This window comes from Pteronotus mesoamericanus, unplaced genomic scaffold, assembly GCF_021234165.1.
Source record: "Pteronotus mesoamericanus isolate MK-2021 breed Mesoamerican mustached bat unplaced genomic scaffold, CSHL_Meso_final contig_75, whole genome shotgun sequence".
NCBI lineage: Eukaryota > Metazoa > Chordata > Mammalia > Chiroptera > Mormoopidae > Pteronotus > Pteronotus mesoamericanus.
This window is the reverse complement of record NW_026555249.1, coordinates 1,375,036-1,447,124: the sequence shown is the minus strand read 5'-3', so window position 1 is coordinate 1,447,124 and position 72,089 is coordinate 1,375,036.

The window sequence follows — 72,089 nt, the reverse complement described above, 5'->3', positions numbered from 1 at the left end:
GACAATATGACTATATTAAAAATTTAAGACTGTACAGTAATATACATATAAAAAAAGTTAAAGGACAAGTAACAGAATAAGAAAGTATTGCAACACATCTATAAAAGGGTTAATGGGTTTTTTTTAGGGAAAAAAATTCTACAAATGTTTAATCACAAATATATAAAGAATACCAAAAAGTCATTTAAAGCTTTTTAAAAATAATAGAAATAGGTCAAACAGGTTCTCTATCTCTTCCTCATCTTCTCTTTCTGGTATCCCTATTATATGGATATTATTACATTTCAGTTTTTCCTGCATTTCCCTAAATGCCTCTTCCTTCTTTTTGAGTCTTTTTTCATTTTCTTGCTCTTTCTCGGAGCTTATTTTTACTTTGTCCTCCAGCTCACTGATTTGGTCCTCAGCTTCATCTAGCCTGATTTTGATTCTCTCTACTGTGTTCTTCAACTCAGAAATTGCATTCTTCATTTTCTCTTGTCTCTTATTGATAGTTTCTATGTCCTTTTTCATGCTGATATAGTTTGCAGTAAGTCCCTCGCAGTTTCCTTGTAGTTTTTGATAATTCTCTCTGAGCTCACGGAGCTCATTTAGCTTCCTTAGAATTACTGTTTGGAATTCAATATCTGATAGTTTACTTGCCTCTATTTTATTTAGTTCTCTTTCTGGGGATTCCTCCTTTCTCTTCGAGTGGGGTGTATTTCTTTGTCTTCCCATTATTTGTGAGACTCTTCTTTTTTGCTTCTGCTTCTTAAGTTTATCTGTCTTGATTTCCTGACTTTGTGGTGTGAGTCTCCTACTTCTATGGTGGTTGACCATGTTTTTACTTTCCGGATCTGCCTCTGATGATGTCAGATGTCATCCCTCTCTGACTTTAGGCAGTCTGTTCGAGACTTCCGTTGATCTACTGTTTGTGGCTCTCTCCTTTAGCTGTTAATCTAGTCACTCTGCACTCAGCAGGCTGCCTTAGACAGCACAGGGTGGGGTGGTAATCCCACCTGGGGGTGGGGCTATTGGGTCCTTTCACGCTGGTGCTGTTCAGGGGGAGTGGTCTCTGCCTGACCAAGATAGCTGCTGCCACATGGGGGATGAGTCAGCACCGAGTTCTTTCCAGCTACTCTCTCAGGTCTCTCCCCAAAGCCTCCTTTCCCAGTCTCTCCTCAGGAGTCTCTAGCCTACTCTGCTTCTGCCTTTGCCAGAGACCAGGGTAAGTGGCTGCAAATAAAAATTTCACGTTGGCCCTTTAAAAGGTGCTTTGCGTCTCCACCCACCTGTCTCTAGCAGAGAGCAACCCTGCTGCTTTTCGCAGTTGGCTGTGTTCTCTGAACTTTTTGGGCTCTGGTGCTGTAGGCTAGAGATCCCCGCTTTTGGTTTAGACCCCACTCTTCTCAGGGGGATCTACCTGGTCGTTTCAATATCCTTCTGGTGCTGCCGCCCGTGGGCGCCTCGCCCGCCTTCTCAAGTCTGTACCGCACTCCTTACCAGTTAGATTGCACTAAGGTCGATTCTTCTGTCTCTGAGGTTACAAGGCTCCTCTATCACTATTGTTCAGTTATTTGCTCCAGGTGATTCCTCCACAATTTAGTTGTTATTTCAGGTTGTTCCTGGGAGGAGGTCATTGTGACTTCCACTCACTCCTCCACCATCTTGATCTCCATTATCTTCTCATTAAAATTGTGTTTTCTGTAAACTTTTTTTACCAGTTAAGAGTACCAGTAGGACCTAGAGAACAATAATTACGGTGAAAGTTCCCACTTCTTTCCTGAAATTATATATTATTATACCATTCACCCCACTGAAAGCATTGCCTTTTGGGTGTATGTATCCCAAATGGAACTCAGGGAGAAATGATACTTTCAATGCTACCATAACACTTAACAAGTTATCAATATCTTGTTCAAACTTTTGCAAATGATGAAACTCAGTCTTAATGAAATTATATGGCATGAATACTCTGGCAGACCAGAGGACGTACTATTACCAAAGTTTTCTAAATCTTCATGCTATGGACATTGTACGGCCAGATAATTGTTGTGAAGAGCTGTCTTGTGTTTTTAGGATCCCTGGCCTCTAATCATTAGATGTTATAGAAACTACCCCTTTTGCTTGGTTATGAAAACAAAAAGTATCTCCAGATGGTGCCAAAAGTCTCCCAGGGGAGGGGAGATTTGCCCCATTTTAGAATTATTGATTTAATTTATTCAACCTTATGCTATCAACCATTATTACATACTGCTTTCTGGAGTTTAGTGTGTATCTTTGACTTTTTACATTAATAGATTATTAATATTATAATAGCTGTAGCTCAAAATGGAAGCAATAGTGTAAAATAGCTTATAATTATTGTCATAAATTTAGGAAAATAAATACAATTTTTGGTCTGATGGTAATTTTAATAACTATAGCATATGCCTAATTAGTGATACTAAAGAATTTCACATAATCCATTTTGTTTCATGTTAGATTTTTATTAGCACAATTAAACTGCTCTTTAAAAGTCCATCTCTCTATAGTCTAGAGGCAGCACATCTTTCCAAGGTCATTTTATAAATTGAAAATTAACCTTCTATATATAAGTACTTGTGCCATATTTAATTTAAGTAAAATTGGTACTTTTGTATTGCCCACAAAATAGGTAGCTTACATTTATATGGTGAAGCAAAAGTAGGTTTACAGTTGTGAGTACACAAAACAGATAATTTATTCTTCTATTATTTATTAATTATTGTAATATATTCCATACAAACTACTGTGAACCTAATTTTGTCTGACCCTGTATTTTAACATTATCATTAAAATGATGTTCTCTGGTTTTCCACAATATAAAATGGTAGATAGAACATCTATTAAGATGCCAACAATAGTACTTGTGTTTATATTTTTATATATAAATGAAAGTCCTAAAGGATCCATAGAGATCACATAGAAAAGTATTAGATTTTCTATCTAATAAAATTTGTTTGGGGGAGCCAAACAAATGTTAAAAATTCAAACATGAGTAGACATCACTAGCCTCTCGCTCAGTTTTCTAGGAGACAGTTTATCTTATGACTTCAATTCTCTGTTACATGTAAGATTTGCTGATTTTCAGTTTTTCAGATTTTTTTTTTAAAGATTATGGGAGGGATGACTTCCAGTCATTTTAGATATCAGGGCAGAAACCACGGTTATGTCACATTAAATTATACTTAAAATGTAACATATAACAGTGGACTGGAGCACAGTGTTGTCCCTTCCTGGATTTTCTATGCGATTTCATATACATGTGACAATACCAAATTATTTAAATATCGAGGAGTAATACTATATTGTACATCTTAAAGAAGTCATTCTCCCTCATTGTTCTTTGAGCATTTTTGTTGTTTTAAATTGATTTTAATAATACTGGGAAAAGGGAAATTATGTTGCTTTATTTGAAATTACATTACATGTATAAATTTATTTATAAAAATTTAATACTTATCACATTAATTACTCCTATACAACCATAGTATGTATTTTTCTTATTCTGTCAAGTCTACTTTTGTGTAATTCTGGGAAGCTTCAGAGATGTGGCATTTACTTTAAATTGATGTGTTTGTAGATTTATACATGCCCATTTCAAAATATATATATTTTTTAAATTGGCATTGAGGTTTTCTCTAATATTATCTTTTAACAGACTTTTTTTGGCATATACTTAAACTATCAATTCTGTGGGTTGTATATCCATTACTATTACCTTATTAAGTTTCCTTGTCTTTCAATGTAGTTTTTTTGTTGATTTATTGAAGCTGTCATACCGTCAATAATATTTAGTCTTTTTCTATTAAATTCTCTGGGTCACTTTTTTCCTTGCATAATTTCATGAACAAATGCTTCCCACATATTTTTTAGAAAACAAGGGATATTATATATTTTATTTTTAGCATAAAAAGGTTATTATATTTCTTCATTAAATACATGGAGTTCTTTACATGAAAACATATTCCATCAATTATTATTTTATTTAGTACTTTCACATAAATGGACATTTAAAAATAATTTATAAAGATTATCATGTGATTTTTCTTATATTATTATATTACGATTGATTATATTAAAAGTCATTACTATTGAAACCCTTATTTCTGGGGTGGTGGAAACTCCATTTAGTCATGATTCTTAAAAAATCTTTTAATTCTTTCAATATGCTATTGAATTTTCTTTGCTATTTTTATTCAATATTTCTGAATTTATAATAATAAATAAGCATATATTATTTCATTGGCATAGATTTCTAAAATTCTGAGAAACAAATATCATTAAAGTAATTTGGGAGTTTTTCTTCTTTTTTCTGCTATATAAAATAGATTATGTTGCACTTGAATTATCTGCTTTTTATATGTTTTTTGCACTACTTTAAAAAGTAAATTTGGGCACAATTAATAAGTATGCCAATTCTGAAACAATAACTTAGAAATATGATGGAATTAATGTTATGAAAGTAAAATATCCTATGATTCAATTTGTAATAACTAACCATATTTGTAAACATTCTTAAGTATAATTTTCTTCAAAGTGACCACTTTGAAAAGATGCAAATGCTATTTCATAACTTTGTCAAAATGTCATTTAAGTCATTTCGGAATTGCAGGACAATATGTTAGAATGTTATTGTAAAATTTTTCTCACCCGTTTATATGCATAATATTTCTATGTTAACATTTCTCTAAGTTGCTTACGTATAATTAATTCCATTATTTTATTCTTTCATTCATGGATGAGTCATTAATTCTATACAGTCTTTACTAGTACTCTGTTATGGTCACGTGATACACACTGTTAGGATATTAGAAAAAAAACTTAAAAAAATTCCACACTTTGGAGAAACTGATAGCAGTATGATACAAACCCACAGGCAAATCTGTAGCTCCTAACAGTAGGTGGAAAACACAGTAGGACTATATTTCAAGTATATTAATGAAATGATCCTCAAAAATATTAATAATTTAAGCAACTTAGTCTTGTGGGATGTTCTGCTGACAAGAAGTCCAAAACCTTGAGAAATCGTAGTGCTATATCTTTTAGATTTTTAGCATGGAATTGCATATGTATGAAACCTTATCTTATTTTTAATAATGTACTTTCAAGATATTTATGTGTGATTGCAATCTCAGAAACGGTATTTCATGATAATAAAAAATGTGATTCTTAAATTCAATTGGCTTAGGTTATGATAAAAACAACATCAGTCTTAATTACCCTAAAGACTTTGGACAAAGCATTTAACCTCTCCAAACTTTTGATTTCCAATCAAGAAAAAGGTGAATCTAGTAAAAACTAGCTTATAAAGCTGGTGTGAGGATTAAATATTCCCATCCCCTATTAAATCTTGTAAGCAGTCAAGAGCTTGTTGTATTTTTTAGTAAATAAAAAAAAGAAATGACACACTTTAAGCTCCCTGTTCTAATATCCTATCAAAACCCTTGGATTTTCTTTTCTTCAGGTTACTCTGCAAAATCAAATGGTGTTTACCAAACTGTCAACAACAAGTGTGGTTACCTAGGGCACAATTTTTTTTTAAGATTTTATTTATTTGTATAGAGAGAGGAAAGGAGGAAGAAAGAAAGGGAGAGAAACATCAATGTGTGGTTGCCTCTCATGCACCCCTCACTGGGGACCTGGCCCAAAACCCAGGCATGTGCCCTGACTGGGAATTGAACCAGCAACCCTTCAGTTCACAAGTTGGTTCTCAATCTACTGAGCCACACCATCCAAGCCTAGGGCACATTTCTTAGTTCAAGCTACTCTGATGGTCCATTTGAAACAGTCCTACTGTGAGGCAGATATTTAAGGAGAAGATCTGGTACCACTCACTTGGAGAGTGTACAGACCTGGTTATGTATGCTAAGTTTGTGGATTATATGTGGGGTGGATATAAAACATGCCTTTTCCATTTCTTTTCTAATACTTAAGGTCCCTGAGGCAAGAGTTCTTCACTACCTGCTTCCTTACACCCACCAGGAGGCCCCTCACTTATCCATCCACAAAGGGGGCTTATTCTCAGCTGTATATCAGTACAGAAGATGGCAGAGAGAATAGGGCTATTTTAATTCATCATGTAGTTTTTAAAACAATGTTCACCCTTACATTGGAAACAAGTTCTCCTATCCAGCGATGTCAGAGATAAGATGATACCTTAATTCCCAGTTGAATAATATGTCTGTTAAATGAAATTCCAATTAATTAGAATTCATTAGGGAGGAGTCATAATTAATTAGTTTCCCCTGGACCTCCTACAGGGTAGAAATTAATTAAATAACAAACTGAAGTATATTTTTTTCACATTTTCAAAGCAATATTACAGCTTTGTAATTTTTCGGTCAATTATTTGCTATACAGTTGCTTCTTTACCATTATAGCTGTATTAGAATGGAACACATCAATACCTGATTTCTAAATATATCTTAATTTAATCACACACACACACACACACACACACACATACACACTTAAGCTTTTAATAGTCCCACCCCTGTCCACAGTTGTGAGATTCATTCCCAAAGTTTCCACAGACTGTCTCCAGGATTTAACATTAATTGTCAAATGAGACACCAATTTCATAAACCACCCTCCACAACAAATTCTTGAATTTATCTTTGAATTTTTGTTTTTTCCTTGATCCACTTTGGTATTCCTTATTCCTGCTCCCAAATACTAAGTTGTAAAGAAGCTAACTACATGTAAAACTAATCCAGGAGGGGCGATCATAGGCCAATATTAAGGTCTTACTTTAGAGAAGCCCCTTTGATCCAAAATACCAACATTTTCCACTCAGAAATATGTTGATCACTATAGTTCATGATTCTTTTCAATTCTTTTGGAGATTTCTTTACTAACACATTGTATAATTTGCTCTCTCTTGATAAATTTTACTCATTCTTACTTAAGGGGCATCTATTTAGACCAATGATTAACTACAAACAATGAGTTACATTTTAGTTCACTGAATTGCTATTGAATGGTGTTTCAAATATAAAAGGGAATGCAGTTAGGGTAAGCACTCTCTCCTTTTCCTTCTCTGGCAGCTCTTTGTGGTTGTGCCTTATTTAAGGTAATCTTACTTTCTAGTCTCTTTGCTTTTCATTGATATTCTGAAAATTATGGTTCAAGAGAAACTACAGTTTAACTGATGGTTTTAACCATCACTTTGTTTATTTACTTGTTTTTTAAATGTTTTATTTATTTATTTTTAGAGAAAGGGAGGGGAAGAAAGGGAGAGAAACATCAATGGGAAGTTGCCTCTCATGCGCCCCCAGCTGGAGACTTGGCCTGTAACTCAAACATGTGCCCTGACTGGGAATTGAACCTATGACCTTTTGGTTTGCAAGCTGGTGCTCACTCTACTGAGCCGCACCAGCCGGGGATGTTTGTTTACCTCTAAGAGGCTTAGAACTGCAAGATTTGTTTGTGTTCTTGTTCTTGGAAACCTATACTTCCCATATTCTACTGTGCGTTTACTATCTCTCTTTCTTTTTCACACCCAGCACTCTTTTGACATCTAAACATTGTCTGAGGTTGTGGAAGACAGCTGTACTCCCTTGAATCAAAGTATTATTACATAAAAAAGGTTGGAGAGTTACCACTGCCCATCTTGCAGATCAGGATAGACTCAGGACTTTTGATCTCTTTGTATTTAGAAAACACTGTTTCTGAGTCATTTGCATGCATTAACACATTAAGTTTTACCACCAACTAATATAAACCCCACTTAACAAATGAGGAAAATGAGATGCAAAAAAAGTAAATACTGTGCCTCTATGTCACACAGCTTATGAAAGTTGGATCCTTAGATGAAATAATACAGTGTAAGATTTGAATTTAAAAACAGTATGATTCCAGAGCTCATGTTCATTACCACTACAATACCTTTCCTCACTAGCCTATTGGAGACTTTTATTAAGGGCTTATTATGTGTTACATATTGTTTATAACAAATAAGACAATTTGTAATGAAATAAGGTACAACACAATTTCTGACGTCTCTTGTGTATCAGGACATGTATTAGGCACTAAAGAAGAGGGCTTTGAGTAAGATGGGGTAAATGTCTCTCCATTTATGCTATTTAATAACCATGTAACTCTATTTTACTCCTCACCACCACCACTATCCTCTCACTTGTTTACTGATATGCTAAGTTAACCAGTCTACATGTTTCATAATCTATTCATTCTTCAGCATGCACTGAAAAAGTGTTATCAGCTGTAAGACACACAAATATGTATGTTTGTGCCCTGAAATTGTACAATACTGTCTTATTAACATTTGTCTTTAACATTTGATAAATCAGGTTTTCTAAACATGGCACATAAGACCTTCAATAAAGATTCTGTCTCTCTCTTCAAAATAACGTATCAACATTCTCACTCGCAGGCTCTACCATTGAACATAGTTAACTTACTCAGATTCTGTGTTCCATGCTCTGATAAATCCTGGGTCTTCTTGAATACTTTTCCCTCAGTCTACTGTGAGTTCCAGTAGATCAGGGATTAGGCACATTCTAAACCAATGTATCATGATGCTTACCACATATTAGCTACTTGTGAATATTTATTATCTTAGAAAATAAATGCCTGTCAGCTCAATTCTCCCTTCTTATATATTTGTTCATCCTTCAGGTTTCAGCTTATATGCCACTACCTCTAAGAAGCTTTAAATGACTTGCCCTAGAAGAATCACATATACTTAGAAGGGCCTTGTATTCAAGGAAATAAAATTTTATTTTTGTTTTTTTTTCTTTCTGTAGTTTTTACTTTTATATCTACAAATGAAAATGTCAGTATTCAATCTCAGTGCCCATGTGTAAACATGGGACAGTGGGCTGTACAGATCCCAGCTGATGCATGCCTTTTCCAGGAGGGGTGGTCCCTCCCTCTCTGACCCAAGGGACCAGCGTCACATGGGTGTTTGCCCAGTTTTGTTACACATTCCAGCTTTTCAAAACAGACCAAGCATACAGAACTTTGTCTCTAATAACAGTTTTAAAATGTTGAAAATTTGATCAAATTTTAAATTATAATACCAGTTACCCAGTTTATAAATGTCATTTAATTTTTTCTAGATGCCTAAATATTCCCTCACATTTTTTTTATTTTTAATTTTTTAAATATGTTTATTGACTTTAGGGAGAGGGAAAGGGTAGAAAGAGAGACCCAGGTGAGAGAGAAACCTTGATAGGTTGCCTCCCATATGCCCTGACCTGGGATTCAACCCACAGCCTATGAATGTACTCTGACCAGGAATTAAACACTCAACCTGTTGGTGCATGGGACAACTCTCCCTCTCCAACCAACTGATCCACACCAGCCAGGAAAATAACTCCTTCGGATTTAATCTTAGTTTTTCCCTTATGTAGCTGTAGTATGTATAATATTTGCTAGTATTAAGATTTTTTTTTTCTTCTTATTAGACTGAAAGCTCCGTGAGGTCAAGAAATCTATAGATAGTTATAGATATAGAAATAGATAGAGATAGAGGTAGAGATTGAGATAGAGATAGAAGTAGGCATAGAGAGAAACATAGGCATAGAGATACATAAGCACATTCACAACTTTAGAATCAGTGCATAGTCAACAGCCTAAACACAGCAGATCTTTGATATATGAATCTTATACAATAGGTAACTTTTTTTAAGAATGTGTTTTAGCACATCTATCCTAAATACATTATGAACTGATTATATAAAAAATATGGATAGAAGAGCCTGAAATCTAATAAACTGAATGTCTTTTATGTGATAATTCTATAATGTATTTTTGTCTACACAAAATGCTACTAACATGCACAAGTGCCCATGTTTAATTACTATCTTTCTTAGGCTAAGCAGTCATAAGAGAAGATAAAAGCTATATACCTCTCTCCCTCCCTTAGCTGAATGAATCATTTGGGATCCTTAGCTTATTTATTTTTTCCTAATTTTTGCAAGTGTTAACTTTGTAAGCTTAATTATAAACCTTGTTCTATATTATTGAAATATTATAAATATTGGGGGAAAATGAAAAGAATCAGTAAAACAATTTTGTGATTTTTTTTTAAAAAGAGTCTTATGACTTAAGTCATCTCTTCAACACACATGTAAAATTTCCTCCTAACCAGTATTACAGCTTCTTGGTTCTTTTTTTGGTGAAACAGAAGGTGTTCCATTAGCTGCTACTGTGAAGAGCAAAATTCACTGTTTTGCACCATAAGGAGTCATTGTATCCCCACTTCTATCTAAGGAATCCTTTTTATCTTCAGCTCTAATCAGTAAAAGATCCTTTCCTGGCCAAAGATGTTGAGAATCTCTTCCTCTGTCCTCACATTGTTATAGAGCACATAATGGGAAAGAGAGAGGAAAAAAAAGACTTAAAGAAATATACTCAGCTTAGAAACAAGAAAAGGTGTGAAACAAGTAAGCAAACAAGAGCAGGCCTATGGGCCTCATATGGCCCAGGATGGCTATGAATGAGACCCAACAAAAAACTGTAAATTTACTTAAAACTTTTTTTTAATTGTTCATCAGTTTTCATTAGTGTTTGTGTATTTAATGTGTGGCCCAAGACAACTCATCTTCCAGTGGGCCCAGAGATGCCAAAAGTTTGGATATGCCTGGAGGACAACGAAATACTCAAGTTCAATTGAAAGAGTCTAGTTTATCATGGACTAAAAGAGAAACTGCCTACTTAGCAACATTGCTTAATGATCCTATTGTTTATCTTTATAGAAAAATACAAATATAAGTGAATTTTTACCATATTATTATATATACTTGTTTGTATATAGAAATCTTAACTATTTTTATATCATCAAATAATTTCAACATCTTCCACATTTTCCTCTCTAAACTCCAGAGGCACAGATTAGATGGGGAGGGATTAAGATGGTGAAGGAGTGAATGGGAGTCATGCTGACCTCCTCCCAAGACCAAACTGGAATTGTGACTAAATAGTGGAGTAATCACCTGGAAAACAATGGAACGATAGTGGAAGAGGAGCCTTGGAGCCGCGGACAGTGGATTTGACTCTCACACATCCCAACGGGTGAGAAGTGTGATGGAGGCTCGAGAGCGTGGGCTGGGTGCCCACAGGCACTAGCACCCGAGGGACATTGAAATGGCCAGTCACCTTCCCCCCGAGAAGAACGGGGTCTGTATCATAAACAGGGACCCCTAAACTACAGCAGCTAAAGCCAAGAAAATACAGACAAAACGCAACCCCGAAAAGCTTAGGGGCGCTCTCTGCCAGAGACAGGTGGCTGGGGATGCAAAGAGATATTTAAAGGGCCAACGCAAAAATTGCAGGGGCAGCCACCCTCCTTGATCTCTGGGCAAAGGCGGCAGCAGGGTGGGCTGGTGCCTGGGAAAAGACTGGTGAGGAAAACTTTGTGAAGAGAACTGACACGGCGGCCCGTGGAGCCCGGGTGATGTCGCGCCTCCCACTCTGCAGCTACCATCTCGCTCAGGCATAAGGGAATCAGTTAACCTGCCTTTTGTGCGCTCCGCACACTGCTTGTGAGTGTGAGCTGCGGGGCTGAGTGCAGACTGGCTGGGAGAGCCTTGGGGAGAGACTGGAGACGGAGGCGTTGGGGGAAAGAACAGGAGGAGGAACCGGGGAGTCCCGACTCCCTCCCCGTTCTGTAGTCTCCATTGTGGGCTGGAAAGGCGAGCCCCCAAAGAGGCAGAAGCGGGGCGCGCACGAACCAGACTGCCTGCGATTGAAGTGCAGTCCGCACAGGGGGTGGATCCTTGGCCGAAGGGGTCACAGAACTCCCCAGAGACCCCTGAGGGGAGACTGGAAATGGAGGTGTTGGGGAAAGAATGGGAGGACGAACCGGGGAGTCCCGACTCCTCCTTTCCCTAATCTCCATTGCGCAGGAAGAGGCCACACCCCCAAAGAGCCAAAAGCCGAAAAATCACACATAACCACCCAGTGCAGGCGTGCACACTTGAGCCTAGTGGCCAGGGAGGGCTGGAGAGAGTGTGTTTGACCCCCGCGGGTTGGCAAACGCTTGCACCGGCAGGTAAGGCCTCTCACAGATTGGCACCGATAGGGCCTGCGAGAGAGTGCACGGAGCTGCAAGGGCAGGCGTAAATTGACCCGCCCGGCCCGCGATTGCCAAGCGGCTCACAGAATTAGTAGAGCTGCCCAGAGTCCCTGGAGGAGAGACCGGGGACAGGATTAACTGGAGAGTCCTGGAGCTGACTTCCTCCCATTTCTGTAGTCCCCATGTGGCGAGGGCAAGCAACACACCCAAAGAGCCAAAAGCGGGGAAAACACACAATAGAAGACCCTAAACTGACCAGTGCAGGGGAGCTCGCAGACCAGGGGGGCCAGACGAGTCTGCGAGGTTGCAAATAAGCCCCCGGTCTGGGGCAAGCACTGTGAGCCCAGGCAGGCAGGGGATGCTGCTGCGCCGGGAAGCGTGCTCAAGGAGCCGGCATGAAAGTGTACAGCGATCCCAAAAAAGAGTCCATCCCTGACCGAAGGGGTCACAGAGCTGCCCCAAGCAGGAGTCAGACACAGACAGTAGACTCCTGGAAGGTTCAAACAAGCAACTCAAGGTCCTATAGGGTCAACAACTGACATCATCAGAGGCAGGACCAGAAAGAAAAGTAAAGGGGAAAATAAATAAATAAATAAATAAAAAGACCCACCTACTACCACAGAAGTTTAATACACAAAGTCAGGAAATCTAGACAGCCCAATTGAAGCAGAAGCAAAAATAAATAAGTAAATTACTTAACAGACTCTCACAAAAATGGGAAGAAAAAGAAGTTCCCCCCATAATGAGTGGAAAAGGGGACTCCCCACAGAGAGAGCTCAATGAAATAGAGGCAAGGGAACTATCAGATACTGAGTTCAAAACAATGGTTTTAAGGAAGCTCAATGAGCTCCGCCAGCTCAAAGAGAACTATGAGAAACTGCAGAGAAACTATCAGGATCTTACAGCAAACTATATCAGCCTGGAAAAGGACATAGAAACTATCAAGAAGACACAAGAGGATATGAAGAATACCATTTCTGATTTGAAGAACACAATAGAAGGAATCCAAAGCAGGCTGGACGAAGCCAAGGATCGAATCAGTGAGATGGAGGATAAGGTAGAAAAAAGCTCCCAGAAAGAACAAGAAATGGAAAAAAGACTCAAAAAGAATGAAGAGGCATTTAGGGAAATGCAGGACAACCTGAAATGCAATATCTGTATAATAGGGATACCAGAAGGAGAAGAAGAGGAGCAAGGGATAGAGAACGTGCTTGAAAAAGTAATGATGGAAAATTTCCCTAATTTCCCTAATTGAAAGGCTCTCATGGATCCAGAAGGCACAGAGGACCCCACTCAAGAGGAACTCAAGGAGGTCCACTCCAAGAAACATCATCATTAAAATGGCAACTATCAAAGACAAAGAGAGAATCCTCAAGGCACCAAGGGAGAAGGAGAAAGTAACATACAAGGGGGCCCCGATACGCCTAGGAGCTGACTTCTCAACAGAAACACTACAAGCCAGAAGGGAATGGCAACAAATATTCCAAGTCATGAAAAACAAGGGCCTACAACCAAGGCTGCTCTACCCAGCAAGGCTCTCCATTAAAATAGAAGGGGAAATACAGAGTTTCCCAGACAAGAGAAGACTAAAAGAATACATCTCTACCAAACCAGCACTCCAAGATATGCTGAGGGGACTGGCTTAAGAGGATGAAGGAAAAGAATGAGAGAGAGAGGAACACAGGTACAAAGAGAAAAGATGAGTAAGTTTCTATCAGTAATATCTCTCAATGTGAATGGACTAAATGCCCCAATAAAAAGACACAGGGTAGCTGAATGGATAAGAAAACATGACCCACACATATGCTGCCTACAAGAGACCCACCTCAGAGCAAGAGACCTACACAGATTGAAAGGAAAGGGATGGAAAAAAATATTCCAAGCAAATGGGCAAGAGAAAAAGGACGGGGTTGCCATACTTGTATCAGACAAAGTAGATTTCAAAACAAAGGCCATAAAAAGAGACTCAGAGAGGCACTTTATAATACTTAAAGGAAGAATCTATCAAGAAAATATAAACATTGTAAACTTATATGATCCCAGTATAGGAGCCCCCAAGTTTATAAGGAAATTGTTGGAGGACTTCAAAAAAGATATAGACAGCAACACACTGATAGTAGAGGATTTCAACACCCCACTGTCAAAAATGGACAGATCTTCCAAACAAAACATTAATAAAGATATCGTGGCGCTGAATGACACACTGAATCAAAGAGACTTAACTGACATATATAGAACCTTACATCCCAAAGAAGAAAAATACACATACTTTTCAAATGCTCATGGCAGTTCAAAGATGGACCACATGATAGGACACAAAGCAAACCTCAGCAAATTCAGGGAAATTGAAATAATACCAAACTTTTTCTCAGACCACAGGCCTTGAAACTCGAAATCAACCTCAAGGAGAAACTTCAAAAACTTGCAAACTCATGGAGACTGAACAGTAAACTATTAAACAATGAATGGGTCAATAATGAGATAAGAGAAGAAATGAAAAAATTTCTGGAAACATATAGAAATGAACAGAGAACAATCCAAAAACTATGGGACACAGCAAAGGCAGTCCTGAGAGGGAAGTTCATAGCAATACAGGCTTACCTAAAAAAGACAGAAACATTCCAAATAAGAGACCTAACACTACAACTCCAAGAATTGGAGAAACAACAACAAATAAATCCCTGAGCAAGTAGAAGGAAGGAAATAGTCAAGGTTAGAGCAGAACTGAATGACATAGAGACAAAAAGAACAATTCAGAGGATCAACCAGTCCAGAAGCTGGTTCTTTGAAAAGATAAATAAAATGGATTAGCCTTTAAGCAGACTCATCAAGAAAAAAAGGGAGAGGACCCAAATTAATAATATCAGAAATGAAAGAGGAGAAATAACTGATACCGCAGAAATACAAAGGACTGTCAGAAACTACTATGAACAATTATATGCCAAGAAATTTGAAAACCTTGAGGAAATGGACAAATTTTTAGAAAAGTATAATCTTCCAACACTGAAGGAGGAAGAAACAGAAAGCTTGAACAGACCGATAACAGCTGGGGAAATTGAAGCAGTCATCAAGAAACTCCCACACACAAAAGCCCAGGGCCAGACGGTTTCCCAGGAGAATTTTACAGAACATTTAAGGAAGAGCTAACCCCTGTCCTTCTCAGACTATTCCAAAAAATCCAAGAGGAGGGAGGACTCCCAGACTCTTTTTATGAGGCCAGCATCACCCTAATCCCAAAACCAGATAAAGACCCTACGAAGAAAGAAAACTACAGGGCAATTTCGCTGATGAACATAGATGCTAAAATCCTCAACAAAATATTGGCAAACTGCATCCAGCAATACATTCAAAAGATTATCCACCACAATCAAGTGGGATTCATCCCAGGCATGCAGGGATGGTTCAATATATGCAAATCAGTAAAGGTGATACATCACATAAATAAAAGAAAAGACAAAAACCACATGATCATTTTGATAGATGCAAAAAAAGCATTTGACAAGGTACAGCACCCATTTATGATCAAAACACTCAGCAAAATGGGAATAAATAGGACATTCCTCAACGTCATAAAGGCCATATATGAAAAACCTACAGCCAACATCATACCGAAGAGGGAAAAACTGAAAGCTTTCCCACTAAGATCGGGAACACGGCAAGGTTGTCCGCTCTCACCGCTTCTTTTCAATATCGTATTGGAAGTCCTAGCCACAGTGGTCACACAAGAGAAAGAGATAAAAGGCATCCAAATAGGAAAGGAGGAAGTAAAGCTATCATTGTTTGCAGATGACATGATAGTGTACATGGAGAACCCTGTAGACTCTACCAAAAATCTCCTCAACTTAATAAGTGAATTTGGGAAAACAGCAGGATACAAAGTCAACATTCAGAACCCAAAGGCATTTTTGTACACCAGCAATGGAATAGAAGAAGAAATCAGAAAAAAAAAAAAAATACCATTCGATATAGCAAAAAGAAAAATAAAGTACCTAGGCATAAATTTAACCAAAGAGGTAAAAGACCTGTATGCAGAAAACTATACAACATTGAAGAAAGAAATTAAGGAAGACACAAATGAATGGAAGCGTGTACCATGCTCATGGATTGGAAGAATTAATATAATCAAAGTGTCCAAACTACCCAAAGAAATTTATAGATTCAACGCAACCCCTATTAAGATACCAATGACATATTTCACAGAAATAGAAAGACATTTCAAAAATTTATATGGAACCATAAACGACCCCGAATAGCCGCAGCAATTTTGAGAAAGAAAAACAAAGTAGGAAGGATCACAATACTGGCCATCAAACTCTACTACAAAGCCACTATACTTAAAACAATCTAGTACTGGCACAAGAACAGATCCATAGACCAGTTGAATGGAATGGAAAGCCCAGAAATAAGCCCAGGTCTATATGGGCATCTAATATTCGACAAAGGGGGCAGAAGCATAAAATGGAGCAATAATAGCACCTTCAACACATGGTGTTGGGAGAGCTGGATGGCTACATGCAAAAAATTGAAATTGGATCATCAGCTGACCCCACACACAAAAATAGACTCAAGATGGATGAAGGCTTAAATATAAGTCGCAACACCATCAAAGTCCTAGAGGAGAACATTGGCAGGAAACTCTCAGATATCCCATGCATCGATTTTTTCACTGGTATGTCTCCTAAAGCAAGGGACATAAAGGAAAGAATAAACAAGTGAGACCTCATCAAAATAAGAAGCTTCTGCATGGCGAAAGAAAACATCAGCAAAATGAAAAGGGAGCCAAACTTATGGGAAAATATATTCGCTAATGATACATCAGATAGAGGTTTGATCTCCAAGATATATGAAGAACTCACTCGACTCCACTCCAAGAAGACAAACGATCCAATCAAAAAATGGGCAAAGGACCTGGGCAGACGCTTTTCCAAGGAGGAGATACAGAAGGGCCCAGAGGCATTTGAAAGGATGCTCAGCATCACTAGCCATCAGAGAAATGCAGATCAAAACCACCATGAGGTACCACCTCACACCGGTCAGAATGGCCATCATAAACAGATCCACAAACAACAGGTGCTGGCGAGGCTGTGGACAAAAGGGAACCCTAGTCCACTGTTGGTGGGAATGCAAACTGGTACAGCCACTATGGAAAGCAGTGTGGAATTTCCTCAGAAAGCTGAAAATGGAACTGCCTTTTGATCCAGGGATTCCCCTGCTGGGACTATACCCTGAGAACACCAAAACTCCAATACAAAAGAACCTATGCACCCCAATGTTCATAGCAGCACAATTTACAATAGCCAAGTGTTGGAAGCAACCTAAATGCCCATCAGTAGATGATTGGATCAAAAAGTAATGGTACATATACACAATGGAATACTATGCAGCAGAAAGAAAAAAAGAACTACTAAACTTTGCGACAGCATGTATGGAACTCAAGAGCATTATGCTAAGTGAAATATGCCAGGGGGGCGAAAGACAAATACGATGATCTCACCTATAAGCGGAACCTAACCAACAATACAAAGATGCAAGGAAAATAAGACCAGCAACACTGAAAGAAAAAGAAATCAACAGAGACGAGAGGAAAGCGGGGGGCGGGGGGGGGCAGGGAAAAGGAAGGGAAGGGGAAAGTGAAGGAACATATAGCAAGGACTCATGGACAAAACCAAAGGGGAAGAGCTGAGGGAGGGAAGGAGGGAGTGGGCAAGGGAAAGTGGTGGAGGGTGGGCAGAGACGAATGTATTTGAAAAAATAAATAAATTTTAAAAAATAAAATAAACTCCAGAGGCACAGATTCCTACCCCAAGTAGACCTTACCTGATTTTTACAGTAGAAAAACTAGTACTAAAAAAAGGGGAAAAAAAGCAAAACTGAAAAATCATCCACCTTGTAAAAAAACCCCGGTTCAGGAAGCTAATATGTATTTATTTAAGCTGAATTTTACTAGATCATATAATTGCTGAATAAAATGTGTAATCTGTTTTTCAGTATCATTTAAGTGAAATTGAACTATTTAGAAAATCTACAGTGCATATTTTCAAATAATCATGAACATATATAATGCAAACCATTAAATGTTCATACAGGGACTTCTACTCTTAAAAAATGTTTCAGGAAATTGGTCCTGTTATGTTAAAACCAAAGGCTAGTTCATAAATCCTTATCAAATGGCAAAAAGGAAAGACATTCAGTAATATAGAAGAGAAAAAAATATTATTCAGTAAAGTCATCAGGGAGATTTAACATGGGCAGCAACTCCTGTAATTACTTTTATGCTTGTTGGATAGAAAAGCAGAAATACCTGTGCTGTTATTACATCTGTTTCCAGTCTAGTTTTATAAAGTTCAAGACTTCTGGATTATATTTTATTGGAAAGGCAATATCGTTTCAAGTGCAATAACTACTATTAATAATAATACTTTCTCTAGAGGCTGATATAGAAATATAATAGCAAAAGTAATACAACATATTTTGATGCATTTTTTCCCATTAGAGTTACTTCAAACAGGTAGTTTAATCATAAACTGAAAGGTAATAATTTGGGATTTATTTGCCTATTTTTGTATTCTATAAAGGAGCCACATTCTTTGAATGCAATAATTGATCATTTATCTATTTAGAAAAGAATAGATCTCTAGCAAAAATAAACCTCTGACGATCTTGACATAGAAGGGAATAAGCTATCTCTAGTTAACATTATGAAGTCTAAAGAAGTTTGTGATTAATTTTTTGTATGTTTCAACATTGAACATATTAAATTCTCTTGTAAGGCATTTATAAGTATAACTGTGATGTTATTACAATTTGGAACTATTAAAGTCAACAATTTTAACGCATGCCTTTATATTTTAAGAAGATAGTAATTTAGGGGAGAGGCAGACCAGGCGGTTTCACCTGAAAGTGTTTATTCATCCCAATGAAAAAAAACTGGTCCCTCAAAACCAATAATTGCTCATGACCTGCCCCTTCCTACTATAGCACACTTCCCATCTGTGAAGTGATTTTTTAGATTTTTAAAAGGTATGTAAAGAATTAGATATATATGTAATATTATTATCCCTTTTGTTTTACAATATTCAATTATTCTAGTTGATGTAAATTTATACAAAAGAATAATTTTAAACATTGGAATTGATAGGAATATAAAGTAGAAATTAGTTAAATACATTACAAATAAAAAACAAATCATTTCACCCAGCTAGTGTACTGTCACGTAGTCATGTCAAAATTATAGTCTTCTGTTATCTTTGATGAGCTCAACTTTGTCTCAGTCTGAAAAAAAAAATGACATTAACTTGCATTTCTCAGAGGAAACAAATGACACTAGATAAGAATGGAATTATTTTCTTGCCTCAAAGCTGATACATTTTTCTGAATCTGAAGGAAGGAATTATCTTTCCTAATTCCTAAACTTCATACATCCATCTGTATTATGATTCTCAAATATTTCTGCCTTCTAAGGAATAAAAGCTCTGTTTCTGAATTACCAAATTTCTTCTACCACTCCTTAATTATTTCTTACCATAAAAACTTAGTAATATTAATGCACAAAGTCTCTTCACCTTTAACATTTTTACAAAAATTTTGTTCGTAAATTCCCCTCTACTATCAATTGTTTTGGCCCTGTTCTCTTCATAGATAGACCTTTAAAAAATTGTCTTCATCCTGTTGCTTCCTAATCCCATTCAGCCTTAAACTCTGAATTTTAGCCATTGTCTTGACAGTTATATTGATGAAGAATTCTGTCAACTTTTTGTCTGAGTTGTCGCTGTGTTATTTGAGTCTGTGAACCATGTCCTTACATTTCAAGAATCTCATCTTTTGCATTTTATGAAAACAAATGCCTTAGTTTTGTCCAGAGGCATTTCTTCTGGTCTCCTTTAGAGTTGCTAGTTTCTTTTTTGTTATTGTATTTAACTTTCTTAGGAATCTTTCTTTCTCCTCAATGCTCTTTTCAGGTGAGACCATTCAATAGCATGCTTCTACTTATCAGAAGATGACTGACATCCCTGTGTCTCCAATTTAGATTGATCTCCCATTGCATGTCCTCATATATTGTTCTTACCTTGACATTTTCATTTATATATTCAACAAACACCTAAAATTGGGTTGTTCACATCTTTATTAAAATGTGATTGATTTTGTGTTTGTGTGTGTTTATTTTCTCAAAAAAGAATGGCATTACTCATAATTTTCTTCCCTTTTCCCTAAGGCAGGGAATTAGATATATGTTCTTGTCTATATCTCAATTATTAACCATGTCCAATCAGTTTGAAAGTGCCATTAATTACATTCTATAATACCTCTTCAAACCACATATTTTCACATCAGCCTCCATTTTTCTAAACTTTGTCAATTTCTCTCCCTCACTCAATAAAACTATTCTATCTCCTTATTTCTTTTTTTCTGTTTTAAAACTAACATCCTCCAATCCATTAAATAAGGCAACCAGGTTAGCTTACATCTCTCCATTTCTTATTCAGCTATTATTTAGCTTTCCTCAAGTCATTCATTTCAACACATATTTATTGAACGCTTACTATATACGATCATTATCCTAAGCACTTATGACGTAATGAACAAAATAAGGTAAATTACATTGAGTTTCCAATCAAGACCTTGTTGAAAGTAAAATAGTGAAGCTGAGAGTTAAAGGATGAGTAAGTGTCAGCAAAGAGATGAGGATAAAGGAGAGGATTTAGGATACAGGGAAAGTAAATTTGAAGTTTTCTGTATAAATAGGGTCTTGTTGATTTTGAGAAATTGAAATATTACTGTGGTTGAAATACAATAAATAAATAGTAGAAAGAGATGAAGCTTACAAGGAAGACAGGAGTCCAAATTACCTTTCATATTGATAAAAATGTGAAAATTGGACTTTAAGAAGATAATTCTAACTATGTATTTATACACACGCACACAAACACACAAATATAAAGATATGTTCTAAATTTCACACCTTCCTCTGTGTAGAGAAAACAGAAGTCAGAAGGCTAGGTAAGAAGCTACTTCAGTAGATCAGGAAGATATAATATGTCTTATAGACTACAGCAGTGGCATACATATTTTTACATATATTTTTGATAGGACTGAGTGATCTCTTTCCATCTCTTCACTCTCTCCCCAACCAATATAATTTTTCTTTCCTTTTACTAATACTCTCGAAACCTAAAGTGCAACAGATATTTTATCTATTTTTTAATTTAAATTATATTTTCTTGTTTATGCTATTATAGTTGTCCCAAATTTTCCCCATTTGCCACCTTCCACAAAATGACCCCCAACACTCTCAGACAATCCACATATCACTGTCCATATACATGGGTCATGTATATATATTCTTTGGCTACTCTATTCCCTATGCAGACTTTGCATCCCCATGACTATTCTGTAACTACCAGTTTGTATTCCTTGATCCCTACACCTTTATCGCTTATACCCACAACACCGCTCCCATCAGGCAACCATCAAAATATTCTCTGTATCTATGGTTCTGTTTCTGTTTGGTTTGTCCATTTATTCCTTTTTAGATTTAATCATTGATAGGTATGTATTTATTATCATTTTACTTTTCATATCTTTTATTTTTCTTAAAGAAGATCCTTTATCATTTCATATAATAATGGTTTGGTGATTAGTGTCCTTCGAGTGTCCTTCAATTCTAAATCATAGCTTTGCTGGATACAGTAATTTTGGCTATAGGTCCTTGCTTTTCATTACTAAAAGGATTTCTTGCCAATCCCTTTTTAGCCTGCAAAGTTTCTTTTGAGAAATCAGCTAAGAGTCTATGGGAAATAACTCTTTTGTAGGTAAATAACTGTTTTTCTTTAGCTGCTTTTAAGATTCTCTCTCTGACTTTAACCTTTGGCATTTTAACTATGATGTGTCTTGGTATAGGCTTCCTTGAGTCCATCTTATTTGGGACTCTCTATGCTTCCTGGGTCTGTATGTCTATTTCCTTTACCAAGTTAGGGAAGTTTTATGTCATTATTTTTCAAATAGTTTACAATATCTTGCTCTCTCTCTTCTCCTTCCAGCACCTCCATGATCTGAATGTTGGTAAGCTTAAAGTTGTCCCTTAAACTATCCTCACTTTTGGATTCTTTTTTCTTCTTTTTGTTCTGATTGGGTGTTTTCTGCTTTCTTATATTCTGTATCTCTGATCTGATTCTCAGCTACATCCCCTGTACTGTTGATTCCCTGTAAATTGTTCTTCATTTCAGTTGGTGCATTCTTCATTTCAGGCTGGGTCTTTTTTATAGCTTCCATGCTTTTCTTTATGCTCTTGAGGTCCTCACTAAGTTTACTGAGCATTCTTACAAACAGTGTTTTGAACTCTGCATCTAGTAGACCACTTGTCTCTATTATGTTCACTTCTCCCCCTGGAGTTTTGTTCTGTTCTTTCATTTGGGCCATGTTACTTTATCTCCTCATTTTGGCAGTCTCTCTGTGTTTGTTTTCACATATTAGGTAGAGCTGCTACAATTCCCTGACTTGGTAGAGTGGCCTAATATAGTAAGTGTCCCATAAGGTCCAGTGTCACAACCTTCCCTATCACCCAAGCTGGACACTTGAGGTGTGCCCGCTGTGTGAGCTGAGTATATCCCCCTCCTGCAACCAAGCCTTGATTGATGTTGACTGTTCAGCAGGAGGGATTTAGACAGACCGATCAGCTGCAGGGACTGGGAGTGACCACTGACCACCAAACTCCAACCACTGTGGAGGATCAGCTGTTCAGGGGTCCACTCCATAGAGCAGTAGTTACTTCAGTAGGGCTCTGGTGTCCACTCAATCTGCCTCTTCTGTGTATTGTTTGTGGAAGTGGTTAGGTGGTGGTGGTCCATTGTGGTCTGTAGTTAACTAGTGGGTGCAGAGGATTTGGTGCTTCCTGAGACATGCAGGCCAAGTTCAACCACCCCATGTATTCTGTCTGGGACCACCCAAATAAGCTACAGAGCAATCTGCAGGTGGCTGTGACTCAACTTGTACTGGCTTGGAGGTACCCAAGTGAGTCCAATCTGTAAACCAAGGCCAGCTGCTGCTAGTGCTGGACTTGGGACAACTTAGCAATAGGCACAAGACACACTGAGTCCAGATGCTGTTTGTTGGAAAGAATTTAAGAAGATCTGAGGTATGAGCAAAAACAAGTCATTTGTAGAGAAAAACCACTGGAAACAGCCTTGGTAGGCCCAAAAGTAGGGTGGGACAGAGCCCCAGGGAATCACCACGGCACGGTAAACAGTGTAAGCCAGGTTGATGGAGTCCCACATATGGTGCCCAGCTCTTTGGTTCTGTGGGAGGAGCAATCAGAATAGGAAAAATGGCCTCTGTCAGCACATTCGTCAGGGAGAAAGATGCACCCCAGCTCTCTCCCTGATGCCAGAGAGTTCATTTCCTCCCAGTATGTCTCTGATGCCTTTCAAGCTGCTGCTCCTCTGCTGGTGATCAGAAGGAGTGAGTCTGAGTAAGCCTGTGCATGAGCCCTCATGGGCAGGATGAATTAATATTAAAATGTCCGTAACTACCCAAAACAATCTATAGTTTCAATGCAATTCCTTTAAAGATTCCAATGACATATTTCACAGAACTAGAACAAATATTAAAAAAAGAATTATATGGAACCACAAAAGGTCTTGCATAGCAATAGCCATCCTGAGAAAGAAAAACAGAGTTGGAGGAATCATATTACCTAATATTAAACTATTAGATATATTCCATTATCCCTGTAAAATAAGGACGGACTAAAAACACCAACCTCACTGTTTTGAGGGTTAAAAGAATATCCAGCATTAAGCCAGGTGCTCAGGAGCATCCAAACTCCAACAGTTCCTCCCTGCCCATTGATAAAGCTCTTCTCACCTGTCAGGGGCACAGGAACCAGTAAACCTATAAACCAAGAATATGGGTACAACATTCATAAGCTAAATGAAGGCTTAGATAGCAAAGTGTACAGGCATTGTGACCACCACTTCCAACTTCCAGCCTAAGGAAGGACTGACCGAGTAAGCAGTTCAGAAAACCCTGAGCTCACAATTCTCCATGGGTATTTTCCATGCATCGCCACAGTGACTAAGGCTTTCAGGAATGTCTACTCAATTTTCTCTGCCACACAGAACAGTATGAGGGATTCAGCAGAGGCCAAAGATTGAGTGACCAGCCCCAGGGAGTCAATGGGGGACATTAACTAGCCGTTCTCAAAGTTGGCACCATTTGCTCTTGGGGAGAAAAGCTGGGACCTGGGCAAGGACAGAAGCTAGAAGATAAAAAGGGCAGAACTGGTTCTCACTTCATAGTATACAGAAAAGGTTTTTCTTAAGTCATCTTGACCATGGAATTCAAGGTGGAACAGAAGAAGAATGGAAGGCATGTGAGAGGTAAATTGTGGCTGAGGGACAAAAAAAGAGTAATTAAATTACTGTGATATCTGAAGCATTGTTCAAAAGTAATATTGGCTACAATTAAACAGATGCTTTAAGATGAATCAAATATGATTTGACAAATTCAAAAGAGCAATAGTATAGTGAATCTTGATGATAAAGAAAAATATTTTAGATTTTATACTATAGGCATTGAAGCGACATTGCATTTCATCAGTGACAGTTACTGTTTTTTTTTTCCTACTGGAGAATAGTTAAATACCATTTAAACTAGAAAAGAAACAATACATACCTATTCTGGGTGATAAAAATGGAGAAATGATAACACAAGATAATTTATGATAGAAGTATACAAAACATTTAATCAAATTTAATGTATTGAAGGACATAGGTTAAAACTATATTTTACTCCTACATCAAGGCTTCAGAAATTTGGCATTTTTTTCTCTTTAGTTATCTTGAGAGGAGAGACACATACACGTTATAGGCTTAGAAGTGATAATCAGATGAACAAAAAAAAAGCAGTATTAAATATATGTTATTTTTATTGTTTTATTGAGCATTCTTTTATTTTCATGCATGGTTGTTGGTCTATTTTCTATGTTACTGATTGAGATGACTCATTTTTTTTCTAACGTTCATATAATTTCTTTACTTATATATGCTTATTTAGAAGTTAATATAGTGGTAGGTAAGATATGGCTATAAGGATGTGATATAATAGAGAATAAGAGCAAGTGGCAATCTTCGATAGTAATGTTAGGGAATGTCTGGCTGAGGACATGACTTTTCAGTTGACCCTTCATGGGTGAAAAAGAACCAGCCACATAAAGATCTGAGTAAACTTTAACAGTCATTAGTCTAAAAAATTCTTTAAATTGCACTTATAGTATGATTAGCTTATATCAGAGCAACCCTCCAAATTGTTTATACAAACTGGACAAAAAACATGAAACAGATGTTTAAAGTCAAAGAAGAGCAATCAAGGAAGCCGGTTTAGTATCTGCTCTAAGGAACAAGGGAAGAGAGATTATGTGATAACTTTTCCCTTTGTTGTCTTAGCTGAGTCATAGAGTGTGAGGTTCAGAAGCTGAGAAACAAGCAGCAGTTCAGATCCATCTCTGTCCTATAGGTAAAGGAAGAGAAAAATTGGACTTCAATTCTCTGATGACAGCCACTGGAATAATCCAATCTGAAAGAAAAGATATTGGCAGAAATATGAGCCAGGCACCCCTTGCTGCTTTTCCGCTCAAAGCATTCTTCAGGCCTTAAGGTGTGTAGGACAAAAGGCAAAGAAGCCAAGCAGAAAATAGAACACAGAGTCCAAAATAACCACAGATCTCAACAGTCTCATTGTAGTGGGGGATAAAATTTGGAATTCAAGAATTATCAATGAAGAGGAGTTACGGTATACACTCAGACTGTGGTCTGAAAAGCAAAAACAAGCAAAACGAACTAGGAACAATCCCATAGATACAGAGAACAAACTTATGGTTGTTAAATGGGAGGGTGGTGGGGGATTAGACAGAAAGTTGGGGAAGGGGACAAAAAGAAGTACACACTTTGAGTTATAAAGTAAGTAATGAGGACAAAATGTACAACATAGGGAATAGAGTGAATAACATCATAATGACTACGCATGGTGACAGATGGTTACTAGACATATTGTGGTGATCACTTTTTTAACGTATATAAATGCTAAATAACTATGTTGTACACTTGAAACTAATATTGCATGTCAACTCTGATTAAAAATAAATTTAAAAAAGCAAAATACAATTGTATATTTTTACTTTAGTATATTTCCAAAGAAAATGAACATTCACTTCTTTTCAATTTACATTTAAAAAGTTAATAAAAACAATCATAGTTATTTTAAAGTAATTAATTTTCTCTTTATAATGTTTTCTGAATTAGTATGTCTTATTACTTTAACTGATATGTACATATCAGTTACATGATGAAATTAACAGTATATGATTATGGGTGCAATTAGCTTGGAAACACAAACTAGTGAAAGACAATATCACATATTTGCATTAAACTATAGATTTTCCCCCATTGTTATTCCATTATATGTACAGTAGTACATCAAAGACATATTCAATTCATCAGACCATGACAATAATGATAAAAGTAAAAATAGTTTAATGGACACAGTACTCCATAATTTTAAAAAAATTCTTCCACAAGCTTTATAAAATTTCATTTAATCAACTTTTAAAATCTTTAAAAACATGTATTAGCGAATTTACAGAAAACAAAAATTCTATTCTATTAGCCATCAACATACCAGTTGTTGTTGTAGCTATTATCTCTGTTGTAATTAAATGACCTCAATTAAAAACACAGCTCCTTTAAATATGTAATTTTTAAAGCAAAATAGTCATTAATCCAGAGCCCTAAAGTTCTAAAACAATGCATTTTCCTATCTAAATATTACCTAGAAGCATACTATTGTTTGATTTTTATCTTCTCATATATTTCAGGAATACTGAAAAAATTTAATTTCAGTATTCCTGAAATTATTTTGAACCAAATGCAAATTCCCTAATTCAGGGCCTATTACCATGCCACCTTACCTCTTATCAGTCTTTCTTCTCAGACTTGACTTTAGCCTAATGAATGACTAATGGGAACCCCAATGTATGTACTTTTCCACCTTTTATTTTTTGCATACCCCATTCCCTTTGCCTATTGAGCAATTAAATATCATTTACATGCATTCTTAATCTGAATTTAGATAAAATTTTTTACTGGAAATGTAATTATAATTTTATTTTCTCAAATCTTTATGTTTAGTCACAACAAAATCTACTAATTTTTCTAATTCTGTCTTACATCCAGGCAGAAATCTTACCCTAATCTTGAAGACCCAACCCCTAATTTCAAAGTAGTCTTTCTGAAAACTCGATCAAGATTTCAGCATTATTTTATAACTCTGAATATTCTGGATTGAAAGCAACATATACATTTAATTTATTTGAAATCTTAAATAAAATTTGTTTTAAAAATGCATTACAGAAGTGTTTACAAATGTCCTACTAATGTTTTGAATATTTAAAATTATAATTTAAAACAATTTTAGATATGTTTGCTTTAGTCTGCAAAGCAAATACATCACATGTATTCTTCAGTGCAAATAAAGATATATTAGGATTGGGAAAAGACCATGTAAACTTTTCTAAGATATACATTTTATCTGACTGCTTTATATAACTAAAGCAATATTATCTGTACTTATAACTTTTCAAATATGTTCCACAGCACAATATGATTCTTGTGGCATCTTGGAACATAAGGTACAAGTTTAAAAAGTGAGTAAAAGAATTGGGTGAGTTTATCCTTACTAGAGAGATTAAAGGAAACTTAATGAGTAGCTAGGGAGAGTCAGAACCGGTTCTATTTTTATTCTATTATATATCAGATTTTTTATATTGAATCTTACTAGTTTTATCCAGATTTTCTAATCCTATGCTTATTTTAGCTCCCACCATTTATTTATAATTAATAATAGGCAAACATTTGTTTTCTTTTTTTATTGTTGTTATTTACAATTATCCTCATTTTGCCCCCATTACTCTCCCCTGCCCTCCCCTCCCCCATTTCCAACATTCAAGCCCCTTCCACCGCCATTGCCTTTGTTCATGGGTCTTTTTTATACGTGTTCCTTGATGCCCTTACCCCCCTTTCCCTCATCCCATTCCCCCCTCCCCTCTGGTTACTGTCAGTTTGTTCTTTATTTCCGTGTGTTTGGTTCTTTTTTGCTCACTGGTTTGTTTTGTTGATTAGATTCCACTTATAGGTGTGATCATATGGTATTTGTCTTTCTGTGGCTGGCTTATTTCACTCAGCACAATACTCTCCAGTTGCAACCATGTGTCTTGAAGGATAAGAGTTCTTTCTTTCTTAAATGTACCACAGTTTTTTGATCCACTCATTTAACAGATAGGCATTTAGGCTGTTTCCAGCACTTGGCTATTGTAAATTGTGCTGCTATAAACTTTGGGGTGCATAGGTTCTTTTAAATTGGGATTCAGGATTCTTAGGGTATACTACCAGAGTGGAATTGCTGAGCCAAAGGCAGTTCCATTTTTAGTTTTTTGAGGAAATTCCGTACTGTTTTTTCACAGTGGCTGTACCAGTTCACATTCCCATCAACAATATACTAGGGGTTCCCTTTTCTTCACAGCCTAGCCAACAGTTGTTTTTTAATTTGTTTATGATGGCCATTCCACCCAGTGTGAAGTGATAGCTCATTGTGGTTTTAATTTGCATCTCTCTGCTGGCTAGTGATGCTGAGCATCCTTTCATATGTCTTTGGGCCCTCTGTATGTCTTCTTTGGAGAAGTGTTTGTTCAGGTTCTTTGCCCAACAATAAGCAATTGTTTAAATGAAACAAAGTGAATAAACAAACAATACTATCAAAAAATATATAACCATCAAAAAAGGCCAAATGAGTGGTACATTTACTTCAGGGGCAAGATGGAAGGCAAGAAACTGGGTGAACAACACATTATACCACTATTTTCAAGGATGGAAAGCGATCTTCTGATTCCTTCTTCCCTTCCCTCCGTTGCACTTCTTCCAGTCCTTCCCTCTCTCCCTCCTTGCTATCTTCTTTCCTTTCTTTCTTTCATTCTTCCACAAACAATTCAACCCCTGCTAAATGTAAAATTTGAAGAACAGCTGAATCGTAAGATGTGATAAGAACAAACAAGCAAGCAGAATTATGCAGCAAGACAGTCTCACTGGAAGAGTCAAACCACAGGCACTACAGGCAGAAATTGTTCAAGTTAAAGGGAAATTTGCATGAGAAAAATACTTCCTAGCTGTTTGTTTGGGAATAAGACACTATTTAGTTTGACATGGAAATTTAAACAAAGAATCTAAGATGGGAAGACAGAATGTATAATTGAAAAGGTTTTTTTTTCTTCCTAAAGCACTGTTTAATTTCATGGATGATTGAAATTTTCCATTTCAAAATATATTCAATACTCCAAGAAATTTACTTGTCTATAAAATGTCTACTCCTGTTAACATGAACAAATAGAGCCTCACAAAAATTGGTTACATATACAATAATTAAAACAAAAGTAATTTTAGTTTGCTTAAAGATGGATGATTTCATTTATGAGCATGTGAGTACACCTGCAGTTGAGAATAAAGCAATATGTATTTTTGACAATTCAAAGGGCATTTTAATAAGAATCGTTTCACTTCATTAATTAGCTTTTTTATTTAAAGCTGAAATTGAATAAGTGAATTAATAATAGTTTTCTTTTTATATACACTCAATACATATGTCTAACTTTACTGAATTTGTAGTCTAACATTTCATTTTATTATGCAATTAACAGACCATAGATTATGAATGATTAACATTATTATTGTATAATTAAATGATAATTTTTGTGAAAATTTCCACTATTTAAGTCCTAGAGAGAAAACACAAATAGGACTCCAGGGATATCTAGTAAGAATTTGACTTGCAGGAAACATGTATTTAATGTGTCTCTTCATTTATGTGAGGTAAACTTTTAATTGATCTAATATATGCATTAGTAAGTGCTTATGTCTCATATATGCAGGCTGATAAATTTTCATGAAATGAAAATGCTTGCATTACTATTACCTAGATAAAATATTAGAATATTACAAGGGCCAAAATAATTAGGATATGAGCACAGAAATGCTTGAAGGTTTCTCTAAACACTACTCAAACTCCCAATAATAACATTTCTAATTTCTATCGTCACAGGTTACTTTTGCCATTTTTACTTTATATAGAGCTATATGGGGTATACTTTCATGTATCTAGTTATTGTTATACAATTTTATGTGAAATTGTTTTTATTAGCTCATTCTAGTTGCTGGATATCAATTGTTTGACTACACAACAATTTATCTATAAACCTAATAGACATTTAGGCATTTCTATGTTTTGTTTATTAAAAATAATGATGCCAGGGTTATTAAATTACATATATGAATATATATGTGTATGTGTGTGTATGTGTACTTTTATATATATATATATATATATATATATAAAATACATTATTTGTTGAGTATATTTCTGAGAGTGAAACTGCTAGGTCTTGGAATGCATATGTACTCAACTTTAATATTTATTTCCAAAGAGCTTTCTAAAGTGTTTTAACAAATATATAGGCTGTCATCTCCTGTTTATAATAATACTTTCTGTTATCTACTCCTTCAAAGATTGTGTTATGTACTCCAACTTTTTAAATATTAGTCATCTGATAGGAGCATTTCACTTTGTCTTTAATTTGCTCTACCCTGTACATCAGTTAAGATGAGCAACATGCTATTTCCTTATCCATTATTTGAATACCATTTTGATGTACTCATTCAAATCTTTCCTTTTTTCCTCACATCTTATTACTGGCTTATTTTTTTATTGTTGTTGTCATTTGAAGTCATATATATATATATACACACACACACACACACACACACTCAGGATATTACAACTTTATTGATTATATGTATATCAAATGTCTTCTCCAATACCACTATTTACATTTTATTCCCCTGAAGATTCCTTGTGATTGAGAAATACTCTTAAAGTAATCCACTCTATCAGCCTTTTTTATTATGACTAAAGACTTTTTGTGTCCAGTTTTCAAAATATTGACTCATTTGAAAGTCATGGCAATATTTTTCCATACTAATATCAGAAATCATTAGTGTTTCACTTTTCATATTGAGAAATAATGTATATACTGAATTAACTTTCATTTAGGGGTTGAGGTAGACATCAAGCTTCCCCTTTTTCCATTTATGTATTCAGTTGTTCTCACACTTTTTATTGAAAAAGCTGACCTTCACTAATTATATTATGATGTTACTTGTCATAAATTAACAGTATATATGAAGCAGATATTTCTGAACTGTCTGTTCTGTTTCATTAATTATATCCTTGTGTCTATATGATGTCAAATCTATATTAACATCATAATAATTATTGGTATCAGGTCATATTATTCTTCTAATTTCTTCTTCCTCTAGCAGTTGTCTTGTTCTTTTTACATAAAATATTTTAAAATCAGTGCACCAATTAAAATCCATACACATACACATCTGCTGTGATGATGATTATCGTCTCAGTGCTTTTGTTTGCATTGCCCTAGGTCTGATGATATCAAGCATCTTTCCATGTGTATGTTCACCATTTATATAGCTTCTTCAGAAACTTATGTACTCCTTCACCAATATTTATTATTTGATGGTTTGTCTTTTTGTTTTTGAAATGTAGGAGTTTGCTGAGATTTCTGCATGTATAGATTCATATTTTTAATCTGATTTATGTTTTTATTTTCTTGCATTACTTTGTTGGAGTTTATCATTTTATCAATATTTTCACAGACCTAAATTTGGCTTTGTTTGGCCTTTGTATGTTTTGCAAAGTTTAATGTCTTGTTTCTCTTATTATTATTTAGTTACTATATTTTAAAAATATTCTTGAGATGTTTTCTTTGACCCCATGGTAGTCTAAAAATGTAGTGATTAATTGTATAGCATTGGATTTAGAGCTTAATTCTATTTTAATTACAGGAGGTATTTTGTAAGATTTTTAATATTTTAAATATTTTTAGTTGTTTATATTAAAACATATTTTCAATTTTGGTAAATCTTCAATGTGATCTTCAATATAATCTATTTTTGCAATTGCCAGATTTTATTTATTTATTTATTTATATACATATACATATATATGTATACATATATATAGTTTTTTTAAGACACGCTGTTCAAATATTACTACAAACTAATGTTTATATGCTTCCAAATCCATTACTTGAAACTAATTCCCAATGTTATTCTGTTAGGAAGTGGGCCTTTGGAAAGTCATTAAGTTTAGCCGAAGCCCTGAGGGTGGCACCCCCAAGATGGGATTAATGCTCTCATAAAGGGAAACCAGGGAGCTTTCCCTCCACCCTCTTTTCCTGTAGGAAGAAGGAAGGCATCACAAATTGCAAAAGAATTCTCACCAGAAAAGAGTGTTTAATGGTTCTTTTCAGTAGGTGAGGTTTGCTTATTACTCATTTTTTTTCAGAGATTTTATTCTTTTTAACTTTAGAAGAAATATTTCCAGATATACGCAATTAATATTTTGAATTGAACTAAGTTATGAAAGTTAAGATTTGCTCCCTCTCTCTTATTTTATCATTATTGATTGATTGATTTGTGCCATAGGATGATTGATCTATCAAATATGCTCTTGAGAGAATAATGGACACATTCTATGTGGTATAAGAAGGGTAACCTCTAATCTCAACTTTAAAGAAAGATATCCTAAGTGGTTTGATACCATCATTTTAAATATATATAGTCTCCATATACTCAAGCTATAAAGAAAATATAAATATCTGATATTTCATTTGAAATATTTTAATGACTCAAAAAATAAACGTAACAGACTCCTAGTGTATTTATTTTATTCAATAAGACAGCAAATAAATTGCTATAAATCTGAAGTTCCTAGTAACTTTTTCAGACTACTACCAATAATTAGCTATTTCCATATAATTGGCCTCTATGGCAGGCAGATTTACACATATTTCTTGATATATGACGTGTGCAATATTTATTTTATATTACATAAATGAAGTTTTATTATAAGATTCTTCAATGCCAAATGTGCTGCGGGTACTTTTATTTTATTTTCTTATTTATTTTATTTTATTAATCGATGGAGTAACTTCATGTTTACACTTGCCATAAAATATTTCTAGTTAAAAGAGTTGTGAGCATGCTATATGTAAAAGTTTTCAATCCTTAGTTCCCCATTCCTCTGAAAAACAGGGCAGATTAGAAACCATGTTCAGGAGATCTTACCCTGTCTACAAACACTCGTTCAAGTACCAACTGTACCAATGTTAGATAGCCTTTCATTCAGGTACACATCCTAGCTAGACTATTCATTTTCCACAAGAGAAGGTCAACTCTATTTCGAGTTGACTGTGTTAGCACATATAGGTCAATATTTATCTGGCAGCAAAGAATTGCTTTATTTCAATTACTTGCCAGGGAATACAATCTTAAATTCCCTCCTGCCCAATATCTATCTATCAAAGGCCCTTCTGAGAAAAGTCTGTTTGTAGAGTATTTCTTCAAGGCTAGTCTGTTTATCAGTTCTTCCACATAATCTGAAAGCTGTTCAATAGTTCAGACATTCACAGAAGTAATTGTATTTGCCATATTTATCTGATTTCTCCTCCAATAATCATGGTGATTGAATTATGCATTTCTGTAAATTCTTTGTCATTAAAAAAAATCAGTCATGTATTTATAGAGCTAGGATGTAATAGAGGATATTTCCTTTGAATATCTTGTTGTTTGTGTTGTTTTTATTTTTTAATTAGGACTGCTTGCATTTCTCCTTGGCAAGTAGCTTTGATTTGAGCTTATGGAATATTTATATTATTACATAGATCAGGTTTCTTATTGCTGTCTTATTGGGAGAAAGCTGAGGTCTGCATTGAAAATCATTCTTGGCAACTGCATAACCCCTCTGCATAGGCATTTTGCAAGGTTACTTTATTCTTCAAGCTATTTAATGCTCTGCCTTGTTTACTTTTTATTTATTGAAGTAATTTTAATTTATGTTTTGTATCATTGAGTATTACATTATTTCTTGAAGAAAAGTGGAACATAAACAACTTTATACATAAGTAGAAAAAGTAAATAGTATAACATTATATTTCACAGTGTTAACTCAAAATTTGACTGAGATTTTATGGTCTTAGTGCAATCAATTGTGCAAGTAATGTTTATATAAAATTTTGTTCAATATTTGAGTTTTGAGAGCCATAACAGAAGAATGATCATAATACTGCAAAATCCTTGTTTCAAAGCACATTTGGTTTTTCCTCTCATGAATCAATAATTTGAGATACATTATCTCAGAAAGACAGAAAATTTCCCCAAATGTTTTGCCAGATTCCATTAAGAGGGACAACATGACTGGAAAAATTTCCTTTTATAAATCCAACATGTAATTACATCTATACATCCTGAGTGGTAAACACTGTTTAATAATAATTGTATTTTGATGTTATTGTAGTATAATTCATTACATATGGACCTTAAATACCCTTATTATTTAAGTTATTAGATAATATTTTTATATACGCTACTGTGTCCTGAGTTTCTCATTTTAGTATTATTCTCTCCTGCCCAAGGAGGGAGTAATTATCTTGTTATTATCTTACCTTTAATTATCTTATAATTTAATTATTCCCCTCTTGTGATAATTAAATTTTGTAAGAAATGGGTAATGATATTTACATAAAATTGTTTAAGCATCTATAAAATTAAGAATCTTACCTAAGAATTTTACCAATTTTTAATAACTCTTATTCAAATCTTATCTGTGTCTTGGTTAATTATATTTGTATTTGACTTTAAATATTTTTATTTAAATACATATTAAATATATACACAAACATACATACATATATGCACATATTTATAGCAACATATACAGAACTTTAAGTCACTTATCAAATATATAACTAAATGACTAAATGAATTAATTGAATGAACATAATACAAATAACTTTACAGAGCTCATGATATGTACATTGTAAATAGTTGCATTATAGTTATTAAGAAGTAAAAGTAAAGCTATATATAAAATTGTCATTCTACATGTGCTCTTTACATATGGTTGAATTTTGTTAAAAATTACATTGTATCTTATATGCTACAAAACTCACTAACAAATTTAGTAAATTGCTTATTAATTACTAGTACATTTTTAAACATTGTCCTTTTTTCCATATTCATAATATAACTAAATAAAAATACAGCTAATATAAAGTTATGCGCAAAAAGACTAGGAATAATGAAAGTGCATTCAACTATTAAATAACAGATAACATTGCCTTACCTTGACAGTTCTTTTCAATAGTGAGACTATGATTTTATAATAATTTATATGCTTGTATGCTTATAATGTATGCATACATATTATATATATACATATATATACATAATTCTAAAGCATTTTAAACGCATGCATATTCTTTTAAATTTAACACACCATCTTTCCTCTTCATTTGTAAAATAAAGTCTCATACTAGATGATCTTTTTTTCAATTTATTGTTTAAATAAAATTTGTCTGTTAAGCAGCATAGCATTGTAATCCTCCTGTAGCAGAGAACTGAAGACTAAATCATTTAATAATTTAGAGAGTTGTTAGTGACTTTTCTGATTTATTGTATAAGTTGTAATAAAATTTATACTTGATTTTTAATTAATAGCTATACATTGAGTAATTTCAAACATGATTTTAAAATTATGGGAAATAAGGCATAATTTGTCTAAATTCGCTCTGTTTTTTTTTATTCGCAAATAACTGGGAGAAAAACAAAAAACTAATATCCTTTTCAAAGAAAAACTGTTAAGTCTTTCACTAATCTCAATTCCTGTGGCTTTTTTATGGGTGCAAGATGTCGTTTGCAGACGATGTTTATTGAATTGTATACTTGAAACCTGTATGGTTTTGCAAACCAATGTCACCCCAATAAATTCAATTAAAAATGTGGATCTCAACAACTGGCCAGACTCTGTGGAATCAGGAAAAAATACGCAATTCTAAAATAGCTCAGTAAAGCAGAAGGAAATGAAGTGAAATTCATTCAAACACCTGATCATTTCTGGAAGCTGGGATAGGGAAGGCACTCAGCTGTGGAACAGGGCCATCAATCCCTACTAGTTCTAAATTGGTCTCTTCAGTATATTGAGTTAAAAAATAAACAGGTGTAACTCAAGCTTTCAGTACAAAAAATATTTTTAAAGCAATATTGTAAACATACAATCTCAGGAAGATAAAAATACAACTTGTCACTTATTAATTTATTAATAAATTTATGATAAAAATGATAAAAGTATAATTAAACTGATAACACAAATACATAAATAGATTTATAACAATTCTTGTTTTTGACAATTAAGAATTAAATAATTACTGAGAAATGCATGATTGAAAATAAAATTAATTTATGGGACATTGCTTGGTTAGCAATACATTTAAAGGGTTTCTTCTTAAAAGAGACCAAAAGATGCTTTAGAATAATTTTGTGATCTTGGTGATTTATAAATTTACTTATTCTATAGAAGAGTAGGGAATTTTACGATAATATGCACACAGCAATAAGAACCCGTCTCCCTAACATTTGCAGACACAATTGCAAAAGAGTAAATGGAAGTCCATATACACATTTATTAATATTTAAAAGTTATGAACTAAGCAAAGTACACATTCAAACAGCACACTTGGACTGTAAACATTCCACTTTAAATATGGCATGAAGAGAACTACACAGAAGACCCTTGGCCAACATATCTCTCTTCTGTTTCTACTGCTGGCTCTATTCCACACCAACAGAGTCCTCACATGTATACCGATGGGCACCTGAACCTCATGTCCAGGCTCTGCCCAGCCCTCTGCAAGAAGCTGCTCTTCTTCAGCTTCCTGGGTCTAATGATGCACGCATTTGCCACAGACTATGCATTGAATGAGATGAATGCAAGGAAAAGGTCTGTACTGGCCATGGATATGGACTTGAGATCATTGGGAAGAAATCCTCTAGTTCCACATGGATGGGATGGAGATTAAAAGGAGAATGTGAAGTTTGGCTGTTCACACCCCCTTCGCTCTGCAATCCCTCCTCTTGAACAGAGTTGCATTCTTAATGGGGCTCTATAAAGTCAACCTGAAACATGTGCCCCGTTTGCCTGGGTCTAAGGCTGACATTGAAAATAAGGCAAAGAAAAAGTGTGTCTGAACAAATCAAGGTAAACAGCATAAACAAAAATTAAGAGTCAAAAACATGATGAAACCAGAGGTAATATTAATGACAAACATAAATATTTGGAGTTAGAGTTTCTAGGAAGGAAAGAAAATATAAGATATTCATTATCCATTGTTCAATAGTTTTATATATATAAAATTATGATGGGACAAAGGCGTAATGGGATTACAGGATTTTCCCCCCCTTGGTTCCTCATAATGAGATGCAATGAAATACAATAAGCAATATCTGTAACAATATTCTTACAGTAAATACTGCAATTATATTCAGATTTTTTTCTAATTGATGCCTTTTAGGATTTGCTCTTCAATTATACAAGATCAGAACAATGCAATGCAGATGTAAAGACCTGTGGTTATATTATTTTCTCCAATTCTCCCTTAACAAGTCAGCCAACAGCAGCTGAATGCAGAGCAGTAGAACTTTACTGGAATCTAGTGAACCCCAAAGGTCCCAGGGGACTTGTGATACTGAGGATCAGATTCAAGCCCAGAACTGTCTTTTATATTTGCCTTTCCCCCTAATCCTACTATCCATGTAAGCATCAACATAACAGCTCCTCCACATGTATGTAATACAAATACACTTCTTTCTAGACACTGTTTGCTACCAGCATCTATAATAGTTTGGGAGAAATAAAGAAGATTCTTCAGACAGATTTTTATAGGAATATAAATTGCACCTGAAGATCTCCATTATGCTTAGTGCATTTTTTTCTCCAGAAGGACAGGAAGAAATATTTTTAAATGTACTTAATGTATTGTTTCTTCTCCTAGATCATAAAATCCATGTGAAACAATGAGATTCATGCTGCTGAAGTAGTGAACACAGTGTTCCTAGTATAACACAGTTACTACTCTCAGATTCAGGTCAGTCCATGAATTAAATCCAGGTGCACTGATAGTAACTGTCCTATCTTGGACGAGTTACTGTCCCTCTCTATTCTTTAACACTAATGTCTGTAATGCAGGCATTTAAAAATATTCAATAGTATCTACTTTGTATGTTTCTATCACTTAGCATAGTTACAGGAATACATTAAGCACAACACAAATAATAATTTCATATTATAGTATTATATGTCTAATGACAAGCCAGTAATGAACAATGGAAAAAAAAAAACAGTATTAACAATATTATTAAATAAAACATTAAATTCTGGAAATGAATTCAGGATCATAAAGAGCAAACAAAAACTGCTTTGATATACTTCTAAACCTATGCAAGCATTTCTCTGAGTATAGATATTTAGATATAAAGATTCAGTATTGTATGTCCATCCTGACAATTTTACGTGCTGTTGTAAAGTCTGATTTTTCTCTCTGTGCTGCATAGTAAGTTGAATAGGGGCCCCAAAATGATATTTCCAAGTTTTAACCTCTGGTATCTGAATATGCAACCTTATTTGGAAATAAGAGTGTCTGCAGGTGGAGTTACCTATAGATCCTAAATCCAAAGACAGTGTCCTCATAAAAGACAGAAGAAAAGATGGGAGAACACAGAGAGAAAGATCATGTGAAGAGAGAGACAGATGTTGGCAGTCACAAGAAACACGGAGCGAGGCACGGAACAGATTCTCAGAGCCTCGGGAAAGAACCAGGACAACCCACACCTTCAGATTTCTGGCCCCCAGAACTGTGAAGAAATACATTTCTGTTGTTTTAAGCCACTGAGTTTGTGATAGTGTGTTATGGTAGCCCTAGGGAACTGACTGCTCCCTCTCCTATATTTGATAAATGTTTTTATTGTTCAGTTACAGTTGTCCCCATTTCCCCCTCATTACTCTCCCCTGCCCTATCCACTCCCCACCTCTCATATTCAATCCCCCTCCCCTTTGTCTTTGTCTGTAGGTCTTTTATACATGTTCCTTGATGACCCTCCCCCTTCTTTGCTCCGTTATCCCCTTCCTCTTTGGTTACTGTCAGTTTGTTTGATGTATCATTTTATTTTAAAATTTGAGGCCTGCATAGTATAAATAATATATATTATATATAATGTTAATGCAAATATTATTCAATGATTATATTTTATATAATTGTGATAAATCATTTTCTTATTAATAAATCTTTACACAATTTTTAATGAGTGAACACCAGTGTTTCCGACATGCTTGGATCAAATTATAATACACAAGATTGCCAAAAACTTCTACTATACAAAATGACGACCTTTTTCTTGAATCCTTCCTTAAAAAAGCGTATCTGTAGTGGTTTTTATCATTAATCACGACCCTTGCCAGTAATGAGTTAGCTGCTCCTGGACCTTTGCTCGTGGACACATGCGGGAAGTAAACTTTCTTTTTTAGTCAGGGTCCGAGGGCCCTAAAGAGGAGTGATGCTGACACCCTCTTCTCACCTTCCTACGGGCTGCCTCTTTCACTCCAGTGAGGGGAGAACACACACAATTAACCACCGTAGTTGGTTTCATGGAGAAAGAGAAACTACAAAAGAAATTCAGATTCTGCTAATTTTCATCAAGTCATCCTCCTTAGGAGGAGCTCTAAAAGACCAGTGATTACAATGATCTTTAAAGAGAAAACAAAAAGCTGTATTTTTTTTTATTGGCTTCTATCTCATCTTTATGACACTGTTACAATAAAAGATATAATATAATTTTCCAAAGGAACATGTAATAAATTAACTTTATAAGTAACTATAGTATAATTTGATTGTGTTTTCCTTTTTGACAGGGAATTAGATATAAGAACAACACCAGAGTGTCATTTTCCATAAAGATAAATTGCATGATTCAAATGCTAAACCTATCACGAGAAACCACTTGATTATGAAGATTATCATAATCAAATATGTATATTAATTTTTCCCTTTTTTGGCAATTTTTCCTAAGGCAAATTATGCTTCTATTTATTTCCCAAAGTTCTGTTTGCCATTAAGAGATGTGCATTTATAAGTGATAACCATATACAATCACTTGTAGACCAATTGGGATGCCACACACAAAATATACATTGTTGGAATTACCATTCTACAATTCAGCGTCAGTCTTTCTTTATAATGAGTAAAATAGTGATAGCATGTATAACCTAGACATAATGTATGTGCATTAGGGCATTTATTAATACTCTATTAGGCCCGTGAAGCTATCATGTTAAACACTTTCTCAGTGTAGCAGTCTTTCCTCCTTTTCACTTTGCTGTCATTTACCTCTACTGGGCACAAATAATGAAGATATTTTGGAATGTCAAGTAACACACGAAATGAAATTCTGTCAATAGTCCCAACATATTTTATCTTCTGTGCTAAAGCTGATTCTGTATTCATATGGAAAACAGTGTTTAAATAATGACCAGCATTGAAAATCCAACTCACCTTAAGCGTTAACAATGTGGTGTGGACAGAACAAAATATCGTTGGTTAATTTGCCCCTTTTGAAAGCTGGAAGAAATTTGACCCAAATTTAGGATATACAAGTTTCTAGACATCCGTTCAGGTAGAAGTTTTCAACTCATTGTAGTCCTGTATTCACACTTTTAAAAGGCTTCAAGGATAACAGCAAGCCACAGGAAGTATGCCTCCACGCAGCTGGCAAGTTCAGGGCTGAAAGAACACATGCTGTCGCCATCTCAGCCCACTAGATTGCGGCTGCCAGCTCGGTGTAAGTTTTCTGGTCATTCGGCATTGATTTCACTCCGAGTTCTGTCACAAAGAAGCCAATCAGGAGTGATTGTGAAATTGTCTCACCTCTAAAACACACACTGAGCTTGAAATAAATTCGATGTCCACTAAGTCTTTTTACCCTGTAAAGGTGGAAAGATTGTAAGAAATAGCAGTGTTTTTCTTTTGTTTTTGTTTGTTTTTAGTTTGTTTGTTTTTTTTAGTCAATTAGAGCTAATAACCACAATTGGAATATCTGAAACCTTTGAGATTAATTTATCAAGAACAAAAAAATTGGCTTAAAATATTTTTACTTAGATGGATCTCAGCGTAACCATTATTATGTGTCATCTTTTTCACACTATGCAGTGGGTAAATCATAAATATGAAAATGTCATGTAAGAATGCAAGGCTACACTATTAAAATTTGTACATGTGCTAATTATTGATCTTATATTCTGAGATAACAATCAACTTTAACTTTATCCTTTCAGTGATATCATAGCGAGATATTTTTAGATTGTGCCAAAGGTTTATTTATTGTTTAAGAATTTGTATAAAGCAGTCATTATTTTGACTTTCTAATAAGGCCAGAAGAGTATGAACGATTTTTTTGATATTTCAGATTGAATCCGGACTTTAGAAATATAAATGAACAACTTGAGAAACTGATTTCCTTCACACATGGAACTGGAAGTTGTTTGGGAAGTTGTGGTTATTTCAGTAAGTTGTTTCAATTGTTTCTTAAGCAGCCTTTGTCAGGATTGTGGAAGATGCCCATATTCTGTACCTATGGATACCTTGTTAACATCTTTCACAGACAAAATCTTCCCAGAAACCTAGGATACCTGTTCTATAGACTGAATATTTATGCCCCACCCCATCCATACACTCAGTCCTAAAACCCAACAGGATGGTATTTAGAAGTGGGGCCCTTGAACGTTGATCAGGTCATGAGGACAGAGGCCTCTGGAAAGAGATTAGCACTCCTAAAGAGAGATGCCAGAGAACCCTCTTGCTTGAAGATACAGTTAAAAGATGATCATCTATGAACCAGGAAGCAGACCCTCCTTAGATTCCAAATCACCTTCTTAGGCTTCGGAACTTTGAGAATTAATTTTATGTTGTTTAGAAGCGACCCTAGAATACCAGTCAATGATATCCTGTTTAGTAACCTGAACAGATTAAGGCAAATAATTTCTCAGAATCTGTTTTCTTTTTTAAATGTTGTTTGTTATTAGTGCTTTTTGAAAGAACTAAGTTTTTAGTTTTAATCAAATCCACTTTATCATTTTTTTCCATTATGAATTGTGTTTTTGCTGTTGTATAGAAAGACTCTTCTTAATTCAAGATAAGAAATATCTGTCTTAATTTTTCTCTAAAGGTTTTATATTTTTATTTTGATGAGGCATTTTGGGGTTAATGCTTGTTATGGTGTGAGCTATGGGCCTAAATTAATATTTTTTATACATGGATATCTAAATTTCTTAGCACAATTTGTTGAAAATGCTTTCCATTCCTCATTGAATTGCTTCAGTCAACTGGTCATAGTTAATTCTTCATGAGGCCAAAGGTGCACAATCTCATATATTCCGCTTCCAGTTGATGACGGTATGCTGCAGAGGGTACCCAGATTTATGGTTTGGTGGGTCAAACAACACACATTTTATGAGGAAAGCTCCAGTCACACGGTAACTCCTTAGCACTCATTCACACATTCAGAAGCTACTACTGAAACTTGGGTCTCAAAATGTAATTACTCCAAAATCCTAAATGTTTTACTGTGATTCTTCAGTAGGAGCCTGCCAAGGTATCCATAAAACATTTCTATTTTCCACAACACTTCAAGCACTAATCTGACCTGCTGGGCCATACAGCCAAGTAGACGAGTAACTGGGACTTGCGGATACTTTGCTGTGCAATATATGAAGAAAGTACAGACATTTCTACTCCATTTAATTTAAGTCACCTTTTGGGTCCAAGTTTCAATCAACAGCAATAAAATTTTCAGAGTTGTTCCCAGCCATTTAAGCTAACTCAAATACCAGAGTCTGATGAATGAATCCATATGAAGTTGATCTGAAACAGTATCATATTACTTCCACCATGATTCAAAGCCTTTAGACTCTATTCTATGTTCTCTAGATTTTAGTCAATATAAATTGCCAAATCTTGCAATTTTTTTTCTGTGTGTGTAGCAATTCTTCGCTGGTTCCACTTTGCAATTTACCTTATGGGTCCTACTGAGACTTGAATCTGACTCTTGGTCCAGGAACTATGAGAGGTGGTAGGATTGAGTACTCAGAAGTATCAGCAGTTCTTTTCAAGTCAGCTATTTCAGGGGAGACTGTTAGATATTCTCCAGAAAAGGTAAAATCAGTGTTCTCAGATAGGGGGAAGGACTCTATATTAGACAAAGAAGTCCGTGAAGGAACTAGGGTTCTAAGGTTTAAGATTCATTAGAATCATCCCATATGTTTCTACCCATATGTGTATCTGAATAGGAAGAAATAAGATAAAAGGGCAAATGTTCAGAAAGACAATGGCAGAGCTAGGAGAGGTTGCTCAACCAGGACAACAATGGGATAAAAGAATGAGGGTGTTAGCAACAAAGCTGCACTGCTCACAAGAGCCAGATAAGAACTCCCTGCCCAGGTTCCTCTGTTCTCTGCCTGAAAGCTCACCGGTGTGTTCAGTGCCCTGATTACTCCAGTTGCTCTCCTCTGAATGCCTTCCAGTTCTCCAGGACCTTCCTAAATCACAGCACACAGAATTTAATGTGACTGTATGCCCTTGTATGTGATGTAAATTGCAGAGGGAGGAAAGATTATTAGCAGTGACCTCAAGAGCAAGACACATAAACTTACTGAGATGCAGTTTGCTTATCTTTAAAAGGGTGTTAATGATTTATAACAATATTTTGAAGATATTTCAAAAATATAAAATAGTGTTTTGAAAATATAAACATTAAAACATGAACTACTGCCATTATTAAAATGCATTTGAACTAATACTAAAAGAATATAAAATATATTTGTGTAGCCACAGCACACTGCTGATTCATATTCAGTGTAGTTTACTAAAACTTCTCAGACTTTCTTAGACCATTGCTAAATCGTAGCTAATCTCTACTGTACTTACAAATTAAAAAACAAACCAAAACAACTTCAAATACTACTATTTCATATTCCTGGCAATAAGATATAATCATGTTATACAGATTACCTGTGTGAAGGTATCATTATGTTAACAGCACCTTCTCAGTGTATACAAAAAAGTCCAAAACTGGGTAAACCAAATTTAATACAAAGACCAATTACAAACTTTAGAAACCACTCTCCAAAACAAACAGTGATTCATAAATGCTTGTAGTCGAAAATCCATTAGTTATAATTATATTTAACTTTTCCCTCCTTGAACTAAATTTCTTCATCATTTCTTTGAGGAAGTAAAAGAATTTGAAAAATGTATTTAAGAAAACACATTATATATACAACTAACTTTGACCTACTCATTTCATATATATTTTTAATATTGGTGAATAGTAAGAATAGAGTGTTTATTTGACTGAAATATATTTGATGGTGAAATTAAGAATCTTCTGCAAAAAAGTCCAGTATGTTTTTGTTGAAAAGAAAGTATAAGAACAAGACATCACTCTAAGCACTCAGATTATTTGTATATTATTTAGCAAGATGACAAAAGATAGATGAAAATAGTTGTAATAAGTGAACACGAGGTCTGTCCAGAAGGTATCCAGCCATATATTATGAAAATAGAGACATCTATTGAAGAAAATAGAAGATTCAAGAAACATTGTTCATAGGACAATGATGCCTCAGTCCCCTTTAAAGCAGCCCCGTGGGACCTCACGCAGTCCTCCCAGTCGCCATCAGGTTCCCTGTCATATTTTCCTGAATCTCATTCATGGTCTGAAACCTTTTCCCTTTCAAAGGTGATTTAGTTTTTGGAAAAGCCAAAAATTTCAGGGCGCCAAATCTGAGGGGGGGGGCTGGGGGGCGGGGGGGGGGGGACGGGGGTGCTGAGTCACCTGGGTGATTTGATGTTTTGCCAAAAATCTCTTCAAGAGACTTGGTGCCTGAGTAGGTACATTGTTGCAAAGAAGCTGCCAATCACCAGTTCCCAGAGATACGGCCTTCTGAATCATCCAAATGGTTTCCTTGGAGGAAATTTCAAACTAAATGAACATTTGGTTTAGTTTCATTTCTCTTTTTGCTCTGTCACTTTCAATGCGATGGCCACAGACACATGCTCACCCAACAGCATCTACTTCCCTCACTGACTAGAACAGTGAAGTCATCGTTGTTCACTCATGTGCCTTGCAGTCCACTCTCCTTGGCTGCCAGGTTACATCAATGCCGTGCAAACCATTCTTATTATATTAAAAATAGCTAGACTTTTTCCAGACAGATCTCTTATATTTTATAGGAAATAAATAGAAACAAAACTTATATCTTACTTATTTTCAAGTTATACCAATGTAGCAAACTGAAAATATTTTGAAAAAAATTAACTGTATGTAGTTGTGTATGTGTATGTATATATGTGTGTGTGTGTTTGCTATGATTTTTTCATAATAGAGCAGTTGTTTTAAACAATAAAGGGTTTCTCTCTGCTGCTTGTAAATAATTCTTTTCCATGTAAGCTTTCTTTTATTTCAAATTTGCCCATGCATCAATCCTTGGTTTATTTCTTCTTTGTCAGTATTAATTTATCATAATTGATTGATACTAACTACTTTAGGAGGGAATTATTTAACTGTGATTGAATGGGGACATTTAACTTTATTGAAAAGAAACAGCAGGGGAAAAATAAAGGAAATGTAAATGTGCTTGTTTTAAAAAAAATTTCTTCAGACAAAATTTGGCTCCTTGTGCTGAAAAAAGTCTTATTGAGATTAAGTTGCCATAATTAATTGAATAGAAATTTTACATCCTTTCTAGTAAAATGGAATTGGAAATGAAGATATTCTTTGAAATTTAATGTCATGAATATCTTCAGAGACTCCGTAATGAAATACACACAAGTGGAATAAAAATCAGCAAGATAATTTTATTTTAAAGCCATTTCAAAAATATTTACTTCTGAGACATATTACCTTTGAAAGATTTAATCAATTAAGTAGACATTATATATTATGTATTTGATATACATGTATAGTCAGAGAATATTATAACCATTTACATTTTACTGAAAAGAAGCTTTAGGTTTAAAGAGACAAAACCACAGTATTAGCAAGTGACTTGCCTGAAATCAATCTACCTAGGTCATCTAACTCTAATATAGTTTAGTTTTTATTGTTGTTTTCTTCAACAATTCTTTTAAATTGCACTACTTTTGATTTCCTCAAAATATGATTTACTAATGCTTCTAATAACACTAATAAACTATTTATTGAAATTGTAGGGAAAAGATATTCATGTAAGTGCTAGATTACTTAAGTGTGAAAATGAAGTAGAAAAACCGTGTCTATGATTCAAAGCAATTTACATACACACACATTTACAAACCTTTAAGAATTACTTTAGCCTGTTTCATTTTCAAAAAATATGTGTAGTATCTGACAAAAATACACGAATTAGTTTAAAAACAAGTACATAGATAAATAGGGGTATGGGATATATTCTAGATAAATCTAGAAAAAATGTTAAGATATAATCCATAACCTTAAGACACTGCCAAGTACTTGACATAGGTTGTATATTTGACTCTGTACTTCTTAACCGTGGAAGTAATGAAAAAGACAAATTCAGTTACAGGAGTCAGAAAAAAGAAAGAAAATATAAGGAAGAAAAAAAACAATTTCCCCCTTAACTTTCCAGATTCTTGACTGAGACCCCACATTTCCTATAGAAGAAACAAATTAGAAAGAGAGAAACAAACAGAAGCTCAATAATATATATACCTCCTCTACACATGGGAGATACCCAGGAAAACTGACTAATGCCTGAAATGGCCCAAGCCGCCTTCTTATAAACCATCTCCAGATCAAGACTGCCTTAGGTGTTGGTGGTGGCAGGGAAGCCAGATATGGGAGGTTACTAGGATAAGCACAGTCAACAAGGGTAATGCCATTATGCAGATTTAAGTCAACACACTCTAAATTGACAAGAATTTCTAGACGTTTACCATCATCCTTTTCTTCTAGGTACAAAAAGGGAGACACCCTTATAAATGAAGACGACATCTCTTAGGAGTGTCAATGCCTCTTACAAAAGAGAAACTTGGTTTTCAAAATTTCTCCTGTGTCTACTATTTCTTAAATTACTGGCTCCAGATAATCTTTACGTGAAAGACATATTTTGGTGTAGCAAATTCTGCTCCTCTTCAAAAGTCATAGTAAAGAGCTAAAAACCTGGAAAATATTTGCACAAAAATTTAAATAAAACTACTTTTTTAAAACCTAGTTGGTAGATAAACAAAATTTGAGTACAAACCACAATGCGTTGAATATATTTTATGTCTGTTTTAATGTTTAATATAAATAAAGTTGGAGGTATTTCCATTCAAAACTCATTATCTTTTTAAAGTAATTTCTATCAAACTATACTTAAAATACCTGAGATTTAGGTAAAACTAATGTTGTATAAATATGATTGTAAAAGAGTTTACTGATTAAAATACATATGTTTGTGAGATTTATAAAATATCTTATAAGTTTACATTACTTCTGATCCAAATCATAAATTACTAAATCATGATTATAGTAAGAAGCATGTAGACAGAAACAAGGAAACCTCCAATAGGCAGAGGAGGAAGAGCCAAAATGAAAATTGTCTCTATACATAATTTAATGACTTCTCTATCTTCAAATGCTATGTTTATACTCTCACCAGAAACATACCTCTTTTTTTTCATATTCTTAACTTCTAAATCTCCTACTATAGTTTGAAGAATGTAAAAATTGTCACCCTATGGATGGAGATTGCCAAGATGGAGTCATTTATGTCAACAGAACTAAAATGAAGCCAGGAGTCCATGAAGAAATTTATCTTACACATATCACACCCAACACGTTTGTCCATGAACTTCAGAACGTTGAAGCTATGCCTGAATTTTATCTCCTTCTTACCATGACAACCAGATTACTTGCATTTTTACCTCGAAAGGAGCCAACCAGTGTGCTAACCAGCACCCTTCCTTTGCATATCAGGCTTGACCAACCACTCTGACTTATCCAGCAGGCTTCCTTTTCATCAAGTGCACTGAATTAAGAACAGTATAAGCAAATCCAGACTTCATAAATCCTGCTTTTTGTTACCTTTGGAGAAAAATTAAGGTTGCTACCTGAAAGTGTACCCTGGGTTGCAACCCTTTCTTTTGCTCAAATAAATGCATTTTATTCTTTAGTGTGGCCTAATTTGGCCAGAAGGTTAACAACCCTTATATTTTTCCTTTAATTACTGCTTTTTTTCCACTAAATTATTCCAGTATTTCTGCAAAGAATACCATGTTAATCTCCTGTAAGTAAGAAAAATACAACCATGTGGATTGTTGTAGGGATACCAGTGGACCGTTGAGTTCATAATGCACTTAATGTGGTTGCATAAAAGTTATGGATACAATCATGCACCACCATGGGAAAGTTATGTATTGGTGCATATAATAAAAAGAATTACAACAACACCAATGTTCTTATTAAATAAAAAAATAAATTAAGAGTAGAAGGTTTTAGGACTGAAAATACTGACAGTTTTGCATTCATGAGCAATCTTAGTTTGCTTTTCCAGTATCATCGCTCACCAGAGTCTGTAAATGTGGCATTTTGATGAAGGTTGTGTTTATGTGATTGGTTGCATTCATTTTTTTAGATGTTAGAAACAGTCCAAGAAACAAAATAATATATCAAACAGTACAAGAGAAAATGAATTCAGGAACTTTATGCATAGTATTTTGAATGATGAAGGCAAACTTGCTAGCAAACAAAATTATGCTGGCTAATATATAGTCAGCTAATAAAAAAGAAATAATTCCCCAAATTACAGTGATATTTAAAACATAAAATATGTTTATGTTTTATATTAACATTATAAAGTAATGTTAATATATGCATCCATTTGGTCAATGAACATTATTTTTTATTACCTTGTCTTCTAGAATAGAATTTTATTCACCAAGTCACTTGTCTTTCTCTCCATGGTGTACACACTTAGCAAAATCTTTTGTAAACACAAAACAATGTTAACTGTTATTTTAAGAACTTTTCTTATGTCTGTTATTTCTTTAAAATAACCAGTCTAAAATAATCCTTATGACAAAAAAGACAGATTTTGGTTGGGGCAAATTCTGTTTCCCTTTAAATTGTATACTTGAAACTACACAAGAGAGTAGAGCTTAAGGGTTCTCATGATAAACACACAAAAGGTAACTATGTGAGGAGATGAATGTGTTAATTAACTTGATTGTGGTCATCATTTTATAAGTGTCTGTATGTTAAAACATACTACCCCCCTGAAGTCAATCATGTCATGTAAACTCATTCTTATGTGGCAGTCATACTTCAATACAGCTGGGGGAAAAGTAACAATGGCATATTATTTATTTTGAATTGAAGTAACTTAAGAAACTGCCAGTGCAATGACCTCTCTCTGTGACCCCATGAAAGCAGGAGATAAATTCCCAATTGGAAAGTCGCTTCCCACATACCTGGAAACTAAGGAGAAAGGCATTCTTTTTATCAGGGTTAAGGAATTCAACAAACTTCCTTGTAATTGAAACTGTGGGTACTTATAACTCTGGTTAAGTCTAGCTTTGAACTCCCCACTAGAAGTCATATCTTTCTCTCTATACCTCTCATAGACCTAGGCACACCCCTGGATAATTAGCAACCTGTAAGGCAACAGGAGGCCATAGCTTGGACCTGATTGATGGTCATACGTTCTGGGCCTGTGGCAGCTAAAGATAATATTTTGACCTATGGTATGTGTCAGCTCCTGAACCCTAAATTGGAACAACCTCTTGGTTACTTTTCCTTGAGACCAGGAAGAAAGAAGCTAAAGCACATCACAAAACTGTCCTCAAGATCTGAGGAAATAACTGTTATCATCTATGACCGCTCAGCTTCCAGCACAGCCCCAAATCCCTAACCCAAGGTGTTTTGTGATTGTTTTCCCCTGTATAATCCATAACCTACATGCTAGCGGAGAGTCCAGCCCTTACAGCATTAGCTCCCTGAACTCTGGATTGGCCAATTCGATGTTAAACCGTTTTCTTTCTTTTACATGGCACCCCTGCTCAAGCATTTGTTCTGGCCAGCGCTCGCACGCAGGTGGACTCCAATATCAGAGCCCTGGAAGCGTAGTTTCTGTTTGTTTTTACCAATTTACATCACAAGCTCAAACTTTTATTAGATTCCTCTCTAATAAACACCCAAATCTAAGTTTCTTTGCCCTGTCAATTCTTCAAAAATGTATTGTTTTTGTGTCATAAAAATATCAAAAGCTACCTACTTTGATCAGTTCTTGGAGCAGCATAATGATCTCCCATACAAACATATCACATTGGTTTTGATTTTTCTCCTGTCAATCTGGTCTTGTGTCAGTTTCACTATGAATCTAACCATAAGAATTCATGGGGGCAGGGGGTGTGAGTTCAACTGCCCTCATATCAACCAAGAAAACTTTTCTGAGAAAATCAGGTTTAATAAAATATGTAAAGAGTTGCTGTAGCATGAAACCATCTGCTATATTAGCCAAGGAAGTCAGCATAATTTAGCCATATCATTTGCAAACCTCACATATGGCCTTATTTCACTGAGCTCTCTTTGATATGAGGCGTAGCTATTGTGTATAATGAATAAAGAAGGTGAAGATGAGAGTAGCACCGGCCCCAGTTCTCTATCTCTGAACCCTAGAATCAAGGCAGAATATTTTAAAGCTTTATGACTTTTTGGGAATGGCCTGGCCTACAACAAAAAAATGTGTGTTATAACATGGAGCACAATGTACACCAGAGTAGACCACCCCTCAAGTAGAGTTTTTGTTTGTTTGTTTGTTTGTTTGTTTTTAGTGCTTGAATCCATTTAAAGGGAAATCTGTTCCTCACTGGTTGATAGTTTAAAAATGAGTCACTACATTTTTATGACTTTCCATAAGAACTTTAGAATTGAGTTATTACTGGCACAACTACTTTTTTCATTAAAAAATAAAATGGCTGGCTTATACATCATAGCATTCTTTTTTTTTGCTGTAAGTTGGATATGGCAAAAAAAAAAAAATCAAATGACAGCAAACATATATAAAACCTTTAATTTGTTTGTTTTATTTTACCAATTTAAAATGAAACAAATTCAATGTGAATTCAACTTTTCTTTTGCCAAAATGAATGATATAAACATGTACTCTAATGCATTTTGTATAATTGTTGTATATGTATATTTATTTGAAATATATTTATATTTTTATATATAATCCCAAACACATACCTGCATTACTTGTAATTTATATTTTCTCAAAATTCATTGGATTTTTTTTCAGAGGATTCTCCTAGTTCAGTTGAGCATGATTTGTAAATAATCTTTCCAGTCAATATGCTTATTTCCACCTTATTGGTAAAAATTACACCAAGTAAAGTCTAAATAAACTAAACTCAACATTAGCTAGGAAAGCAAGAGAGAGAGAGAGAGAGAGACAGAGAGAGGGAGATGTATGTTAGTGAATTATTTCCACAGTAAAACTCTGGCAAATTCAGTGGCTTAAAGCAAGTAGAATGATATCAATCACTCTCTGGTCTGCGGATCGGCCTCAAATTAATTGTGTTAGGCTAGCACTCAGCCTTCAGTCTCTGCCTTTCAGTCTCTAGGTTCCAGGCTGCAGTATGGGTTCCAGTCTACTTTTTAGACCAGTAGAGGTAGCAGATAGCAGCAGCAGCAGCATCTCTACATGTCTTATTTTGTGGCCCATGCTGAGACATGTCCTCATGGCGAGACTTTGGAATGTTAACACAGGAAATGCCACACTGCAAATGTATTTCATTTTTCTCTTATTATTTACCATACTTGTAAGGATATACATGCCAGCTAACTTTCTGGACATTTCCTATGAATTATTTTTTTGTTTGTTTTTCTTACATATTCCTAATACTTGTGAAAATAACTCTTCAAGATTTAATATGAAAAGGCAAGATGCAACAACGTTTTCCCTTGTGAAAAGAGGATGATCTTTAGAAGAGAAACCTTGTCTACACTGATCTTTTCATTGATTTTTTTAAGCTAAACTAAAATAACAATCACTCACATAAATGACAGTTTACTATTTACCAATAGATTTAAAACAAGCTTCACAACATTGAGATGTCTAGTTAAAATGTAATAAATTTTATTTTCTAGAATTAGAGAAATATCTCAACTCCAAGTTCCTGTGAGGCATGTGCACACTCACATTCACACACATATGTATATCGTCAGCCATAGTTCCATTTTACCTAGAGAAAGCATTACATGCATTTAACGGTCTGCAACACTTACTTGAATCCTTGAGAATATTTTGTTATTGTAATAGATTCTTTCCAAGAATGCTCAATTCTCTCTTCTTTTACCTCTACGTCATGCTCTTGCTAACTGATCTACTGATCTTTATTGACTACATCCATTGAAATCAAATTATAAGAGGACAGTTACACATCAACTACAATATTTAACAATTTAAATGCATTTTTGCTACTGCCTTAATAAGGATATTTGTGTAATAGCTAAGTAAGTATATTAAGCTCTCGTTGACTTGAAACTAGAAAATATTTTATTCCTCATCAAGGACCAATTAAATATAGAGAAAGTAATGTAACATGAGTCTCAGTGAAGTGCATATCTTGGGAAAGGTCTACAAGAATATATTATACTTGATGGCTTATACACTTGGTTGCAAATGAGAATCACTAGGGAGATTTGTTAATAATACTGATCCCCAAGACACAACCTAGAATTAATGAAGCAGAATCTCCAGAGGAAGGGCATGAGAATTCTGTTTTTAATAAATGTCTCAAATGATTTGTATAATCTGATTATATTTGAAACTTAAGTTCAATGCTCGATGTGCTGCATGACTGACAATTATAAGTTTTCACAATTATATAGTTTTTACAGTAGTTGTTGAATCATTGAAATGCTTAAATTATTAATGAATGAGGAAATATATACCATAGAAAGATAACTCCGATTGTAATGTCATAGACGGTGGATGAGACTAGAAGCATGAAAGCCAATAAATTACATGTGTGACCCAGATGTCCAGTGAAATAAAGATATAATAGAATAGTGAGTGAGGCCATTATAAAAGAAAAGGAGCTGTAGAAGATGAGGAAGTTGTCTTAATCCAGCTTGCTGATTAAATACCAGAGTAATCTATTGTATTAGTATGTTTGGGCTGCAATAACTAATATGCCCCACCCTGGGTAAACTGAAAAACACAAATTTGTTTTCTCATAGTCTTGGAGATTAGAAACCCAAGGCCAAGGCATTGGGAAATTTGGTTTCTCCTGAGGCCTCTCTCCTTGGCTCGCAGATGGCTGTCTTCTCGCAGCGTCCCTGCGTGGTCTTCCCTATGTGCACAAACAAACCTGGTGTCTCTTTATGTGCCCAAATTTTCTCATCTTGTAAAGACACCAATTAGATTGGGTGAGGGCCCACCTGAAGGGTCTCATTTTAACATGATCACTTTTTCAAAGAAAGGCCTTATTTCCAAATTCATTCACTCTCTGGGATCCTGGGACATAGGCCTTCAACACATAAGTTTTGGAGCAACATTATTTAACTCATGTATGAAGCTCAGAAGACTCCAATTATGATGATTTTGACACTTGATTAAGTGTTAATGCCTTTCTCCAAGATAAGAAATACATAAAAAGATAAGTAATGTGTACAACAAAGCCCTTCAGAACATGACATGTTTGAATTGCTTACAGAAATTAAAAAGCAGAGATGCAGGTAGACAACAGATATCTGCATGGTATAGGAAGGTGTTCAGATGTGTGTACGTGTATGCATATGTCTTGGCTATATATAATATCATTATTTAATTTGTAAATATACTATAAATTGAAGGAAATGTTGGATAATGAATACTTACAGGTCTCATAACCACATGTTAGAATATCCAGAAGTGCTCTCACTGATTATCTTAAATCTAATTCCTTTTTTCTCTAATGCATCGATATGAGTTGTATAACCAGCAACTTTTAACTCGTCCTAGTGAGAAAGGCTTAACTGTCAGCTTAGTTTAAATATGGACATTTCTTAGTCTTTCTGGTTCCCTGTTTTGTGCCGTTCCTTGTATGTGGTTGGGTGAAAAAATAGAGTGATTAGTCAGGTATTTCTGAACCAGCACAATCTCTATTACCTTGATTGTCTTTTCTGGATAGAAACTGGTGTCTCAGCTATTTGATATGCTTTAAGGTTTCTACATTTTTTGGTAATTAATTCTTCTTTAAATGATTTAGTGAGAATTAGTTATTTCATTCAATGAGAACATAGGAGACCATGTATTGCAAAGAGCTTTTTAATATGATTTAGTGTTACAAATACATTCTTATATGAGATAAGATTTCAATAAAAATTAAATAACTCAAAAAAGTTTTTACACTTCAATCTATGGCAGAAAGCAAAACTAAAAAAAATAATTTCAGGAAAATCATTTAAGCTAAATCAAGTCCAGTAATATTTTTCCTTGTAGGAATATTAGGCAGACATCGTCAATTTACAAGGGAATCATAATAATAATGCAGGTCTATGCATTAATGCAACACTATTTCAAGAGATATTTGTTTATACATAAATACTAATTTATTTATACAGGCAACCTATTACTTTTAACTTAACATAACATGTGCTGTGGCTGGAAACCAATACGATAACATTTTTATTGATTAATTTAAGAAGAAAAATTTAGTAAGGATTAGACAATGAAATATCTCACTTGTTTTGGGATTTTTACATTATTTTTAAATTTTGTTCTCTTTACAGAAAATTCTAAGTAAGATCCACATCATTAACCTCACCCCCCAAAAAAGCTAATAATTCCTTTCAGTTAATGGACAGTTAGATGAAAAATTTTATATATATGCATACATTTGTATATGAGTATAATAGGTATGTATTTACTATTACTTATGTTTAATACTGAGTGAATCTGTATTATAATTTTCTTTGAAAATACTTCCTAAAATAGATAAAATTTTATTTATTAAGAGTACTTTGTTCCATTGACATCAAGTTTCAGACAAGGCCAACTCAAATAAATATAACAATATTATTAAGATTTATATTGCTTTGATGAAAATATTATTTGAATATTTATACTTATTTCTTTTCCATGAAGGAGAAGAACAATAATCAAAGTGAGTAAAAAATGTTAAGACTTCAAGGGTACTCTACAAAGTTTTGTCATGATTCATCCTAGACCATCTGCATGATGGCAATAAAATATAACCATGTGTTTTTTAATTCAAGTCACCTCCTCTTCCAAACTGTTTTTCACTTCCCACTGATGGTGATTATATTTACTTACACAAATATGATGAAAAGATCATTGTATCTTTCAGCTGCAGTTACCTAGAAATGATTCCTTGATTATAGCTTTCTTTGGTTTAGCATTACCTCCAGGCATGTAGTGAGCTGATATCATTTTGGATAAAATTGCACAATATCTTTTGAAGGTTTTTTTTCCCTTAGTATTCATGGTAGGTAATATTTTCCCTCATTGTTACAAAACATATTCTAACTTCAAAAAGCAGTCCAAACCAAACAGTGGCAGGTACTCTCGTCTTTGTGCCACTGAGTTGCCCCAGCACGTAAACTAAGTGGTGTCTACCTGATTGTCTCCAAGGTGTTGCTGCAGTCTAATTCTAACCAGACACAAACTCATGTTTTCTAGGTATTCTTTTTTCTTCTAAGTGTTTTTGTACTAACATTTAGAGAAATGAAATATAAACTGCTTATACAGAAAAAAAAAAAAAACCTACCAAGTTTAACAATATTTTTCTACCCAATGTTATAAAATGTGCACATATAAATTAACGTTCAGGAAGTTTCAGTAACAAGCTCAAAGTTGTTTTGTCAGAGTTAGAAAATATATTCTCCTGGACCTACTCTGTAATTTTTTTTTTTCCCAGTATACCACACTGAATCTAAGGAAGTCAAAGTTTCTTTGCTGATGGAAGTTGGTAAGATCCAAAAGCTTATTTTCAATAGTCAGAGGATACCTTTTAGTGTTAATTATACATGACTCTTTTGAGCATTATATTATTTGTTATGATCATATTAGTTCTAGACTAGCTAACATTAAAACCAATCTTTGCTTTGGCTAAGAAACCATACATGTTTCAAAGTTTTAATAAATGTAAACTCTGTATATTAATTTTATATACATCCAATTCAATTTATTTCAATCAAATAAATAATTTTTGTGTTAATTTAACACAGAGCTATATAGTTATTTGCTAGTCATATTCTAACAGCATTACTTTTGTTCTCCAAAGATCTGATGACAGTAACGGCATAGTGACACCTAAGTTTTATATATGACCTTTTTACAAATTTTTCATTTTATAAATCTAAAGTAATGGACTCAAAATATTGAATTCATTAAAGTTTTAGTTTCTATTTAATATGTATATACACTAATAATTGCCAAATAAGTTTCCCCAACTCTGACTTTGTCTGAGTTCCTGACTCACATAATTAACTTCCTAGTTGATATCTCCACCCATATGTCTACAATGCATTTTCAACTTTACATGTGTTAAACAGAAAGCTTGCTTTTGCCATTCTCTTATCACCAAATGTGCTCCTCTCCCACTCTTCCACAAATCAGTAAATGGCAACATTACTCAATCTCCTGTTCATGCCAAAACTTGGGACTCGACTTTATTTTTCTCACACATCTCACTTGTACAACATGAATAAATCCTATTTGCTTTACATTAAAATAAATCCAAAAACTGACCAATTATATTTTGTCCTAGACACAATATTTTTATGCTATGGTAATGAGACCTTTTACTTCCCGCCTTATATTTCTTGCCATGAGCACAGGTCTCAGCTAGTCTACTGGAGTTTCCGAGTCCATCTACAGTAGCCAAGACTTAGCCCCAGCAGCGCCAGCCAAGACCAGCCAGCCCATCCACTAACTGCCTATGTCCAGCTGAGATATGCAAGCCTATACTAATAAGAAGAACCACCCACATAACCCAGAGACCTATAAGGAAAAAGAGTTTATTGATTTTTGTCATTGACACATTGTGTGGTTGTTTTTATTTTTGCACAAAGATATAAGTGAATTTAATAAAAACATATTTTCTACAAACCTTAATAGGTACTTAAAATAGCATTTTATTATAGTACAACAAAGTAATTGATTAACATTGATTATATATTTTGGACATTTTATGTTTTTATTTGTTGATTTGAGAGAGAGAGAGAAATTGATTTGTTGTTCCACTCTATTTATGCATCTATTGGTGGCTTCTTATATGTACCCTGACCAGGGATAGAATCCTCAATCTTGGTGTACTGAGACAATGTTCTAACCAACTGAACTACCAAATCAGGGCCACATTTTGACATTTAAAACTAAGGTTATTTAAAACACTTTATTGTGGAATAAGAATTAGTGTATCTTTTTTCCAATTTTTAAGAACTCTTCTTGAAACTTCAGTAGCATACCTTAGGATGTTTAAATAATAACACAGTGCTAAAGATTACTGTTCTGAAAAAAAATGTTAGTTTCAGAAGTAATGCTCCCAAAACTAAATTAATGTACTCGTATAACCAATTGACGCTTTGGAAGTAAAATACATTTAAAGTTTCAAATTTAAATCTTTCTTGGTAAGTGGATTATGCAGCTCATCACTTAGTACCCAACCATCTACTCTGCTTTCATCTTTGAACAGTAATGTCATCTATGACATATAAGCGAGATTGCATCTGGTTAGTAAGTTAGATGAGAGTCATCTGTATTCTCTGTCAAGAGCAGCAGCAGAACTCTCGCATCTTTGGAAATAAATTCACTCTGAGTATGAAACTATAACTCTCTTCACAATGGGCTTTTACAAAAAGGATGAAAAAGCAGGCCAGTATCACATTGTTATATTAATTATGAAAGTAGCAATAATCGGTCCAACTCTACATGGTAAAGAGCCATCTGGAAACAGTCCATGTAAATTTTGATACAGATTGTAGGGGAACAAAATTTGTTACCACTAAATGTGTTTGTTTGGTTTTAGGCTGACTATTTTTACACAGAAGACTCACATTTTTTTTTCTTTTCACCTCCCCCTTAAATGTCTCAAATAATTTAGATTGGAGGCCTTTTCCGTAAAGGGAGCTATCAGCAGAGATAACTACAAAGAGTATGAGCTAGCTGTAGTTGGCTGGAGAGAACTTGGCAGGGCTTGATATTCATAAGCTTCTGAGTTTCTTTATCCCTGCTCTTTCTTTCAATAATTAATAAATTAAGTGTAAATAAAATCAGTGGAATCCAGAAATCATGGATAATATCATCTAACACTTTTACCTTAAGATGTAGCATATTCTATTCTAAATATTCTTTTCAAGTATGCTTGAGCATTCACACAGATAGGCCATGCTCACAGCCATAATAAGAAACATAAATTTCTAAGTAATAATAAGCTACTCTTTGAATAATTGCCAATATAAGTGAATCAGACAAACTGTATATGTGCATAGATTTATTCCTTTTATTTAATTGAAAAGAATGCTGGCTTTCCTAATATAACCAATGACATTATGGTGAAGAGAACAAGTTTAGACATTTTTAATATAATTTTAATAATGACATAAGAATAACACATGTATTCTGATATCTAAAAATCTTCTTTTAAAAATATTATGTAGAGGGTATGCCATAAATCAGAAAACTCCCTGTACCCATCCAGTTCAAAAATCACCCACATCTCCAAGTTCAATTAGTGCTCATAGATGGTTTGGTTAAACATTTTAATACATATGCCAAATTCCCTTTAAAAAACAAAAAAACACCCACAAATTTGCACCACTATCTCTTTTTTTCATAATACATATGAATGCCTACTTATTTCCCCAGAATTGGGTCAACCCTGGAAATTGCCAGCATGGGATATGATATTATGGAAAGTCTCATGGACAGACCAGAGTAGTCAGAGTTGTAAGAAAGTCACAAGTTTGCTTTCACTTGTTCCACTGTTGCTAAATATGGTGATGATTCTTACAAGGGAGAAAAAGCTTGAAGATAAAGCAATGTAAGAACAATAACATATATCCACTTATTCATACTTGAACCATTAGTTCTGCTAAGGTTAAATTCTATCTTTTCAATCTATGTAAGTTTTTTTTCATATTTTGACTGTTAAATTAGTTTTGAAAATGAGTAAATGATCTCTAAATGGCCCAAGCATGTAAGTGAAGATTCGTCAAATGATGTTGCTGCTGACATGCAGGACCTAACTGATCACTATTCATATAAATACTTTATTAAGAAACATTGGTTTACCTGTTGAAATTATTCTTCAGAGCAATAGAAAGTTAATTTGTGCATAATACTCTAGTGTATATGATCTGGTGAAATCTTTGTTTTCTTCATACCATTTACCTTTTGAGAAACAGAGTTAACCAAAAGGCTGAGTACTGCTCTGGGGCCCAAACAAAGCCCCTCTGCTCACCCATTGGAACCCATGCTGAAGTCTTTGACCTATACTGACTCTGCTGCTTTTGTCATTCAGATAATGCCATGTAAATAACAGTGTACTGAAGCTAGTTTAGCCTTTGAATCATTGAGGGTGGTAGAAAAATTATGTGCAATCTGTTATTTTTCAACATTTGCAAAATGCTGTTTAGATTTACTAAAAATATGTTTTTTTAAAAACTGTGAGTTACATAAGTGGTTTTGAGAAGAAAATGTTATTAGAAATATCAAAAGTATTGCTATGTCTTAGTATTAAAAGAGAACACAATTTAGTGTGAAAATGGAAACGGCTCAACATTTTATTTTCAAAGAAGTTTTTAAAAGACTATGTCTCGGTAGCCCCAGAACTTGTGTGACTTCTTCATCAGGTACCATGTCATTGTTCCAGGATACACATGAAACCCACACAATGAAGACATTGATAGTAAATGGTGAGTGAAGGTATGTTAAAGTATTTCCTGGAGACCGTCAGCCAACATGACACTTCTGCCCCTGATCACTGAGGACTTAGCTATAACCACCTGCCCAACAATATCCAGTCATGTCTAAGCTTTAAGAATCACAACTTGAGGAAAATCTATATAAACATTTCTCAAAAATAATTCCAAAAACTAATAGAATAATCTACTGTTCTACAAGAAATGTAATTCTCACTGCTTGGGTACCATTATAGCCACATGCCTAGTGAAAAGAAAAGAAAAAAAAGAATGACAATTTCAGTAAATCATCTGAAACTTATCCTGTTTATATGATAAAAGCAATAAAAATCCATATTGCCCTAATTGTTATCCTGAAGAGGTTAAGGGATAAGAGTAATCTATTTCAATTCTGAAAGCACTGTCAAGGAAAAATTAATAAAAACAGTTTGAAACCTGTTAATCCCCCCACAAAAGCTTTATTTATTCAGAAAACAGCCTTACTTCAATGCAGAAATTTTTTAGTTATTACACTGAAGAGACACAATAATTTCACTTTTGTGTTTCTTAAAACAATTTTCTTTCTTTTTTTTAGATTTTATTTATTCATTTTTGACAGGAGAGAAACATACATGTGCGGTTGCCTCTCATGTGCCCCCTACTGGTGACCTGGCCCGCAACTCAGGCATGTGCCCTGACTGGCAACCCTTGGATTCACAGACCCACACTTAATCCACTGAGCCACAGCAGCCAGGGCTCACTTCTGTTTCGTGTACAGTTTATTCCTATGGGCAAACACTGAAATCAACAATTACATCATCATATTTCTTATGAACATTCTTATTTTTTATCACAGTCTTACAAATGAAATTCAAAGTGATCAAGGGGCACTAATTTTAGTGCACTTTTTATCTGTGTGTGTTTTAGTGTTTCAGTTTCATAAACTGTCTTTGAACACAGTAACAAATATTCGCGAGTCTGGCTCCTTTGTGTGATGGGGTAGTTTTCTAGTGCGGATTGATGTGGTGCTGTTTATACATAACTGACGCAGGTGGACAATAGTTCATGGAGTACGCAGGAGGGTGAGAGGACACCCAGGGCTAAATTATTTGTTGGAAATCTGTTTCTGTTGTTTATAGCAGATGGAAGCAGTGTCTGCTCTAAAATTCCCTTAATCAACTTGAGCACACAGTATAAAATTCTAATATATATGAGATTTACTAGATTTTAAACAGCAATTTGTTTTTATTCATTTTACTAGTCATGGCCAAAGGAACGTGCAGTTTAATGAACATACGATGTGAAATATACATTTTATTTTACGTAAATGCTAAAATATCCATAACCTAAAGTTTTGTTTTTGTTTTGTTTTGCCTTTTTTTTTTTTCCTCTGAAGCATATGTTTTAAATTTTGTAATGTGCTTACTTGGGTGAAGGAAACTAGAAAGCACAATGAGATGCTGGTCTATCAACAATGTTTTGCCATCAAGTGCCATGCTAGCCTATAGAAAAGGCTCCAACTCAGACAAAGACAAACAAAACAAAAAAAACAGGTGAAATCCCAAGTCAAAAGCCTCAGCAGATGCTCTTTCAAATCTCATATTCCCATCCTGCTATGATTTATGTTTGAATTAAATTTTTGATTTTACCAAGTGACATAAAATCTAACTTGACCCCTGCCATACTAAGGGATTGTCAGTGTATTAACGCCATGACTTTATCAAATTAAAACATAGAAATTACAAGAATATATAATTGCAATTAACATAAATGTTCCATTTAATGCAAAAATTATTTTTACTTTTGAAAATAAGTATGAGAACATCTTAGAGTAATATTGATAAAAATATAGTATATTATTTTATCAAATTGCAAAAACATTTTTAGTGATGAGCAAGAAAATGAAGAATTGCATGAAAACAAAAGTCAATATGGTCTTAAAATCACAAGAATGACTGTCCGTGACCTTTGATAAAGAATGGTATATAACACGATGGATATAGAAACTACTTCAATAAAATTCAGTTAACACTTATCTAAAACATAGCAATGTTTGAAGGCATAATTAAAAGAGTACCAGTGATTCTGGAAACACACAGTTAAAGAAGAGCACACATCTCCACCCCAAAACAGACTGAAGACCCCCGCAACTACAAGATCTCTATTAAAAAAAATTGTAGTCTTAACAAAATAATTGATTTGATTTAAAATAAATCAGGATTTTCTTTACTTTCTTTTTTTTTTAATTTATTTACTTTTTAAATACATTTGTCTCTGCCTCCCCCCCACCACTTCCCCCTGCCCCCTCCCTCCTTCCCTCCCTCAGCTCTTCCCCCTTGGTTTTGTCCATGGGTCCTTGCTATATGTTCCCCGACTTTCCCCTTCCCTTCCTTTTCCCTGCCCCCTCCCCTTCCCTCTCGTCTCTGCTGAGTTCTTTTCCTTTCAGTGTTGCTGGTCTTATTTTCCTTGCATCTTTGCATTGTTGGTTAGGTTCCACTTATAGGTGAGATCATATGGTATTTGTCTTTCGCCCCCTGGCTTATTTCGCTTAGCATGATGCTCTCCACTTCCATCCATGCTGTCGCGAAGTTTAGTAGTTCTTTTTTTCTTTCTGCTGCATAGTATTCCATTGTGTATATGTACCATTATTTTTTGATCCAATCATCTACTGATGGGCATTTAGGTTGCTTCCAACACTTGGCTATTGTAAATTGTGCTTCTATGAACATTGGGGTGCATAGGTTCTTTTGTATTGGCGTTTTGGTGTTCTTAGGGTATAGTCCCAGCAGGGGAATCACTGGATCAAAAGGCAGTTCCATTTTCAACTTTTTGAGGAAATTCCACACTGCTTTCCATAGTGGCTGCACCAGTCTGCATTCCCACCAACAGTGGACTAGGGTTTCCTTTCCTCCACAGCCTCGCCAGCACCTGTTGTTTGTGGATCTGTTTAAGATGGCCATTCTGACCGGTGTGAGGTGGTACCTCATGGTGGTTTTGATCTGCATTTCTCTGATGGCTAGTGAGGCTGAGCATTCTTTCAAATGCCTCTGGGCCCTCTGTATCTCCTTACTTTCTTTCTATCTGTCTTTCTTCTAGCCTCATTTTCTTCTTTCCTTCTTTCTTTCTTTCTTTTTTTTTTTTTTTTTGAATATATGATATTTACTCTGAAGCACTGGTCAGATAACAAGTTAAGCATGTATTATAGACATTTGTAGAACTAAGAAATAGAGAGATTTGGAGCTAGAAATACAATCTTCAAAATAAGACCAAACCTGAAACAGGAAATCATTACAGTTTCACCTAGAATTGTGCACCTTTCTCCAATGGTCATTTTTTTAATGTTGAAAAAGTATACAATTGATATTATGGAAATGGTTGAATTATCAATTAAGAAATGACCTCAAAAAAAAAAAAAAAAGAAATGACCTCAATGAAAATAAGATTTAATCAAACACAAACATCAGTTATGCTTGTCTTGTAAAACAAAAACAAACAAAAGGCAGTGTTTATTGGAAAAATGTTTAAACTCCTATAGTTCTAAGATTACAAGGTTTCATTAACCATTACATTTATCAATTAAAATGAATAAAATTGCTCACGAAATTATAGTCAATAAATCAAAATTAAAGGTGGTTATTGAGGTCCTAGAAACTATACCAAATGTTCAAAGAAAAAATATATAAAGATATGCCCTGCATTTCATTTTTTCATATCTATTGCGTAAGCCTGAAGTTTCTTTTATACTAATATGAGTCTCTTGCTTAGTGAGTTTATACTCTCTACTCAATCCCCAGCTGATTTAATTACTTAAGTGAACAAAATCCAGCAGCAAAAAAATAGATCAGCTTGAGAAATCAGTAGATGCATTTTCTACTTGAAGTGTTTGATGGATAAAAGCTACAACTGAGGGATCCTCCAAAGTGCAATGTGACAAAGCTTAAATAACCAGTCCTCACTCAGTAGCATTAGACAAATCATTCTCTTTAGCTCTTCCAATGGCAAGTAAAATGAGCATTGTTTGTTTAAATGGGAAGAAATTAAGAAATTAATGTTGTGAAGAACAAAAAGAAAATGTAAATTGTCTAAAAGGATCTCAAACTGAACTGTTTCAGACTTCAGGCTCTACTTTCTGGAAGGGAAACTTTTATTAAATATTTTATTGCTCTATTACAGTTGTCCCAACTTCCTTTTTTCTTTTTTAAATAAAGTTTTTATTTTAGAAAAACATTTCAATTTATAGAAAATTTGTGAAGATGGTACTGAGAGTTACCATATATCTATACTCGGCCTCCCCTATTAACATATTACTATGGTACGTTTGCGACAATCATAATGAAACAAGTTTGATATGTTATTGACACAAAACCATAGTGTTTTCAGAGTTTCTTAGTTTTTCAGCTAATTGATTTTTCTCTTTCAGGACAGTACATCACATTTATTCATCATGTCTACTTAGAGTCCTCTTGCCTATGACTTTTTCCGGCTTTTCTTCTTTTTGACGAACTTTGCCCTTGTATTTTGTTAGATGTCCCTAAATTGGAATTTAACTGTGTGTGTTTTCATGATTAGACTGTAAATAACAGTGCAATGTGTGTGTGTCTGTATATACATACGCCATTAAATCCCATCATATCAGGGGTACAAGTGTCAATCACTATTGATGTTAATCTTAGTCACCTGGTCACCTGAGGTAGTGTGTCAGCTTTCTCCACTGCTCCCTGTCCCCCTTTCCAAAATGCTGTAGTCTTTGAAAGGAAGTTACTAAGCACAGCCAACACGTAAGGAGTGGGAAGTTACACTCTCCCTGATTAGTGGTAAGGCATTTATGCAATTTAATTAGAGTTCTTATGCATGAAGGAGTTGTCTAATCTATTTATTTTGTTGTTCAAATACTTCCCATTGAGTGTTTTTTCAGTTGGCTCCAACATGTTCTAGTCTCCTCTCGTACATTTCCTGCTGCAGTTGTAGAATCAACCATTTCTCCAAAACCTCTGATTACATTTATTGAAGAATAGAACTAGAAATCAAGCCCTGGGCACTCGTTATGTTCCTTGTTATTGAGATGTCATAGCTTCTAGGTCCTCTGAGCTGACAGAACAGAGAAATATATGTATTGTTGAAAAATAAACTGAGGCCTATTAAACTTTTTACGAGCTTATTTGAGCAAAGATTGATTCCAGTCAGCCGGTGCCCAGCCAGAAGTGGTTAGGAGTACTCCACAGGCAGGGGCTCCGGAGGGGCGCCTTGCAGAGATGGTGAGGAGCCCAGTAAGGAAACTAGTGACCGCCTGTAGCTTATAGCCTGGGCGGCTGTTTGTGACTGTCTGTTCTTACTGTTTCAACTTCTTAACCTTTAGGCATTTATAGGTTTTGATTGTGGTTTGCTAACATAGGCTGCCCTAGACCCGGAGCCGCCTCTGCCTAACGGCCTCCTTCTTTTATTAATTTAATGGAGTATATAATGTCATGTATCTATAACGAAGTATAAATGTTTCTATATGGAAACACATATCTATATTAAATTAATACGAGTTCACGTGAATGTCTCCAACTGCCATCCATTCTCATCAGGATCACTCTAGCCTGCGCAGCTTGTTCACCTGTCAACTCTCACGGTGGAAAAGCTGGATGCCCTATCCCCCAGCCACTTAATAGTTCGATGTCACCGTGAGTGTAGAGCAGTATCACAAATGTTAGCCTCTACCCCAGGGGAAGCTGCTTATTAACAAATGCATGGCTTATGCACAATTTGTTTTACTTTTAGTCTTATAGAACTCACTCACTTTCAAAGTCAGCATCTCCCTAGCCTCCACCCTCACTTCTGAGCATTTGTTCTATATATTGTCATATAATCATATTGCTTTGTCACATTCTCCATTTCATTCTGGGTTCCACTAACTGCCTAACCAATGTTTTAAAATTTTTTATATACTAAAGTTCATTCTTTATGGTTTAAGGTTCTGTAGGTTTTTATACATATTTGGCGCTTTTCTATTTTTTCTTTTTTTTCCTCCCTGCCTTCCTTTCTTTCTTCCTTCCATCTTTCTTCTCTATTGTTGTTGTAGTGATGATTTCCTAGTTTATATGCTGATAGCTTGCCAGTTTATCGAGTCAATGCTATTGTTATTAATATGAAGCTCACACTAAATATTTTGTGTAAACTAGATTGAGCCTTTTGTTATTATTGTCAACAATTTCTTTGTTATCTTTAGCTTCCCCTTCCTTATTTTTTCAGATAAAATTACTGCTACACAAACACACACACACATATAGTCTAATATATGAAAACATTTTAAGTGTTTAAGCTAAAAAATTCATTTTACAAATTAGAAAGGAAAATTTGGCGACAGTTTATTTTTGAGCAGTTGTTTTAATTTTGTGTGCTACGCACCTCCCCATCTCACCAAACAAAAGTGGTGTTCAGCTGCCTGCCTCCTCCCCCAACCAAACACAGGCATAAAACAAAGGTGGTTGGGGAAGGCAAAAAGGCAAAAATGTCTTTATTAAAATGTTGCCTAGTTAGGGGGACACACACACACACACACACCCACACACACACCCACCCACCCACCCACCCACCCCCCTTTTCCTTCCGAGAAGACTGAAAGCCAAAATCAAGCCCAGAGTCCGCTCCATTCTTATCTGTCCTTCCGGAGCAGGACGCTGCTGAGCAGACTGTTTTCTGGCCCCAGCCTTCCTCCCAGGCGCGTGCATGCAGGGGCCGTGGCTGCCATCTCCCTGCGGGCAGCTTCCCACTCCGGGGGCCAAGGCCACTGCCCACTGCTGCGCCCGGTTGCGCAGGACCTTCCTCCAACGCAGATGGAGGCCCGCCCCCGGCCCCTGGCCTGGGAGCACTCAGTCTGCGCGTCAGTGCGCGAATACCAGAGGAGGAGAAGGGGCAGTAAGGGACCATCCAGGTGGCATGAAATCATGGTGTTCAATGGTGTTCTGCAGGCACCGCCTGGGCACACATCCCAGGGTGTGGCCCAGCCAGCAGGATCCAGCACAAGCTGGCCTCAGACCAAGCTGGCGAAAGGAAGGAGATGGGGCAAGCTCGGCCCTCCCTCCGTTTAAATCTCCAGGCCCCAAATTCCACGTGCTAAGGAAGCCTGCGACTTCCCTAGCCAATCCACGCTTTCGGTAGTCTAAACCGAAAGCGTGGCAGATCTGCAGCTCCCCCTGCTGCCGGGGCATGGCCAGAGCACCGCAAGCTGCCGGCGGGGAGAGGGAAGTGGATAAAGGTCTCGCTGGCAGGCTTGTCTTCAACCCTGCATCCAAAGTTTCCTGCGATCTCTGCCTCACTCTGAGGCCCGGGAAGGCACTGGTATCACTCAATCCCATATTAGATAAGATCTTTCAGGGTATCAAAAACCGAGGAGATAGTATAAAATAGAAGCATACATTTTTTGATGAAAGTGACCTTCCGAAAATGTCAACATGCCCTGGAATCTTTTATCTACCACAAAATAACTTTGTAGGGGAGGAGACAAGGTTGTGGAATCCAAAAGCAAATCTTGTAGATTTTGGCTTTGAGGGTGTTTTCTGCTCAGTTCCCTTGTGAGGCCGCCAATCTCTGCCGTCTGAATAGGAGACCGTGGCACTGGCTGCCTTGGAATAAGGCCTGGGTACTACCTAAAATACAATATCTGAGTCCACTGATCGGGTTTGTGTATCTTCACAGGTTATTGTTACCAGACACAAATGCCACCAAACCCTGCGGGGGGTACATATAACAGATTAGGGCAGGACCTGAAGGTCTGGACGCAAGGCAGCAAAGTAGGAAAGAACTCAGTGGCTGGCACTGTTAAGGGAAGTACACGTGTGAGGCCGCACAGAATTGCAAACCTCAACAAAATGAGCACAGCCCCAAATGTGCCCGCCGGCCAGATGCCTACTCCTGGCGGATCACAACTCAGGCTGAAGTAATCACGTGCACTGGAAAAACAATCATTGAGAATAATAGGAGATAGAATGAAAGAACAACATGCTCAAATTTACCGTGTTTAATACTTTTAAATGACTGAATCTGATAGCATCAACATGTGATTAGATTAAGATTTCTATTATCTTGTAGAAATGAAGATTTGAGATACAAATTAAGTCAATTATATAAAATAATGTTACATGTTTGCAATCTGAATTTGTGAAAGTCAGACCTCTCTACCCTGTACTGTTCCTTTGACAAGGAAATTGTTCAATGTTTGCTATAAATCAGGGTGAGCTGGCTTTTCTTTGGTATGATTTGCCAGATGCTGACTGGGTGTTTTTCCATTTAACCTTAGAAAAGCTTATCTCTCCAACTTAAGAGTTCATTGTGTGTCTACGTGTTATGCAGTGATATTTCTCTGTCACACTGTGACCAAGAGAAGGACTAAATCACATTATCTCTGACAGAGGGAATCAGCTCCTTATTGAGGTTAGATCTGAAAATGGATCTCTTGTGGTGCAGCCTGGGTTCCTCCCCACACTGTGCTTTAACCCTTTTATAGCCATTCTTGTAGCCATCAACATAGTGACTTAACAGATAATTGAATGAATTTCTATTGGTCTGAATGACTGATATGGTTTGTTTCCGTATTGCAAATAGAATGGACATTTATGTATTAAGGGGTGGAGTATGTCTCATGTTTTTATAATATTTAGCAAAGTTGTAAAAATAAGAACCTATGTAAGAGGGGCAGGCAGGATCTGCATATTTTAAATCTACAACACATTAATTTGTTGAAATTAAATAAATATTTCTTTATGATTGAAACATTGCATTTATAAATAAAAATTATAAAAGAAAATTTATACAAAATATATCCTTTTAAGAAACTTAAAGTGTTAATATAGATTAAGCCCATTAAAATGCTAATGAGAAATCTTAAAGTCTAGAAAATAATTTACAGGTCTCTTGTCAGCCCGCGGTATTATTTCACAATAATAACTATATTAAATCTAGAGTTCAGTGAAACTTGCTCAATCATATCTAGGTTTTTTAAATAATAGTAAATAATATATAAACTTTATGTAATCCTAACTCAGACTTCAAAAAAATGAGTTTTGACTGGCTTAATTGCTATTTGGACCTACGCATCCTCATCTGTTTCTTTGGAATTAATAAGAACATATCTCCTATATTTGTTATAATATTCCAGAGACTTTTATTCATGCCACTAGCCTGTGGCTTCTTCTGTCACTAAAGTAACTCCTTAACATGGTCTCTTGAGATGGCTATGGGAAAAGAAATACTGGTCTTTGCCAATGTGTTATAAAGCATGGGATAGAGTTTTCCTACACAAAATAATGAAAATGGGGCTTGTATTTTCAGTAAAGCCTCAGTAATGATAGAAATGAAGCACAATACAAAAAATAATTTAAGTGACTACAGAAATTTATAGAATTCTAACACTCCCTTATAAGGTATCTCATTTGTAAAAGTCTCACTCTGCATTTCTAAAAGAGGCAAGCTTGGCAACTCCTCATGTTAACACAATTAAAAGTAATCTAAGTAAACATTTGTCTTCTCCCTCCCCCCAGATTTATTGAGAAAGAATTGACAATGTAACATTGTATAAATTTAAAGTGCACAATGTGAAAATGTCATGCACATACATGTTGCAAAATGATCACCACATTAAGGTTAGTTCATGCATTCTTCACATAGTGGTATTTGTGTGCGTGTGTGTGTGCATGTGCATGTGTGTGTGTGTGTGGCAAGAACAAATACAGGGTCCAGCAGAAGTAAGGCCTGCTTGAGGCTGGTTGGTAGAGTAATAGTACGGGTGTAATAATTTATAGTTTTAATTTGAACATTTCATCTAAAACGTCATGTGGTGTGCTTGAGTGTGATATTGTAATATTGCAGAGTTGCATGTTAAGATTTTGTAATAAAAAGGGGGCGCTTTTTGTGCCAGGCCCTGTATATGCTTTGGATACTGGTCCAAATGTCCTTAGTTCCTATGGATAAGAAACAGACCTTTGTCAGCCTTCCCCAGAAGGTTCCCCAGGATTGCTCATGCCCCTAGAGCTGACTGATAATCTACATCTTCAAGGGAAAGCTGACACATACCTAAAGAATTTGAAAATGCTTATATTGCACCAAGAAGATGATTCCACTATAGTTTGAGATCAGAGATTTTTGAAAGCTGGAATAATGAATCCTAAACAATTCTGTAATCAGATAATAAGATAAATTGGTTTTACATGAAGCTCAGTTTAGTTTTTTTAGCTTCCTTTTCAAAGAAGTTTCAAAAATTTTTGGTATCAAGCTTACCCTGTGGTTAATTTATTATATCATGGGAAAATAGGTGATATTTATTTTAAGGCAAGATTAAAAAGCAGAAGTTAATATGCAAAATTAAGCTAATAAATATTACTGAAATATGAACTACACTGTTTTGATATACTCAAAAACCCTGAAAATTTATTCCCATATTTTTCTGAATTAATCATGGCTTATTTTGCCAAAACCAAAGCTGTACCAATAAATAACAACTGTCTGCAAAGTCCCCCAAATAGTGGAATATATTTTTAACATCATGACTGCAGCCTATCTGGAGAACTTGACAGCTTGATAAAACAATGCATTGGAAACCAAACTCTGTGTCAAACAATTTAATAATGTATAGTCTTGGTCTTTGGATATGGTAAATGATGGCCCAGTTGTCATTCCCTGTGGGTGTTTTTTAAGAGAACTATTGTTACATAGAAGGGATCATTGCTCTCACTGTGATTTCACTATAACTTTTTCTTAATTTCCTCAGGCAAATGTACCTTAGTTGGTGAATGTGGATTTTATTTTATTGTATTTTTTTTATCTCTCGTAGATCACACTTTCAAATGATGTACTGAATTACTCCATGCCATGATAGCATCCATTGGTCACTGGAAAAAGTACAGTGAAGTTGCCCCCAAAAATGTCATGTTTGTAATTAAAATTTTTCCCAGTCACTTAATATTGGCTCATGACTTGTCAACCTGTTACTTCTTTAAAGTCACCTTTTCCATTGTGCACAATATTGGGTTTTCTCAAACTTTCTTTTCCAGTTTTAGAGAAGACCTTAATTTAACAGTGTGTTGTTACAAGTCAGGCCTGGCCTTGGCCAAGTGGAACCATTGGTTGGAGTATCGTCCCATACAGCAAAATTTGTGGGTTCAGTTCCTGGTTGGGGAGACTATGATAAGCAACCAATCGATCTCTCTCTCTCCCCCCTTCTCTAAAAATCAATTAAAATGTATCCTCAAGTGAAGATTAAAATAAACAAACAGAAAAATTCAGGCCTGAAATAAATTTCCTGATCTGACAAAAAGAAGTAGAATAAAAATAGTCTTAATATTTTTGGCTTTGTTGTTGTTTTTATTTTATTTTATTTATTTTCAATTATATTTTATAGATTATGCTATTAAATAGTCCTAATTTTCATTTTTATTTAAATAGTAAAGCAACATCTGGTACAAAACCTATTTTTGTAAATAAAAAATCTTTTGAGAGATAACTTTCTCCCTGTGTCTTCTCACAAAACATAATTTCCATTTGCATTGCTTTGAGGAAAAAAATACACTCTTCCCTCTTTAAAATGTAAACAGTTATACTACTACTCAGCATACTCACAAAACAAAGATTAGTGACACTCCCTTTTGCAGAATGGGTTTGATAATATTTTTTTTTAATTATTGAATTATATCTATACTCCAGGAGGCCTATATTACCAAATAATTTTCAATAGACTTTATTTTATTCTCAAATTAAGTTTAGGAATATCTGATATTATCATCTGATTCTCAGCTCCTTTAATATTTTTTTCCAAAAAACTTGTCAAGTATAGTTATCCCTTTCATTCTCAATCTCTTAGGTAAGGGGAACAAAAACCAGTCTGAAATCACCTCGAGCAAAATGGCTTTAATTATCTTTTATAAAAGTGTTTGATAAGAAGAGACATTCAGTTATAGATTTTTCTTCTTGAATGGATCCTGAGAGATAAGTGTCTTCTATTCTAATATTAGAAATATTATAATTTGCTACATTGTGATAGCTTGTCAAATTTCAAGCTTTTCTTTTAAAACCTTATATTTTAATTTTCTTATTCACTTTTAGAAGTTATGTGAAATTTCTAATGG